Genomic DNA, 60,948 nt, shown 5'->3' with positions numbered 1-60,948 from the left:
CTCAGATTAGCGGCAGGGCAGGCTGGACATAGCCATTCCAAGGGACAGTGGTCAGTGTCCAGCTTAAATGTGGCCCCTGATAATATAGGAGGAAGCTCTGATCATGAAGACATTTGCAGGCCCATATTCAGAGCCCCTTTAGGGGAAGCCAGAAAGCTGCTGGTTAAGATGTCTGAGAAGACTACACGGAAAAGGAGAGAGTTGGGTTTTTCTGGGCTTGAATTCCCCAGGACATCAAGCAAGAGACTGAGGTCCCCAAACGCGCTCTGGGTAGCAGGGGTTTGCAGAGGAAGGGCATGTGCCACTAAGGCCCCACAGCCAGGCTGAGAGGAGTGAGGGAGGAAAGCTGTGGAGAGCAGTTTCTGGGAGGAGAAGTCCTGGGCTCTGGCCTCTGGTGGAAGGGTGGCTGCGCACTGATCCATGTGGCCTCCAGGGGGCGCTCAGACCCAAGTATGGACAAGGGCTTTCTCCTCAGCTCAGGCCAGAAGGCTGGGAAGGGCTCAGGACAAGCAGAAACGGCCACCCCAAATGAGGAGAGAGGAGCAAAGCTGGCAGCTGACTCTGCCTATATCTGTCTTTAGATTGAGCAGTTGAGTCTCAGGTGGAAATGGGGCAGGCTTTGGGAGTGGCCCCAGGGAGTACTGAGTATAGCAGGTACTAGAGATGCAGGTGAGATCCCAGGGCTCGAGGAGGAGAGGGATGTGGGGCTGGGACATAGAGGGAAACAACCATAAGACGAAGGGCAGTGACAAGGGGACCTGTGACCCTCAATCACAGTATGCCTCCCATCATAACACACCCCAATTCCTGATATTCCCTTTACCCTAGAAGGAGGAAAATAGCCAGAAATGTGGCTGCAACTCTAGCAACACTAGTCAGAACTTGAAATCCATTTTTTTTTTCATTCAACGAATATGTGCTGAGCACCTATATTATGCCGGGTACTATTTTAGATGGACAGAACATGATAGTAAACAAGACAGGCAAAACAAAGCAAAGAAAAAAAGCAAGAAATAAGTAGATGAAATAATTTCAAGTTTTAATAAGTGACATAAAGGAAACAAGCGAGAGCCTGAAATGCCTAGATAAGGTGGTCAAGAAAGGCTTCATTGAAAGGATAGCATTTAAGCAAGAATGAGTTGTAAATATTGTGAAACCCCAGTTACAGTTCTATTTATTCTGTGATGGGTAAATAAAGCACTTTTCCCTTAAGGTGGAAATGATGAAGAAAGACTAATTACTAGCAGTGCCCTCTGGAAGAGAGACACTGCTTCCTGCCCCAATACTGTCAGCCCTTCCCTCCCAGACTTTCGCAAAGCTCTTTGCCAGTGGGGGTGGGGCCAGGGGTGGGACTTGGACATTTGATAACCCATCAAGGGCAAAGCTGAAGAGACTTAGGAATGCGCCAGAAAGGCCCTTGATGGAGCATGGAAAAGGTCGTTATCTGAGTATTTCTAAGTATGTTTCCATGTGTGTGTGGTTACTAAGTATACATAAGTATCAGTGTCTTTAGCTGTTTTAGCAGGGTTTGTCTCCTAGTACACAAAAGTGTTAGTTTCCTCTTCTTCTCTCCTCCCCTCATTGTAGAGGTAAATCCAACCACAAAAAGGTGATCCTCAATCAATCTGCCCCCTTCCTTGACCTTATGGGCACCCAGACCCATCACCAAGGTGATAAGAGTCACAGCTCGGCATCAATGGCTTGATCTAGTCAGTGCTCCAGGAAAGTCATTGAAGGGGGATGGGACCTCCTACTGGGAAAAGTTAGTCTTGGACTCAGCTCTCTGTCCAGACCCTGACCTTATTTGCATTGATGTAATCAGCCAATATTGGCGAAGTCCTGAGAGGCAGCTCATTCCCAGTAGGCTTAGAGGTAGAGGGTGGTGCTGCCACCATCTCTATATAGACAGATCAGCCAGGTGCCCAGAGCTGTCCTGTGGCCTCTCCAGCTCAGCATGGCTCCAGTGCTGGGAGGACCAGTTGCGCTGGGGTTGTTGGGCCTGTGCTGGTCTCTGGCCATTGCCAACCCTCTTCCTCCGTGAGTAAAGCTGGAATGGGAGAAGGACTGGGGTCTGGGCTAGGGTGGGATAGGGCCAGATTATAGGTCTGGGGCAAGTGTGGGATCAGCTAAGGGAGAGGGATTCGGCCCAGTGGACCCAGACAGCTGTGTGTCTTCTCTCTAGGGATAGTGCACCTGGGACCGGAGCTGAAGGTGGGAATGGGGTCAAGCAGGACCCAGACGTGATCGGTGAGGGCCTGACTCCCTGAGCCTGTCTATGTGTCTGGCTGTGTCTCTGCATTGTTCTATCTGACTGGTCTTTTATTTGCCATCTCCCCACCTCCACACCAGAACGCTGCTCAGATGGCTGGAGCTCTGATGCTACCACCCTGGATGAACATGGGGCCATGGTGTTTTTCAAAGGTAGGAGGGTCTGGGTTTGGGCACTGGGGACCTCAGACTTGGTCCCCTTCACTGAGGGGGTATCCATCTCTGGGAGATCTTAGGAAGTATCTAAGAGTATCACCCACAACTTCTCTGTAACTGTCTCAGTAGGACAGAGGTTATTCTGGGTCCCTCAGTGGGTGTGTATTTTTCAGGGGAGTTCATGTGGAAGAGTCCCAACTGGACCCGCGAATTAATCTCAGAGAGGTGGAAGAATTTCATTGGCCCTGCGGATGCTGCATTCCGCCGTAGTAATGACAGCGTCTTTCTGATCAAGGTACTGCTGGGCCAAGGTCAGGGCCTAGCCAGGAAGTGCTGGAATCAATACTAGAGACCCTCCCCCAAGTGGCCTTGGCATGGAGCCCTCACCAGTAGGTTCCAGGTTTCCTCCCACTGTGCCCTCCTTTCTGGGAAAAGCTCAGGTTAATGGAATGTGCTTGCATGTGGGCCTGGCAGGCACAGCATTCAGTGGCTATTCTTCGATCCTAATCTTCATCCAGAGCTCTCTGCTACGTCTCATGCTGTTGGCCAACCTTCCCTTCCTGGCAATTTCTTCCCTTACCTTCCATGACCCTGCATCAGGTTCTCTTCACATGGTGGCCAGGTTGTGCACAACACAATGGCACCTGGCCAAGGGGGAGAGTGGAGAATGAAACCCAGCCTATTGTGCTCACTGACGCCCATTTCCCTGGCTCAGTCTGGGTCTGCTCAGAGGAAGGGGTGCCTTCTAACTTGCACAAAAATGCTGTGTGGTTGGGTGGCCCTCAATGCCAGCCATGTTTTCCCTCCTGCCTCTTTTCCTGCTCTTCTCAGGCTTCTCCTCCTTGGCCGGTCCCTGAATGTTCCTGGGGGATCCATCCCAGCCCTTCTATCACCTCCTCGTGTGATCTCAACCACTGCCATGGCTCTGAGGACTTTATGTTGTGGGCGCCAGATCTGGATCTCTCACAGAGCTCCAGACATCTCTTTCCAATTTTGTAGCAGACATCTCTGACTTAAATGTTCCACAGGGACGTCAAATTCAGCATCCTCCAAACTGAACTTAGTATCTTCCTTACAAATCCACCCCTCCTCATGGGTTCCCTATCTCAGTAAGTGGCATCGCCACATGCTGGTTCCTGCAAGCTGGGTTCACATAGGTCTTGAGATCTGGCCTCTGGTTATCTTTTCACCTGCCCTGTGTGCCAGCCACACAAGACTACATATAGTTCTCTGAACACGCTCTGTACATGCTACTCCCTCTGGTAACACCCTGTCCACACTTGTCCACCTAGAAAATTCTGGCTCGGTTTTCAACTCTTGGCCCAGGTGCTTCCTCCTCTGTGAAGGCTTCGAGGGATTCTCTGGTAGACAGGCAGTCTCCCTACATCCCCAATGCACTTCACATGCTTCCACCTTGGTGGTTGCATGGCCAGGACTGTAGGAATCCTTTCTGCTTTTGTACAGTGAACTCCTTGAAGGAGGAGACAGAGTCTTGTCATCCTTTTATCCCGAGTGCCTCTCACAATACCTAGCACATAGCAGTCATTCAGCAACTTTCTTGAATGAATGAATAAATAGATAAATGAACAAATGAATGCATGAATGGATGGATGATTGTAGGATGACTATTTGTGGATGTTTGCCAAGACTGATGGTGTTGCTGATAAGTGTGCTATGGGAGTGTCTGGTTGTACACAGCCAGATGTGTGTGTGTTATAGTAATAGTGATGGGATTTGCACAATCTAACTGAAGGTATGTATTTGTGCAAGGGGACAGCACATTGTTGTCTACAGATGGATTGAGAGTGTATGGGGCTGCAGGAGAATATCATGTAAGTGCAATAGATCAAAGATGTTGTGGGTGAATGCAGAATGGCAGTATGAGAGGGGCAGTGCACAGTTAAAAACAAGGTGCTTTTCTATGCAGGGGGACAAAGTCTGGGTGTACCCTCCTGGGAAGAAGGAGAAAGGATATCCAAAGTTGCTCCAAGAGGAGTTTCCTGGAATCCCATCCCCACTGGATGCAGCTGTGGAATGTCACCGTGGAGAATGCCAAGATGAGGGCATCCTCTTCTTCAAAGGTCGGCCCAGACTGGAGTAATGGTGGGTTGGTGGTGATGGAGGTAGTGGTAGGGATGGTGGTGGTAGTGGAGTCACTCTATGGCTTCCCAAGGAAGGGAAGAAATAAAGAATCCAGTTATGTTCTAGAGGTCAAGTAGGGGAAGGAGAAGAAGTCATCCTGGGAAAGGTAATTGGGTATAACTCTGCTAAAAGTTCATTGTTCCTCATGACCCTTAGGACAAATCTATATTCTTTAGTCTGACATATAAGGTTCTCCATGACCAAGCCCCTATTGGCCCTCCAGTCTCACCTCTCAGCATACCCTTACATTGAATATGAAGCTCCAGAAATTCTGTGCTGTTCGGACACCCAATTTGCTTCATGCTTCAGACTTTCATCTCTCTGGAGTTCTATCTCCCTCTCTAGTCCACCTTATAACTCCTGCTTCAGATTTTAGTTTAAGTATCATCTTCTCCAGGAACTTTTCCATGACTCTCTCCACTGCCCTTGCTGAGCTGATCATCTGCAATTTGCTGCTGAATTTTATTGTATGATCACTCTCCTCAATTGTTTCCCTGCTGGGCTGTGAGCTCCATGTGGCCAGGACCATATCTGGCCCATCCTGGGGCCCAGTGCAAGCAAAAGGGAGAGTATAGCCTGGCTTCACTAAATGCTCATTGATTGATTGGATGAAGGTAACCGCACCTGGTTCTGGGACTTGGCTACGAGAACCACAAAGGAGCGTTTCTGGCTTGCTGTTCAGAATTGCTCCTCTGCCATGCGATGGCTCAACCGCTACTACTGCTTCTCGGGTAACAAGTTCCTGCGTTTCAACCCCGTCTCAGGAGAGGTACCTCCCAAGTACCCTCTGGATGTCCGAGACTACTTCATGCCCTGCCCTGGCAGAGGTAAGAAAGCTCCAGCCGCTGGGTCCTAGTGGAATTCGCCCACCTTCCCTGAGTTTGCAGACCTCATATGCCACAGCTCCCACCTTAACTGTGTGCTGCAACATCTTAGCCCTTGCCCTAGCCCCACTGCCATTCTGACTCTTCCCAGCTGTCCTTATATGGGGGAAGCCTACACCCCCACTAACCCAGCAGTCTCTTCCACCTCAGACCTCATTCTGACTTCTAGTCTCCTTCTGTGTTCCCCCTTGCCTATTTCTCCCCCCAGGCCACAGAAACAGGACTGGCCACGGGACTGGTACCCACCGTGGCTATGGGGCTTCGCGATGTAGCCCAGATCTAGCCTTGTCTGCATTGGTGTCTGACAACCATGGTGCCACCTACGCCTTCAGTGGTGAGAGATGCTCCCCGCCCCGACTTCCCAATTTCTGCCCTCCATACCTCCCATCTCTTTCACATGTGTCTTCCATCTCTGATACATTTCCTCCATTTTCATCACTGCATCCCTTATTTTGTCCCCTCGGTCCCCATCCTTAGCATCATTAGCATGCCATTTTTCATCCCTCATCTCCTCTGATGCATACACTGTTCAACTTTGTCTCCCATTGCCCAGGTCTATAACTTCATCCACCTGTCTGCCTTCTACTACCATCTGCTCCGTGTTCTGTGCCCTCTCTGGACCTCTCTGGGTCTCTATGAGGAGTCATATTCCCTCTGTTCTTGCATGTCTTGCCAGTTCCTCTGGCTCCCCCTGAGCTTATCCTCAGGAGCTCCACGTTTTTCCAGGTGCCTTGTTCCTATATTCAGGTTGTCAGGCACAGCACTACCTGGGGATCAGATGTTCCCATTGCTGAGAGCCATCGAGAAGTGTTGGGTCTCTTAGACCTTTAGGAGACAGCTTCACTAGTCCGAGGAGTTTTCTCCTCTGAGTGACTAGCTTGAGGAGGTTTCTCCTCTCCCCAGACCTGTGGGATTAATTGGTAAAGCCATCTAATGACACCCAGGGATGTTCTGGGGTTAGTCAGGCAGATGGTGATGAGTCTTGATCCACACTTGAGAACAGCTCCAAGAGAAGGATGAACAGCAACATTGTACTCAGCCTAAGATATTTGTATGATCAGATACAAATGTAAAATAGTGGTAAGAACATAGAGTAGTGAAAATTCTTTTTTACTCTTAACTCTTGAACAGATCTGATCGATATGGCTACCAAGATATAATGAAAAATACAGAGTCACAAGGAGAGCATATCCCCACAACAGGAATGCATGCTCTAATGAGAACATACATCCATGATGAAACACACCTATAGTGAAAATATCATGTATACTGAGAATATATGCCATGGTAAGAACACATAAGTATCAGAAGAACATGCAGCTATGGTGAGAGCATAGGACCATTGGGAGGACACACAGACAAAGTGAGATAGAGGTTGAGATAGAGATAGAGATAGATGGATGGATAGATAGATAGGTAGATAGATAGATAGATAGATAGATAGATAGATAGATAGATAAAACAGGGCCAGAGCAACCACACAGAAATGTCGAGAGAACACCCAGCCATGGAGAGACCACAGAACTTAAAGGCCATGTGACTATGACTAGAATGCAGCTGAACTCCTAAATTCAAAGCATTAGCTATGTTCCATAGCTGTTAAGAGAGTACCTAGACATAGAGAGAACACCATTACATTAAAAATATCCAGCTGAGGTGAGAACTCACTATCTTGGTGAAGACACCTGTGTGACCCAGCTACTCAGGGCTGGTCCTCCTCCTCTCATGAATTTTTCTCTTCCCTCTACCTCATAGCTTCTTATCCATTCTTTCTGCTTTTTCACAACTTTGATTTCACATGGACCAATGTGTCCTCTCCACCTTCTCTCTATTCATGATCTTTCAACCTCAGGTCCAACTGATAACTGCCTCAGTTGCTCTCTTTTTCCTAGTCGGATTTCCAGAGAGGGAATCTGACTGACTTAGTCCATATTTTTATTCCAGACCACATTAAAGAGCTTTCTGGTCAGCCTATGCATTGGCTGTTGATGAATTGGAGACTCATCACTTATTTCCCCTGCGCAAGGAACAGCATAGCTCTGATCCTCAAAATAGGGGCCATGAGCAGGGCAGTTTCAGCAAGATGGGAAGGTAAATATGCAGTCACCATGACATGCCCAGTAAACAGCTAAAAAGAGAACTTGTGGCTGCAGTGAGAATGCCAGCTACTTATTCAACAAATACTTACTGAGCACCTGATAGGCACTAGGCATTGTTCTACACACTGGGATTACAGTAGTCAAGATGGCAGACGAGACACCTGCCCTCACAAAGCCTGCTAGGGAGAGAGGACACTAAGAAAGAGAAAAAAAGGAAAGAGAATACTTTCAGGTAGTATTAATAGCTGTGAAGTGTTCTGGGAACATCAGAATGTTTCTTATGCTCAAATACCACTTGGAGCTAGTAGTACAAATGGATTTAAAAGTTGTTGTTTTTAAATACAAAATAAAAAATGTTAACTGTCAAAAAAAAACCTGTGAAGAAACTAAGACAAGATAATTGCATAGAAGTGAGGAGAATGAGGGGCCCTTTCTCTGAAGAGATTATTTTTGAGCTGAGGTTTCAGTGATAAAAAGGAACTAGCCACATAAAACACTGGAGGAAAAGCATTTTAGGGAGGATGGACAGCAAATACTTTGAGGAATCAGGAGAGGAGGCCAGTGTGGCTGAAGAATAGCAAAGGAGCAGGTGAGTGGCTTGAAAAGAGGGAGGCAGGGACCAGATTGCATAGGCCTGGTATGGATTTTCAACTGTAAACGGAAGCCCAGAAGGGGTCTTGAGTAGGGCTGTGATATGTTCTGACTTATTTTTTTAAAGATCATTCTGGCTTCTGTGGAATGTAAGTCACAGAGATACAGCTGTGTCAGCACGATCCAGCTAGTAGTTTGGCAGTTTCTGGATTAGAGGTAGTGACACCTTGGACTAGGATAATAACAGAGGGGTGTTGAGAAGTCCTCATGATATCTTTTGGAGGTCAAGCCAATGGCAATCACCAATGGATTGGATATTGGTCAGAGTGGGTAAAGGAATAGACGGATTTCAAGAATGCCTTAGCTTTTGGGGGCTGAGCACCCAGGTGACTGGTAGTTCTTTTCTCTAAAATTAGAAAAGACTAGGGAAGGAGAAGGGGTGTGTGTGTGTGTGTGTGTGTGTGTGTGTGTGTATTTGGTGGTGGCAGAAACCAGTTTGGACATGTTAGGTTTTTGGTGCTGAATGATCCCAACTGGACATGGTAGGCAGTTGAGTTTGAGCCTGATACTCAGAGGAGAGGAGAGGAGAGGTCCATCAGGGCTGAAGAGAACAGATTGAAAGTCATCAGCATGTATATGGAATTTAAAGCCCTGGACTAGGAGAAATCACCAAGAGAGTGAGTGTAGATAGAGAAGAGGCCCAAACTAGGGGATTCCAATACTAGATATCAGGCTGAAGAGAAGAGTAGACAAAAAGATAAGAAGAATGCTGGAAGAATCTGGTATCATGGGAGGAAAGATCCAAAAAGATATTTAAAGAAGGGAGTCATGAGAAGTCAAACACTGCTGAGAGGTAGACAAAGATGAAGACAGAGAATTGACCATTAGATTTGGCAAGTTGGAGGATACTGGTGACCTTGAAAGGAACACTTTCAATGGAGGAGGGAAACAGAAGCGTAAGTGAAGTAGGTTGAGGAAGAAAAGGTAAATGGGGGCTTAGATAATTCCTTTAATAAGTCGTTATGAAAAGAGAAGAGAATTAAGGGCACTGGTCTGGCTAGCCCTCCCCCCACCACCCCACTCTCCTGCCACCCCAAGGGATTAGCGAGCAGGCAGTGTGAGAACCTCAGTGGGAGCTCACTGGGGTGCTTGCCTTTGAGCTTATAGCCACTATATCTCATTATCTATAGCAACTCTGCACGTGGACATCTGAGACATATAGGGAGCCCCCACCAAACTCCATGACACTGACCTTACCTGGCAACTTGGCCACGGTTCTCCATGCTTTCCCTTCTGTCAGGCTCCTACTGACTCCGGTTCTAATCAGGTCACAATGCCCAACTTTGCCAAACATGTCCTGCTCTACTCCCTCTCACCTGGCCTCTTCCCTCTTGGTCTCTGGTTGCATTCTCTTCCTCTCAGGACCCATCCCTGAACCTGTCACTTGCCTTTTCACTGCCCTGCCTTTTACCACCAGCACTTGAGGTGCCTCTGATACTCCACAGAGTCTCACCACTGGCGCCTGGACACCAGCAAGGATGGGTGGCATAGCTGGCCCATTGACCATCAGTGGCCCAAGGGTCCTTCAACAGTGGATGCTGCCTTTTCCTGGGATGATAAACTCTATCTGATCCAGGTGTGTGTTGGGAGCGAGGCTTGAGATAGAGACTGAGGAGATATCCAACTCTGTGCTGATTCATGTTCTTTGTCCACCAGGGCACTCAGGTATATATCTTCGTGACGAAGGGAGGCCATACCCTAGTAGATGGTTATCCAAAGCGGCTGGAGAAGGAGCTCGGGAGCCCTCATGGGATCAGCCTTGAGACTGTGGACGCAGCCTTTATGTGTCCTGGGTCTTCTCGGCTCCACGTTATGGCAGGTGAGGAGAGTCTGGGTGCTAAGGCTTGTTCTGATACTTCTCCATGGCATAGGTCCTCAAAGGGCATGAGAAGGGCTAGGTCAGGATGCCCATGTTATGTTTGGTGCCTTCTTCCCAGGACGGCGGCTGTGGTGGCTGGACCTGAAGTCAGGAGCTGCAGCCACGTGGACAGAGCTTCCTTGGCCCCACGAGAAGGTTGACGGGGCCCTGTGTGTGGAAAAGTCCCTCGGCCCTCACTCATGTTCTGCCAACGGTCTCGGCTTGTACCTCATCCAAGGCCCCAATTTGTACTGCTACAGTGATGTGGAGAAACTGAATGCAGCCAAAGCCCTTCCCAAGCCCCAGAGAATGAACAGCCTCCTGGGCTGCCATAATTGAGAGGGCCTGGCCCGGCCCTTTCTCCCCATTTTCCTTACAATAAAGCCAGAGTGTTTCTTTGCTTGAATCAAGGGGACTGGTTATGGAATAATCTCACTTCTTTCTTTGAATTTAGACGCTAATAACATCTCTTTTGAGGCTCTCAAGCTCAAATGAGGCTGCAGGAGGCAAGGGAGGGGAAGGCTGAGGGACAAACCTCATTTCTGCACAGATGATTCCAAAATCCAGATCATAAACTGGCTTCTTCTGGACTACGTACACATAAAGGGAAACGGAGGACTGAAGGAAGGGGAAGGAACTGCTGTGTTCACCCAGCAAGTAAGAGGCAGACCCAGCCTGCTAATAACTGACCACAGCTTGGCCCCAAGTCCTCAGGAAAATAGGGCTGGGGACAGCTGTGCGTGAGTAAAGTGGATTAGCTCAGAGTTGCCGTGGAGGGCCATGGGGGCCCTCAAATTGTGGTTCCAGGTGGTTCAGGCAGCACCACACCAGAAGACGAGGCTTCTGTTGCCATGAGTTAGGCATAACAAGTGGAGAGAAGTTGAGTTGGGGAAACGACACCCCTGTGTGTCGGAGACAAGCTGGGGAAAGGGCAGAAGGAATGATTCAGGGGCCTGGCACCATGAAACACATTTGCAGAACACAGCTCCAGGGGAGTCCTGCTGGCTACCCTTCAGTCCCCTGGGTATCTGCGCCATCTAGACCAGTGAATGTTGTCTTGGTGGTGGTTGCAGCGGTTGGTTCTTTTCTGGTCATAAACTGACCAAATCTTTAGCTCCAAACTTACTGACAATCATTTGACTGGGGAATGGGCCTGGACTAATCTCTATGGGCAGCTGGGTCTCAGGTGAGACCCTTTTCCTCTTCTACCTTTCCAACCTAGCTGAAATTGAAGATTTGTTTGCTTGTTTATTTTAGGCTCAAAAAATAGCCTCAGACTCTAGCAGGGGGCTCTCACTCTGAGCTTCCATATCCTGGCCTCGATGACCTCTTCCATAAAATGGGTATAATACTACCCACTTCCCAATGGCAATGAATATGGACTCAAACCCATCCCTTGGATTCACTCAGGAAGGGGCCCTGGAAGTAGACCCAAACTTTCCCCTGTGGGCTTATCTGGTTTAGGGTCAGCCCCTCCTGACCTGGTGGTCCCTTGCTTTGTGTGGCTTTGGTGGGTAGAATAGTAGACTGACAAGCTCCACCTGCCATACGGGGTGTTGCACTGGGAGGCCAGTCCACAGAATGGCTCCTGAGAGGCACCTGGCCCCTCTGGTTCAGGAGAACTGCCTAAGGTTCCTTCACCAGCCTCAACAGCTAGGAGGGGAGGCAGGGGATGAATCTGGGCCTCTTAGATCAGGATCCACCCAGGACTTGAGGTTGGCTGGGCTAGGAACATAGGTTAGGGGCCAGGCACTATGGCTGTGGTGTCCACTCCTAAGAAGTATCTTGAGCTTTCCCTTTCATCCATGATGGTGTCTGGATGGTTCTTCTCACGGAGTTGGCTGCCCCTCCTTCAGTCTGAGTGGTGAGGACAAGGCCAAAATCTCAAATCCAGACCTTATTTGGTCCATGTACGACATCTGGGGCCATCACTGCATCATGCCAGGGAGACTAGAGATGTCTAAACAGTTATCCAGAAACTCTGGTACTCAAGGTTAACTCCCTCCTCTCTGTTGAAAGAGCAGTACTAACTCTCTGCTTTCTTCTCTTCTCCCATCTGCTCTGTTACAGGGAAGCCTCTAACTTGTCTCCAAGAAACTTCTAGAAAAGGTCCAACTGATGCTTCTTTCATCCTCACTTAGCACCTCCTATGTGCAGGGCAGTGTGTCAGGCAATGGAGTAACAAGATGAATCAGACAGGCCCTGCCCTCAACAATCTGCCACTCTATCACAGTTAGGAGGGGAACACAGACAAGGCATCACATAAATGCAATAAAGTGACATAGACATTAAGATGGAAGACCGTATGTACAAAGGAGAGTGGAGCCAGCAATATCTGGGATGGAGAGGGAGTTAGGAAAGGCTTCATACATGACATAACACTTGAGCTTAATTTTCAAAAGATGAGTGGAATGTATGCAATTCCTTTAGCAAATATATATTCACTGCCTACTATGCACTACCATGCCAGTGAGCAGGACAGGCAGAGGAGGCAACACGAGCAAAGAAAAGCCAGAGGAGAAGAGATAGGCAGGAGTGGGAGCTATAACTCCTCAGCAGGGCTGAGTACAGGGGACGAGTGAGGGGCTGGTGGGATGAGACTAGAGAAGGAGGCAGGGGCTTCTTGGCTCATGGTGGGCTTCCATATCAGGCTAGGAAGCATGGATTTTGTCTATCTTTGGGGGCAATGAAGATCTACTGAGGCATTTTAGACAAGGGAGTGAGGTGATAAGACTTACATTTTAGAAAGATTACTCTGATTGTTGCAGACTGGATACTGGGGGAAAAGAGACCACAGTGGATGTGAGGAGGTTAGTGCTGTGTTCCAGGTGGTAAATCATGGAGGTCTGGACACTAGGTGGCAATGGAGATGAAAAGCAGCAGGCAGATTAAAAAATATTTAGAAGACAGTCTATAGGACTTGCTAATAGATTGGATAGGGAGGGTGAGGGAGAGTGAGGAATCTTACCTCAAAACTGCTCCATGGTTCCTTTTTCCCACTCATCATTGTGCCTCTTCTTCCCAAACTTTCCATGATGCCCTCTTGAATTCACACTCCATGGTTAATAAGCTTCTCTACATTCTTTACACGCTCCATGGTAAATACATATCTCTATCTCTTTACCTCCAGTTTTAATTGAGACCAGCTCTACCCCAGGGCCCCTCTTCCTTTCCCTGTAGCTGTCCAAATGGATGGGAAGCAGTGTATCCACATTGGCATGGCTCTCACACATGTCTGTACCATTTCCCTTCCTCTTTCTATGCAGGTTAAATTCCTCCTCCTTTGGCCTCATGCAAGTGAGCCATACCATTCTTATGGCCATCATCTATCAACCCATGTCCTCTCAGTTGCTGAAGTCCCTACTTCAGCTACCCAATTAGTATGGCCAAACTCTGACCCTAGTCATTATTCACAATTGCTCTACCTGTGAAGAAATTCCTCAAATTCCAACATCCCACTTGTGACCACAACCTCTTATCCTGGTCCTTCTGCCTCTCTCACAATTTCTTTCTCGTGCTTCTGCTGTTTTTTACAGAGATGTTTGGTCCCTTTATTATCTCCCAGTGCTCCATTCCCTAAAAGCCAGTCTTTTTCTTTCCAAATTGAATATCAATGTTGATCATCTGAACAAAACTTTCTTAAAATTACTTTTATTTCTCTGTCCTCTTTAACTTCTATTTAATCTAGCCATAAAAAAGAAAAGAACAACAAAAAACAACTTTTTAGGTCAGAGAAAGAGTGAGAACTTTGGAGTCAGGCATGTCTGAATTCCAGGCCTAGCTAGGCCACTTAATAAGTCTGTACATTTGAGAAACAGCGTCTCTGAGCTTTGTGTGTGGTATTTGTGTGTACATGCACAGGTATATGCAAAAGAGGAATGTGTAACGTATCAATCACTGTTCAATAAGGATACAGAAATCACTCTAGATATTCCACATAGAGAAGGATTTAATGCAAATAATTTGTTACAAAGTGGTGGGAAAGGTCTGGAGAAGCATAAGAGGGAAAGCAGGGTTACCCAGAAATCAGGAAACCACCACTAATCTCCAGCTAGAGAAGCAAAAGGGAGAAAAGGTATTGCCCAAAGATCAGGGAGCTGGAACCTACAAATCTGCACTGGCTGCTGATGCGACTGGAGTTTGTACTGCTGACGCGACTGGAGCCGCCCCCACTTCTGCTAGGCAGGAACCACTGCTGCTGACGTTGCCAGAGGCACTGCCAAAGGCAGAAGGGCTTCTCCCTTCCTCCCACCTTTTCTGCCAGGGTTCCCACTGGCAGAAACTAACTGGAGTGAAGTGACAAAAGAATCTGAGAAACGTGGTTTTCAGCTTTCCATTCCCATTGGTGCAGGGGAGATTCCAGAAGAGTGGATGTGGGGATAAGTACCAACAGGCAACATCTGCCACATGTATTCATCATAACTCGTGGCTGCAAGTGATAAAACCCAACTCAAAGTGGTGTAAGAAGAAAGGGAACTTATTGACTCATGTGACTTCAGGCAGAAGTTAATATAGGTGTTAAATAGATCTTATCAGGCATCTGTCTCTCTCCATCCCTTAGTTCTGCTTTCCTTGACTTGACTTCATTCTCAGGTAGGCTCAACGTTCCTGGTGGCAAGATGTCCACCAGGCTTACATTCTACTAGCACCTCTTGCCCAATAGTTACAGGAAAATTCCTGGATCTGATTTTCACTGGTTCAGATTTAGTCGTGTGCCCATCTCTGAATTGATCACCTTGACCTGATCATGGGTTAGGAGCCCAACACTGAAGTGGGTTGTGGGACTGGAATGATTTGCATCTGAACCACACAGACTTAGAGTGGGGAGAGAATGGGTCTTCAAAGAAAACTGACGTGCTGTTACCAATAAAAGGGGGAATGGATTCTGTGCAGATAACAACAAAGGTGACAACAACATGCCCATGACAGGATAATACTTCTCTTGTAAAGTTTTTCTTGTTCTCCATCCAACCCTCCTCCCCTTCTTCAGCTAAAGACTTTGAAAATATTTATATCACTAGGCACAAAATACCTCAACCTCTTGTCTGCTCCTATCTTATTAATTACCCTACATACACCCTGCAGACTCTAAAATTAAGGCCTCCAATTCTTCCACATGAGCCCTTGATCCCACCTCCTCTCATCACCTCCAGGACCTCGCCACATCTCGCATCTTCTTTTTTCTTTACTTTCAAATTCATCTTCTCTACTGTATCTTTTTGTAGTTTATACTTACGTCCAAGTCTCCATAATCTCAAAAAAAATTTAAAAAACCCAGAATCTTTAACTTCATATCACTTTTCAGCTACTGTCCATTCTTTCTTCCAAATTTCCCAAAAGAAGGTTCTGCGCTCACTTATTCTCCTTCCTCATCTTCATTTGCTCACTTCATTGCATTGTGGCTTCTGCCTCCATTTTCTGCTGATATAGATTGTATCCTGGGGATCCATAACCTCTATGTTGCCAAATTCAAAGGATACTTTCTTGCCTTGACCTCATTAGAAATCTTTGCTGCATTTGATGCTGTGGACCGCTTCTTCCTCCTTGAAAGTCTTTCCTCCTTTGGATTTCTTCCATGACATTACTCTCTCCTGATTCTTCTCTTACTCTCTGTTTCTTCTCAGCTCTCTTCTTGACCTTATTCTCCTCTGTGGGCTCCCCAAATGCTGGCGTTCCCAGAGTTCAGTCCTTAGTCCTTTTCTCTTTTCACCCTATAACACTCTTCCTGGGAATGAACTACAATAGTCCTCTTGAAGAAGAGCATTGAGGAAGTCCTTGCCAGGGCTAGCATCTGACTTAATGAATTCCATTCTCTATATTATGTGGGAAGATTTTACTCCTTATAGATTTTCCAAACGATAACAACCACCCAGAAGAAAGAAAGTGTATTAGATCAAGAAAAATTACAATATCAAAGCAATACTTACATGTAGTGGTAGAAAAGGCTGCCTTTGCTCCATTAAGTGTCTTTGTTGCAAATAGAGACGAAAGCTCTATTCTTCTCAAGGCAACTGGGGTACCAACTGCCTGGTTATGCTGATTGGCTGGTCTATTAAACCAAATAGCATAAAGCCAGTACTCTTGGTAAGTGACTCTGGATTGATTTGTTTCTACTTCAAGTTTTTCCTGCTGGGTCCAAGGTAATAATTTTAAAAGTTTGCTGCCTCAGAGGGACCCACGTTGGTCAGAACCACACACAGTCCCTGAGGTGATTCATAGGCTATTGGTTGCTCCTAGACCATGGAGAGCACCAGAAGGGGGAAGAGATATAATAGAGGAAGGATGGATGGAGAGCACAGGTCGACTCCCCATTAATCAGGAGGCTCTGCAGACCTAGGAGGAGATTAGGGATTTGGGAAGACTGTGTTTGGGTCAAACTGCACTGTGTGTGAACTGTACATTTTCCTTTTTGCATTCTAGCTAATTAGACTCCTCTCCCCACCCTCATCATCCTATCTGTGTGCCTCTGGTTACCTGAAAATATGTCCCTGGATATTGCAGCCATCTTACTCAATGGGGTTGGGAAGACAAGTATTCTGGGGGCTGTTTGTAAATGGGTGATGTTTCTAGATTTTTTCGTTTACTTCAGCAGAATACTTGGAAGCCATCCTTTTCTTCATACTTCCATAGCCAATCGATCAATTGACCACTAATTTCTGTGAATTCTAACTCCTGAATATTTACTAAACCGGTGCAATTTTCTCCATCCCTACTCTCACCACTATAGTCATCTCCCACCTAGACTACATCAATTGCTTCCTAACTGGTCCCCACACTGCCAATTTTCCTCTCCTCCTGTCTATTCTCTACTAAGCAGCCAGAAGTGATTTTCTAAAATGCAAGGGTGAACATGCCATTGCCCTGCCTCAAACCCTTTGATAATTTTCCATTGTCCTTAAAATAAAGTCCAAAACCCTTAGCTTGACATACAAGGTCCTCCTTGATTTGGCACCTATCCACCTTTCCAGCTCTTCCTATGCCATTCTTCTCCATCCACATACCCATACTGGCCTTTTTTTGTGTTTCTCCTTTGACTTGGAATAATTTTTTCTTTTCTTGGCTGACCTCTGTCTCCTTCATCGCTTCCCTTCATGTATGTGCCACTTCCCTATGAAAGCCTTCCCAAACCTTCCCAGGCCAAATTTAGTCCACCCACACAGCACCCTGCACATCTCCTTCAAGATACTCATCACATTTCTAATTATACATTACATGTCTCCTTCCCCTGTTATTCAAGCTTCATGGAGGCAGGGACTGAATCTTGTTTATTTACATATTCCTAGCACCAAGGACAGTGCCTCACACCTAATAATTCTTTATTGAAAGAGAATGAATGAATGAGGACACCTTTCTTCTTCTGGCTAACACTTACTTATCTTTCAAGGACCAAGGTCAGTTGTTATTTCCTCCAGATTGGGTGACAGTCCAATCTGATACATCTTTGGATTTCTAGAGCTGAGCTTGGGACCTGGTACATGGGTCATGTATCACAGACGTTTGTCAAATCAGAATAAACTCTTGGCCAGGAGTTGCTAATTGTTGAAACTGAGTGATGGGTATATGAAGGTTCATTATACTGTTCTATCTCCTTTTGTATATATTTGAAATTTTCCATAATAAAAAGTTAAAACATTTATATTCATCTCTAGTTGAGTGAAAGTGTAGTCAAAGATGATCTTGAGGCCTATGGCTTGGGCAAGTGATGGTGGTACCATTCACTGGGATGGATGAAGTGGAGCTGCATTCAGTTGTGTGTGTGCCCCCACACACGCACATGTGCGAGTGTTAGGGAGGGTTCTTTTTCACCCCAGTGAAACTTCTTAGAAGGTCAATAAAGAGGATGAGATAATTTAAATTTGGACACCTTTAGTTCTAGGCACCTTAAGATATCTCCTGACAGTTGCTCAACAGTTAGCAGGTACACTAAATTAATTAAAACCTCTGCCTTAGAGGAATGAGCCATGAGAGGGTTTCTGGATGGTAACATTCCCTCTCATCTTCCTTGATGGTCTCTGAGCTCTGATCTGACTGACCAGTGGGAACTATCCCACTTTCCAGGGAGTCTGCAGTTAATATTGTGCCCCACCATACCTTCCTTAACACTTCATCCACCTTCTCTTCTTCCTTCCCTCTAGTGAATTTCTACTGAGAAGCGATTTATTCTCGACATCTCGGAGGCCTCCGTTTATGTTCAGCAGCAGGCGCTGGGTGTTAGAAAACATCTGGGTTCCAATCTGATTTCACTTACTGTGACCGCAGGCAAATCACTTCACCTCTGAATCTCAGCATCTGCCTCTGAAAAATGAGGATAATAATACGCAGCTTTCCAGGGCTGATATGATATGAGGATGAACGCATGTAAGGGGTTTAACACAGAGCTCGGCACAGTGTAAGCGGTCAATAAATACGAGCTATTATTATCACCAACGCTGTGTCCTCATTGCCTCTCCACCAGGACGTCAGGGAGGGTTGCCGCAAGAGCGGAGCCGGCGGCCTCCTCGGAGCCCCTCCCCACGCGGCCGCGGCCCCGGCACGGCCACCGCCGCTCCCGGTCCAACCTCGTCGGTGCTTCGCCCCGCAGGGGTGCAGGGCCAAGGCCCTGCGGGGCGCGGGGTGAGTCCGTGGCCTAGTGGAGGAGGGCAGTGCCGAGCCGGGCAGGGGTCGCGGAGGCTGGGCAGCGCTCTGAGACTGGGGGAACCGGGCACAGGGATGGCGGCTGGCTGGGGGTGTTGGACCCTGGGGCTCACCGAGGGCGAGGGTCCTCTTGCGTGGGGTCCTCCGGGAAGCTGCGGCAACTGCCGCCCCCGAGGGGCTCCCACTCCGTGCCCGCGCCCGGCCCAAGATGGCGCCCCTCCCCCTCCCCCTCCCCCCGCCCCGCGCGCGCCCCCGCCGCTCCGGGCGCGGCCCCGCGGCCCGCGCGCTCCTGGGCGGGGGATGTTGTGATGGAGAAGCCGCCGCGGAGTCCAAGACCCGCAGCCTGAGCCACCTCCGCCACCTGGGCCTGGGGCCTCCCCGCGCAGGTAGGAGCCGCCGCAGCCTGGATCCAGCCACCGCGGCCAGATCCCGACCCCCAGCGGCCAGCGGACCCTGCAGCCCCTTCCCCGCGGCGGCCCAGGTCCCCCGGGCCAGGCCCGATCCCTGCGGGCGGCCCTCCCACCGCGCGGATTCCGACCGCCCTCCTGTCCCCCAGTGTAGGCTCCACCTCGGTCCTCACACCGCCTTCTCCTCGACCTTTACCTCCTGACCCTCCGGGATGAATAGGGGGAGAGTGTAGGGGACGGGAAGAGAGGGGCAGTGGAGGATGAGGGACGGGGGATGGGGGAGGGGAGGTCAAGGGCTGGCAAGGGGACGGGGCTTGGGGGGAGCAGAGGGTGAGGTAAGCAGAGGCCGCACGGATTCCTGCAGGGTCCCAGGCCTGGGATCTGTCAAGCTGCATTCTGTTGCTCTCAGCGACCGAGGGGTGTGCCCTGGGGCCAGCTATGTCCCCAGCTCAGCCAGGAGGCCTAGCGCTCGCAGGAGACTCTTTAGGAGCGGTTTTCCACCGCCAATTCAGAGGTTGTTCCGAACCTATTTTGAATCTGCCTGTGCATTTCTTGCATTCCCAGCCCCTCCAGCATAGTCCCAGCTCTCTTCACCCTTCAAAGCCAAAACCTTGTCTACGCTTGCTGTCTTCATTTCCTGACTTCCCATTCATTCTTAAAACCACTTCATTCGGTCTTCTGTCCCTGACACCCATGGAAACTGCTCAAGCCAAGGTCACCGGAGACCTCCATGTGGCCACCTCCAGTGGACACTTTCCTGGTATCGCCTATTACCGTTCTGCAGTATTCAGTGGTGGTGTCAACTCTCCTTGAAGCATTTTCCTGGCTTCTCTCCTATGGCGTTGTCCGCTCCTTCTCAGTCTCATTTGCTCCCTCCTTCCTCTCCCTTTAGATGTTGGTGAGGCTCTTGGTTTTGCCCTGAGCTATTTTCTCTCATTCTGCACTTTCTCCTCGGGTATTTTATTCATTCTCAAGGCTTCTAATTTTTTATATGTATGTGCCGATGAGTTCCATATTTGTATATTTGGTCCAAACCTCTTTCCTGAACTGTAGTCTCCATGTCCAACTGCCCTCATGACAGCCCCTTGGAAGTCCGACAGGAATTCCAAACCTACAGATCCCAAGCTGAATTGTCTTCCCTCTGTCCTCTCTCTACCCTTCTTCGAAATCCATTCTTCCCTTAACTGTCAGAAATGGCTACTTTCCAATCACTAACCCAAGCTGGAATTCTGGGCAATTTCTGTCCCTCACTCTCTACATCTGATGTCACCAAGTTCGGTCACATCCGCTCCCTGAATAGTTTTCAAATCCATTCATTTCATCCATCCCTACTGCTACCAGACTGAATCTGCCCCACAGCCCTTTTTGCGCTTGACTGCTCTAACAGTGGACCCTCTTGCCTACCTCCCGTTAACTACTCTCAACACAGCGTTATCCTTTAAAAAAATGCATCTATCTGATCATTTATTCATTCAACAAATATGCTCTGAACACCTGATATATACCAGGTACTGTGTTAGGCACTGAAGATATAATCAGGAGCAAAATAGACCAGATCTGTGTCCCCAGGGAGCTGACAATCTAAGGAGGAAATCAGATAAGAGTAAAATTACAAATGTAATAAATACCATGAAGGAAAGATGGTTGGTGCCTTGAGAACACACAGGAACACAAGGTGAACTAGTCTGGGGGACAAGGAGGGAGGGTCAAGGAAGGCTTCCCTGAGTACATGACATTTGAACTAAGATGTAAACGATGACTAGGGGGACTAGAGGTCAGTTAGGCTGAGAGGATAGAGGAAGGAAGTTCCAGGCAGAAGTCACATGCAAACGCTTTGTGGAAGGAGAGAGCATGATGTCTTCGAGGAATCAAAAGAAGGCCAGTGAGGCTGGAAAGCAGAGGGCCAAGCTGTAAAGGAAGGCAGGGGCCAGACTGAGTAGGACAGTTTTGGCATTGTTATGAATTTTGGTCTTAAGGTCTTTGTTGATGGTAGTGGGTGTGAAGAGTAGATCACGTCCAGAAACTTTTCTTGGAGAGAAAATTGTCAGTACCTGGGGCTGGATTGAATATGGGGAGTGAGAGAGAAGGTAGTGTCAAGGATGGTACCCCTACTTCTGTTTTGCACAATAGGATGGGTGGTCATAACATTCCACGAGCCAGGATCTTCAAAGAGGACCAGTTAGGGTGTGGGAGACAGAAACGTGAGTGGGTGTGTTAGTTTGAGAGGCCTTTGAGACACCCAAGTGGAGATGTTGAGGAGAAAGTTGAATGTGTATGCCTGGAGCTCAGATGAGGGGTTTGAAATGGAGATGTAAATTTGGAAATCATCAGTGTACAGGTGGTAACTGAAGCTATGGGCACGAATGAATATCTGTGTTGAATGTTGGATGAGAAACAGAAAGGAACATAAGAACAAGCCATGAGAAGCTCCAGTGTATAGCGGCTGGTAGAGGAAGATGAGCCAGCAAAGGAGTCTAAGAAGCCACCAGACAGTAACTAGAGTGTAGGAAGAAGACCTGGAGATGTAGCATGTGGAAGCCATGATGCAAGTTGAATGAGAGGCCCATGGTGTCAAAAGCTGCTGAGAAGACAACCTAGATGAGGACAGCAGTGTCTGTTGGATTAAATGATATAGGGGCCATGTTGACCTTGTTAGGAGCTGTTACTGAGGTGTGTTGTGAGTGGAAGCAGGATCCGAAAGGGTTGAGGAGTGAGTGCGAGGTGAGGAAATGACAACAGTGAGTAGAGATGAGTCTTTTAAGAAGTTTGCCTGTGCAGGGGAGAAAGAGGGCAGCAAGTGGCACTGAAGGAGTGTTGAGTCAAGAAAGATTCTGTGTTTAAGTTGGGAGATAGTGGATCCCACTGAGGAGGATTGATTATATAGAAGAAAAAATGGATAAACAGTGGTACAAAATTTCTGGAAAGGCATGAAAGGAAGGATCCAAATGTTAGGTGAAGCAGTTGGTTTTAGGAAGAAAGAGAGAAAAGGATAGGTGCTGAAGTCAGTAAGTGTGTATGTTTGAGGACGTTCCCCAACTGATGGCTTCCATTTCCTCTATGAATTAGTGGGGGGTCATCCTCCGATGAGGGAGAGGTGGTGAAAGGGATGGTCCAAGGAGAGTTACATTCTTGTCTCAGCTTAAAAGTCACTTCCTCAGGCAGGTCATTGCTGATGCCTGGGCTACAGTAAGCCTCAGGTTCCTGTAGTGCCCTTTTCTTCCCCATCCTAACACTCAATCATTTATTCAATGAATAGGGAGTGCTTCTAGGTGCCAGGAACTGTTCTAGATACTGGCATTATACTGCATTGTAACGAGTTGTTCAGTGACTGTTTCCCCACTAGACTGTGAGCTCCATTGAGAGGAACCGTTTCCTTACTATTCGTCACTCTCCCCCTTACCTAGCACAGTGCCTGGAATCTAGTAAGCTGTCAGGTTAGAAGACCCTTGACCTTGAGCAGGACTTACTCCCCACCCGTGTGGTCTGATATCAACTCCAGGCTTAGTGGCCACTCTTTTATTTTCTTCCCTGAGGACCCCATCCAGCTCCCTGCCTTGAGCCAGAATCCATTTGGCTCTTTCTGTCCTTTGAGAGGCTCCTGGTGTGCGTAACCCCAATGAGAGAGGAGAGATTGGGTCGTGCCCCTTTTTGAAGATGTGGAGCAGCTGGTCATCCTTTGACTTCGAAAACTGAGGTGATGGTGACCATATTGCCTTGAGCTAGGTGCTCGGGCTTCAGCAGTCACTCCCAACAGAACTTTCCTCATTCTTCCCCAGCACTTTTTGCCCTGGTGATCAGATGGACAGGGCTGCCCTGAAGTTGACCTGACTCTTTGCTGTCCCAGACTCACTGTGCATGTGCCCTTCCCAGAACACAATTCCAAGTGCTAAGGAGGTTGGTCCCAGCCTGACCTGAGAAACCTGGCTCTCTACACCACTACTTCAGAGAAGAGCTTGTCTGATCCTCTGATCTTGGCAGAGTCATGGGGTCCTTCACCTTTTAAAACTTAGGAGATGCCACTGTTGAACAGCCTTCAACCCAAAGATGTTGGTTTAAGCTAACTCCTTCCCTCCATTTTTCCCTAGATCTCAGCCCTCACCTGTCTGAGACCCCTGTCCCATCTTACTTCTTTCTCAGGGAGCCTTCATCATTCTCCAGCACTCTCCCTAATGTTCCCATTGTCCATCCCCAGCCCATGGGGCCACATAATCCTTTCCTAGTGTCTATTCCAAACTAGTTCTGAGCTTCCTGGTTCCTAGTTCCTCTCACCCCTCCGTCCTTCCTTTCCTTCCACACCAAGGGTCCACTCAGTGGCAGATGCACAGCACCCTCTCCTCGGTAATAGGAATGTAAGGTTGAATAAGACATGGTCTGAGGTGTTCTGATAGAATGTGGTACTGGGTATCATGAGACATAAAGGAGGGAATGGTCACTTGAGAATAGGGAGAGAGGGCTGAATAGGAAAGACTTACTGTTTAGGAGCTGTGACTGCTGAGCCAAGTTTTGAAACGTGAGCAGAGGTTCTCACAAGAGGAGACAGGATTCCAAGTAGAGGGAGCAGGCAAACAAAGAGCTGGAGCTGTGAGTATGTGACATTTTTTAGACCCACCAAACTGCATGTGGCTAGAGTGTAAGGTATGAAGGAGGCAGGGAGTGGGAGGAGGTCCGGGAGGTCATGGGGATTGGCTCAGGAGGCTCTTGGGTGTTCTGCTAATGAGCTCAGATGTTATCCTAAAGGCAGCAGTGAGCCATGTAATTTTTTGAACTGGGGAGTGACACAATCCGGTTTCCATTTTTGGAAGATTACTGTGGTTCTGGGTAGAGGCAAAGCTGTCTATTTTTTCTCATTTATTCAAGTGACCATGAGTTTTCTCATTGCCCAGTGGAGCCACATCGAGCAGGCCAACAGTTACATGTGAGGCAGACACACAGACGGGAGCCTGTTTTCATTTATTTCATAGATGTATGCATAGCTTTGTGCTAAGGTCTGAGAAGCTAGAAATGACAGAAAGGTGAGCTATGGCTTCTGCCTCAGGACCATGCACTGCGCCTGAGAGATGGCAACACACCTTGCTCAGCAGCCTAAAACACCTCACTGCACCCTGTGCTTGGTGCTGAGAGCTACACTGAAGCGGCAGAGAGAACTGGGGCGGAGGGCAGGGAGAGAATGAACTTCCTAGTGGGGAACTGGGAGGTAGAGAACTCTCAGATGAGAAGTTGAGTCAGAGAGAAAAGTGTGTGTCGCAGGGGGCAGTCAATGGGGGAGAGTTTTGTGTTGGGGGGGAGGTCAATAGGAAAAGAGAACTTCGGGAGTGCGTATCAGGGAAGGGGAGAGTACTGTGGGATGGGCTGTCTAAGAGGGTCAGGATGAGAGAGAATAGGGTAGTGGTTGGTTAGGAAGAACGAACCGTGAGATGGGTGGCCAGTGAGGGTCCAGGGAGGGAGTTCTTCATAGTGGGGGTCAGGGAAAGAGAGTAGCCAAGCAGTGGGAGGTCAGGGAGATGGGGAGGATAGAATGGGGCCTTGAGGGTGGGATCACTGGGCTGATGGGACTGGAAAGACAGGTAGATGGAGAAGGTGATCCACAGAGGGCTTGTGAGGAGGAAGGAGGGGGTCTGAGGGAGTGGGGGGGGCTATCACTGTGGAAAAGGAGGTCCCCTCACCTGAAGGGCAGTTGGAGTTTGGTTGGGGCATCATGAGCGGTGGTTGAGACACAGTAACATGACCAAAGTATGTTTTCTGAAAACAGTAGAGGAGATGCTAAAATGGGGCCTGGAGGAGACGGGAGGGCAGATTTGTACATTAATTCAACAAATATTTATTGAGTTCCTGTTCTGTGCCAGGACTGTGTTAAGTTCTAGGCATTCTGCATTGAAGAAAAGACAAAATCCCCACCACCATGGAACTAAAATGATAGTCATGAGGAGACAATTATTAAACAAAGCAGTAATAGCAATAATAATGATAAATAGCTTGTCAGATGGTGCTGGGTGCTAGCGAAGGTTTGGGGATTGCTGAGAGGAGGCGTGGTAGCCTGCAGTTTTGAAAAGGGTATTCAGGGAAGGCCTCAGTGAGAAGGTGACATTTGGGCAAAGACTTGAAGAGCTGGAGGGTCCAGGTCAGAGGCTCCTGCAGTGACCCAGCTATGGAGCATTATAGGGGCTGGCAGAGGGACTGGTGCCCGAGGTGAGATACTTTATAGAGACAGTCACCAACATGTTTCTTCAACTGGCCAGAGGAGCTGTGGATTGGAGCTGAAGGCCCTTCCTTTGTGACCTGCCTTTCTAGGGCCATGCCCTTGAGGCCTGAGTCTGCAGCTCATTCTTTCCTGTCCTACTCTCTAGTCGGTGGTGGGCTTGGGGTCTGGTTGGACCCAGTGATTTATGAAGAGAGAAACACAACCTGGGGAGCTCACAGTGGTGGGGCTATGGCTAGCACTGTGGCAGGAGGAAGGGGGCAGTCAGTGTCCAGCATTCAGAACACATGAGCTAGTCCCACACCAGCTGTGTCCCTGGCACAGTAAGCCCCAGTCGGATGCGCTGGGGGTGGGGATGCACAGAGAGCCATTGTGTGGAGGCTCTGCTGTTGGGAGTGAGGGCAAAGCGGGGGCCAGCTGTGCTATCCCAGGAAGCCCAGGGCTGGGCATTTGGGGATGGGGTAGACTGTCGGCCTGGGCCTGGCCTGGGATGGGCATGGTGGTTGAGGGGATGGTGGTGATGGAGGACAGAAATTGAGCCCAGTTATTCTCATGGGAAAATAACTCATAGGACATGGAGCAGTGTGTGCTGGCCTGCTGAGTGTAGAGAGATGAGGAGGTATAGGGCACAGCCCTAGGGCAGAAGCAGGCTTGCTGTTATCCTGACCTGGAGGCTCAACATGGTCTCTTCTCCCCACCTGCAGGATTTGCCAAGGCCATGTCTGTTCCATCATCACTGAGCCAGTCGGCCATTAATGCCAACAGCCACGGAGGCCCTGCGCTGAGCCTACCCCTGCCCCTGCACGCTGCCCACAACCAGCTGCTCAACGCCAAGCTGCAGGCCACTGCTGTGGGACCCAAGGACCTGCGCAGTGCCATGGGGGAGGGTGGTGGGCCTGAGCCAGGCCCTGCCAATGCCAAGTGGCTAAAAGAGGGCCAGAACCAGCTCCGGCGGGCTGCCACGGCCCATCGTGATCAGAATCGCAATGTGACCTTGACCCTGGCGGAGGAGGCCAGCCAGGAGCCTGAGATGGCACCCTTGGGCCCCAAAGGCCTGATGCACCTATACTCTGAGCTGGAGCTCTCCACCCACAATGCGGCTAACCGAGGGCTCCGAGGACCCGGCTTGATCATCAGCACCCAAGAACAGGGGCCAGATGAGGGAGAGGAGAAGGCAGCAGGGGAGGCCGAGGAGGATGATGAGGAAGAGGATGAGGAGGAGGAAGAGGAGGACTTGTCTTCTCCTCCAGGGCTGCCCGAGCCCCTGGAGAGTGCAGAAGTCCCTCCTGGGCCCCAGGCCCTCACGGATGGCCCCCGAGAGCACAGCAAGAGTGCCAGCCTCCTGTTTGGCATGCGGAACAGTGCAGCCAGTGATGAGGACTCAAGCTGGGCTACCTTATCCCAGGGCAGCCCCTCCTATGGCTCCCCGGAGGACGCAGGTACCTTACGGAGCTTGACATGGGGCATGAGGGAGGGCAGGTGGGCAGAGGGCAGACCCCTCTGTATAGAGGCCAGGGCCAGCCTGAGCATGAGTCACCGCACTACAGGACTGAGGACTGACCAGGTTTTCCTGAAGGAAACCATTCCTGCATTCAGAGAGTGCTTGAACAAGTTGATAGACCCATCCGTCATGTACACCCTGATGTGTGTGCGGACTAGAATCTGCTTATGGGGGACTTACCAGGTACTGGCCCTGTGCTCAGCATTATGGTATTTAATCCTCACAAAAATATTGTGAGGTAGATACCATTATTATGCCCATGTTACAGATGACAAAAAGGAGTCCTGGAGAGGTTTAGTACTTTCCAAGGTCACAGACAGTGTGAGCTCACATTACAACTGAGATCTATACCAGGTCTGAGTCCAGACCCAAGATCTTGGCCCCGTGTAACCCTGCTACCGATGGGCACAGCGTGAGGAACCGAGGTGTACTTGGGCCAGGTTTTAACAGGCCAGGCATGGAGTGGGCAGCAGCACCTCCCCACAGAGGTCCATGTGGAAAGACTGGGGGATGTCATGTGCAGAGCACCATGCTGGCCATTGCAAGGATACTGTTTTGTATCCTTTGTATCAGGAATAGAATATTGACTAAAAGTTGGGAAACAAAGGAAGAATAAACACGTACTTCTTTGTGGGGAGAAGAATAGGTATTAGGATTCCAAGGATTGATCATTAAATGTGTCCCATTTAAATAAGTTGAGTCTCTACATTTGCTCATGTCACATAGAGATGCAGACAGAGCTGAGGATCAAAGAGCAGAGATAATGGGCTGTAGCCGCAAGCCGGGGAGTTCTGTGGATGAGAGTGTAAATAGAGATTAGGAAAGATTCCTCCCTCACCAGGCAGCAGGCACCGTACCCAGACCCCAAGCTGTGAAGCCTTTGCAAGGAGCAGGCAGTTCAGATGAGCCAAGGCCATCTCTCTACCCTCTCTCAAAAAATTTATGATGGACGTTTTCAAACATACACAAAAGTAGCAAGAATGGAATACAGGTATTTACCAACTACCCAGTATTAACAATTAGCAACCCATGGCTAATCTTGCTGCATCTGTTCCCCCACCTACTCCTGGGCCCCAGCCTAGGTTATTTTGAAGCAAATACTTTCATCCGTAAATGTCTACCCATTCATTTCTAAAAGATAAAATTATTTTAAAAAATTCACAATACCATTATCATGCTTACAGAAATTCAAGAATAATTCCTTAATATCATGAAATATCCAGCCAATGTTTACATGTCCCCAGTTGTCTAATGAATGTCCTCTCCCCCTTTTAAAAAGTTTTGATTATTTAAATCAGTATCCAAATGAGTCCAGACCTTTTGATGGTTGATGTCTCTTAAAGTTTCTTTTAATCTCCACATTATCCTTCCATCTCTCTTTATTTTTGCTTGTAGTTTTTTTTGTTTTGTTTTTTAAGTGAAGACACTGTATTGTTTGTCCTGGGTTTTCCATGGTCTGGATTTTCAGCCTCTCTTCTTGTGTGCGTGTTGAACTTAGTCCTCTTCCCCTGGATTTCCCGTAAATTAGTAGTGAGTTCCAGAGTCTGATCAGATTCAGACTTGAGAGTTTTCTGTATTTGTTTTCACAAGAACACTTCTGACGTGGTGTTGAGTACTAGCAAAGGCAGTGTCTGATTGTCTCTCTTTTTTGTGATGTTAGTGGCCTTCGATGGTCATTGCCTGGACCCCCTTTAGAGGGAACAGCTGCTACTCCACTCCAGCTGGTTATTTATAGGATTGGGTGGGGGAAAATGTAGTTTCAGTGGAGCCAGTTCATGTAACTTTTTAAGAGAAACTGAAAACTAGATATTGATGTGAAATATCGCAATTTCTTAATGTTAGCAACCAATTCTATTTTTTAAAAAGCACTGTGCAGGCCACACAAAATCTATCTGAGGCTTGCACCAGTTTGCAGATTGCTAGTTTGCAATCTCTGCCTTAGGGAGTGTGAGTCAGAAGCCCAGTAAATGGAGGGCCTGGTTGCTCAGAGGCTCCTGGGGTGGTGTGGTGGCCGCACCTCTGAACCTTCTGGGAGTAGGAGGGTAGAACTGCTGGAGAACTGGGAAGGGTATGCTGGGCATGGGCAGTGACCTCAGCAAGGGCATTGGCATGGCAAGAGGATGGTCAAGGATCACTCTCTGCTGGAGGCTATGGAAAGTGAGGCTACCCCAGGGAAGGGCTGAGTCACTGCTTACTCTTTTGTGATTGTGTTGTTATGACCATGAAGGCCACAGAGGAGATCTGGGCTCCTGAAGGAATGGGGTCGAATTGGGCACAAATTATTTTCTCCTCCCCACCCCAGGGTCTCCACAAAGTTGTTGGTTGAATGAATAAAAGTGCGTGAGTGAATGAATGAACGGATGAGTGAGTGAGTGATGAATGAATGAATTTTACTACTTGTGTTGGGTTCATACTCAGTGCCAGGCCTTGTCCTAAATGCTGGGAATGCACACTACAGGGGACAGATGTTCCTGCCCTCATGGCACTCACAGTCTAGTGGGGAGACAGAGAAATAGGCAGTTATAATCAGCATGGTGAGCACTGGGATGGCACCAAACCCTACCTGTGTGCTTGCTAAGGGACAGGGAGTGGGTCAGTTTGGAGAAGTGACCTTTACGCTGATGCCTGAAGGAGGAATGGGTGACAGTGAGGTGACAATCAAGGGGAGGAAGGCTGGGCTCAGAGAGGAGGGGCAAGTCGCAGGCAGAGAGAGAGAGAAGGGGGTGAGGGTCGTCAGAGATAAGGCTGACAGGCTGAGGGTTAGGGCCTCCAAACAGCACTCAAACCTTGTGGGGGAATTGGGATTCTATCCTGAAGGCAAGGAGAAAACAATTAGGAGTATTAAACTGGAGAGTAACTTCTTTAATTTAGCATTTCAGAACAATTGTCTGGGCTGTAGTGTGCAGCCCAGATTGGAGGAGATTAGACTGGAACAGGGAGACCATTTGTGAGGCTGTTGCAAAGATCCAGGTAAAAAATACCAGTAGTCTAGACTGCAGTAGTGATGTGGGGGTGTAAAAGAGGGGAGAGCATTATGTGATTCACTGATTCCTGAGCAAATCACTGTATCTGGCTCAGCCACAAAGGCATGCATGGACGAATCAATGAATGAATGATACCTGAACCTTTGAATTCATGTGTGAGTGCCTGCATGAATCGATGCAAGAGGGAAGGTGTACATTCCTGAATAAGTGCATGCGTGTAGAACCCAAGGCCCAGGTAGGATTGTGCTTGGAGGAGATGTGCCAAGCTCCAGAAGGGCCTCCCAGATGGTCACGGGAGGAGAGCGGTCCCTCCAGGACAGATCAGAAGGACGAAACTCTTTGAGGCAGGAAGGTACAGGCTGACAGGGAAGGCAGATGGATTAATGTGTGTGACTCAGTCAGAAGACGGTAAATTGGTCCCCAGATTCAAAAGGTGTATGACTTTCATGGAGAAAGGTGTGGCTGTGGAGGGCATGGCTGCCCTGGGCACTGATGTTCCTGGAAGGTTTGGTGGGAGAGCCCTGAAGGCGATGGAGAGTCTCTGGGGAAGAGCAGGCATTCACATTCCCTAGGGCCTGAGGTGAGGGAAGGATGGAGGGAGAAGAGGTGGTATTGGCTATCTCAAAGACTGGATCAGCGAGAAGACCCCCCTCTGTGGGCCCGCCTCATTTGAAAGCTGAGGGTGCTGGGGCACCTTGTACAGATAACTCTCACATCAGGTGTGCAGCCACCTTTGTGTAACCACGCCCACTCCCAGCCCTTGTGTGTTTGGTTGCCCAGCAGCCTGGGTCTGGGGACTGCCTGCTCCTCTGCTGCCTCTTGGACCAGTCAGGATTCCTGGTTTCCTTGGTAACGGGAAGCACGTCAGCAGTCTGGGCGCTCCCAGCCGGTCCTGGTGCTGCGGTTGCCGAGGAGACGCTGCAGCCTAGCTGGGCCCTGGCAGGTGAGGGGGGTTGGTGCTGGGAAGCCCCAAGCCCAGCCTCAAGCTTGCTGGGGCCCATGCCCTCAAGGCCCACTTTCAAGCTCAAACTGTTGGGCAGGTTCTGGGCAGGAGAGGGATCCCTGGGAGCCTTGAAGCCACACCCTGTTTGTACTGAGAGCTCTAGGCTTTGCAGGGCCCCAGGTGGCTAGAGTATTCCCAAGGGGCTGAGCCTTCTGGTGTCCCCAAGACCGGGCTTCACTGTGGTGGTGAGGTGACCGCTTCGGGGTGGAATGGAAATTCAGGATTGGGGGAGGGGAGTCAGGATTAGAAAGAAGAGATGTGAGCAAGAAGGGCTGGGGTCTCATGAACCCCTACCGGCTCCCCACCCCAAGGAGGTGCCCACCTGTGGTGGTCCTGGCCCCTCCCTAGTGAGCTCCAGGCGGAGGAGGATCTTGCCTGGCAGACGCTCTGCCCTGGTGAGAAGGGGGCGGGATGAGCTTTTCTCTGCAGCCCAGCACCAGGCTGTGAGCCCAGCTGGCTGGGCTGGAGGGGCTGTGAGGAGGGAGGGCGGAGGCAGGAGGGGCTAGGAACGAGCGCCATGTTCTCCCAGGACTTTTTCCTGGCCATCATCCTGCAGGACAGCAGTCCAGGTGAGGGGCAGCACAGGGCTGGGCATGATGTGGGGCGGGGCTGGCAGGGTGTGCAGAGGCAGGGAAGGCGTGAGCTGAGCTACAGGGCTGGAGTGGTGTGGCTCTGTCGGAGGGAGGAGGGATGTCTGTCACAGGAACACCACACGTATGCATGTGCATGAAATGTTTGCCTGCATCTGTATGCACCTGTTGGGGTGTGAGTGTCTGGTGCCTGCACACATGTGGCAGAGGCTGATGTATGTTGTGTGTCTGAGTGTGCATTCACTATATGTGGTACCCACACATGTGTTGGGGGTCATTGTGGCTGTGGTCTCTGCACACATGTGTGGTGGGGGCTGGTCTATATAGTGGTGTGTGTACACTTCTATGTATGGTGTCTGCATTAGTGTATGGCTGGGGTTGGTGTATGGGTCTTTGCCCCTGCACATGTGTGTGCACCTGTATGTGACACCTGCCGTCTGTGCTGGTATTTTCTGTGTGTGCACACCCTTGTGTTTGTGGTGTCTGCACAGGTGTGTAGTAGGGCTTGTATATGTTGTGTGGGCTGTGTGCACATGTGTGTGTGCAGGAGCTGGTAAGTGTGTGCACCTGAGATATGGATATGTATGACAGGAGGTCAACTGGGGTCACCCAACCTCCCTCCCTTCTTTCCTTCCTCTCTGCCTTCCTCCTTTGCTCTGTGTAACCACATTAGCCAGGAGCAGGGCCCAGGAGGAGACCTGAGCCATGTCCCCTGCTGATGGGCCCCATGTTGTGACTCCAGGCTGCAGGCTCTGGGAGGAAGCAGGAGCTTTGTTGTGCTGGGGCCCTTCCCCCACTCCTTCCTCTCCACCGTGGGGTCTTGGGAGAGGGCTAGGCGTAAGTACCCACTGTCTGCTTGTTGAGTGGGCAGACCCTCACCAAGCCCCCAACCTGGCAGATTCCTTCTGGAACCCCAACGCCTTCGAGACGGATTCCGACCTGCCGGCTGGATGGATGAGGGTCCAGGACACCTCAGGGACCTACTACTGGCATATCCCAACGGGGACCACCCAGTGGGAGCCCCCGGGCCGGGCGTCCCCCTCACAGGAGAGCAGCCCCCGAGAGGAGTCCCAGGTGAGGCTCACGGGCCTGTTGTTTTTTGGCTGGGGGCGGAGGGGTATTTGCTGCTGGAGCAAGATGAGCCACCACTCCTTATTCAATCCCTCCTCCTAGATAACCTGGACAGGCTTTGCTCACAGAGAAGGCTTTGAGGATGGAGAATTTTGGAAGGTGAGTGAGGGGACCTGCTTCACAATGGGGACGCTGGGGAAGGGACCTCATATTGATCCTGATTCCTCTCTCCCCTTCTCAAGGATGAACCCAGTGAAGAGGCCCCAATGGATTTGGGACTGAAAGACCCTGAGGAGGGACCCTTACCTTTCCCGGCTCAGAGCCTCAGGTAAGTGGGAAGGCACAACACAGTGGGTTGGCAGTGGGGTGGATCTATCCGGAAGGGGCCTTGGGACAGCTCCATGTATGGGGGCCCTGTTCCAAGTGTTATCATCTGTCTCCAGCCCAGAGCCATTGCCCCAAGAGGAGGAGAAGTTGCCTCTGAGGAATACCAACCCAGGGACCAAGGTTTGTTCAAGAGCAACACCCAGTCCCCAGACTAGGGCCCCTCTGTGTGCAGGAGAGCCCCTTATGTTATGTTCTGGGAGGCACCTCTGGTCTCAGTACAGCTCCCTGGGTCCTGATTTGGGAGTTCTTTCTGTCTCAGCAAATCCCCTGTGTCCTGTGCTGGAGGCTCCTCCAGTTTTAGCTCAGACCCTCTACCTCCCACCCCTCTTCTGTGTCTGGCAGTGTTTCGCCGTGCGCTCTTTAGGCTGGGTGGAGATGACCGAGGAGGAGCTGGCCCCTGGACGCAGCAGCGTGGCAGTCAACAATTGCATCCGTCAGCTCTCCTACCACAAAAACAATCTGCACGACCCCATGTCTGGGGGTTGGGGGGAGGTGAGGGCCCAAGCCAGCAGGGTGGGCAGGGTGGTGCAGTGGAAAAGGGAACTGTGACAGATGGGAGAACTGAGCTGCCCAAGCGAGAGCTGGTGAAGGAGGGTGTAGACCCATCCCAAGTGACAGGCCTATTGAGATGGATGTATGACCCCAGGTTGGGCCCTTGGGAGAGCTTACCTCTGCTGAGCTGGAGGTGGTGGAGATCAGCCACCTTCCCTGCTGGGGCCCCACTGAGTGCCTGCTTCCTGGGCCTGCAGGGAAAAGATCTGCTGCTACAGCTCGAGGACGAGACACTAAAGCTGGTGGAACCGCAGAGTCAGGCCCTGCTGCACGCCCAGCCCATCGTCAGCATTCGTGTGTGGGGCGTCGGGCGGGACAGTGGAAGGTGGGAGCAGGGCCTGGGATCCCAGGGTGGGGGCTCATCCAGCAGTCAGAGTGGGCCCTCCTCCCTAACTCTGTTCTTTGCCTCTCTTGTGCTGCCGGACCCAGAGAGAGGTACTTTGCCTATTTACCTTGACTGTTCCTCCTCCCACTCCTGGACCGGATGCCTTGAAGCCCCCAAGTTGCCCTATTCTGCCCTGCCCCTTCCTGCCCGCTCTGCTCATCCACTCTCCCCAACCTCGGCACGCTTGCCTGCCTACCCTCCAGCCAGAAGGCAGTCCCCACAGGACACCATCCTGAGGACAGAAACCCTGGAGGAGCTGTGATGGACAGGGAGGGCATGGGTGGGGTGGGGATGAGGCTCAGCACTGGATGGCACTGAGAGACACTGAGGTGCCCCTCCCCCAACAGGGACTTTGCCTACGTAGCTCGCGATAAGCTGACCCAGATGCTCAAGTGCCACGTGTTTCGCTGTGAGGCACCCGCCAAGAACATCGCCACCAGCCTGCATGAGATCTGCTCTAAGGCACGGCCCCCTCCACTCCTTGGACTAGCTGCCACCTTTGCTCTACAAGGATGTGGGTGGGGTCACTGAGTGGGAGTAGGGGGCCCCAGGGCAAGGAAGCCCCTAACAGACTCTCCCTCGCTCCTTTCCTCTGCTCTTTCCTTCCTCAGATCATGGCTGAACGGCGCAGTGCCCGCTGCTTGGTAAATGGACTCTCCCTGGACCACTCTAAACTTGTGGATGTCCCTTTCCAAGGTCAGTGTCATACCCCACCAGGTCCAGCTCAGCTTTGTTGGCAAAGGCGGGGTGACCCAAGAAGAGATGTGAGCCACTGGACAGACATGATAGAAAAATGGACACATGGAGACTAAATTCTTTGGATCAAATAAGTGGATGGACTTCGGTTAAAGGGAGGCAGGGGGAGGGGTGGAAGTAGGGCTTAGCTGGGTGTTTGTCCAGCTTATGTCCTGGTGGTGGGGACCGGGAGTAAGCAAGATCTGCCACCACGATTGATCCTCCTCTTCTTTCCTACAGTCGAATTCCCAGCGCCTAAGAATGAGTTGGCACAAAAGTTCCAAGTCTATTACCTGGGGAATGTGCCTGTTGCTAAACCTGTTGGTATGTGTGTCCTTCTTCACCCAGGGACCACCACCTTGATCCCAAAGCTCCGCCCGCACCCTCTGTTTCCCACTGCCTCTTCTACCAGACCTTCCTCATGCTTGGTGTCACCTGCCTTCAAAATGCATCCCACCCCCTGTACCTCTGTCCCAGCTGCACTCCGTGTTCCGCCTGTAGCAGCAGTCGGCATGCCTTCACTGAGCATCAGCCACATGACTGGTGCTGAACCAGGCACAGAGAGAGACCCCACTCTTGCATCTCATGGAAGAGCTTTAGTTGGGTTAGGAGGCAGGTCTTAGATGACTGGAGACACCAGGCAGCAGCCTAGAGCTGGGTTTGGCATTACAGCACCAGCTATGGGCTGTGAGTGTCTAAAGAGGAAGTGATAAGCATTATCGTCACATACTTTAGTGTCTGTAAAGTACTTGCTTATGTATTATGTCATTTAATCTTTGATGATCCTCTGAGGTTGGGATTATGATAATACCCATTTTATAGATAAGGAAGCTGAGGTTAGAGACTATCTGGTTCACTCATATTTTCAATGCTTTCACAGCACCTGTTATTTATTTGTTCATTCACTTAACAAATACCTTTGAAGCCTACCATGTGTCAGGTCCTGGGAGAATAATGACCATAGTCATGCTTTCATGGAGGTTATAGTAGAAAAAATAGGAATTAATCAAATAATCGCACAAGTAAATGTGTAATTACAAATTGAGTCATTCATTGACAGAAAGTAGCAAGGTGCTATGAAACTACATAACAGAGGAATTTCTTTTAGTCTAGGGAGTCAGAAAAGGCTTCCTTGAGAAAGTGACATTTGAATTGAGATCAAAAAACGAATAGGAGCTAATATGGTAAAGTGGGATGAAGATAGGAGTAAGGCAGAGAAAGATCATTCCAGGCAGAGTGAACAGTGTGTGCGAGGACCTGTAGTGGAAGGCACTTTGATACTTCAAAGGCATTGAGAGAAGGCCAGTGGTGCCAGATGAGGCTGGGAGCTGGGCAGTGGTCAGACCCTGTGGGACCTCGCAGGCCGCATTAACGATTTGGTCTTCATCCTAGAAGCAGCAAGGAACTATTGAGGAGTTTTTGGGAGAGCACTTGGCCTAATCAGATTTGAGTTTTGAAAAGCTCCCTTTGGTGATACCATGGAGAAAGATGTTCAGTGGGTGGAGGTGGGCATAAGGAACTCAACTAGGAGAATCTTGCAGTAGTTGTGGCCAGTAATGAGAGTATCTTGGACTATGGTAGAGCTGAAGAGGAGTCTGTAGATTCAAGACATTTAGACAATTAGAATCAACAAGGCTTGGTGGACTGAGTGAATGTGAGGGGCAGAGGCATTAAGGCTGACTCCTGGCCCCTGGCTTTTGGAACTAACAGGATAGTGGTGCTGTTCTCTGAAGGTAGCACTGGAAGAGGCCAGTTTTGGTGTGGAAATTTGAGGTCAGTTTCAGACATGCTGAGTTTGATGTGCCTTGGGGAAGCGGAATAGCAAACAGGTTGGCAGCTGAATTCACAGAGGAAAGGTCTGGGCTGGAGATACAGGTGTGGGCATCACCGGATTACAGAGGTAATCAAAGCCATGAGTGTGGAGAAGTGGGCAGCCTGCAGTGAGAAGGGAAATGAGGCTAGGCCTGCCTTGAGGTCCTCTAACATTTAATGGACAGTGGAGGAGGATGAAACTGCCAAGGATAGTGACAGCAGGAGAGAGATCGGAGGAAAAAAGACTGCTTCAAGAAGTGGTTGGGTGCCATGTCAAAGGATGCTTAGGAAGAACTAACAATATTTGGTGAATGGATAAACAAACAAATGAAAGAATGAATGAGAACCCTCATGTGACATAGCCGGGAGTTGTAGACCTAGGACTCAGACCCTGGTCATCTTCAATGCTCTGCTCTTCCCCTCAAACCATGCTGACTCTAATGACATTCAATGAGGGAACCCTTCTTATAAAGGCTGGGGATTGAGCTGGGGTTTGAAGAAAGGCTGGGGTTTGCAGAGAGAAGAGTGGGTATTCCAGTTGGATTCAGTGGCACTGCCACAGATGTGGAGCCAGAGGTGGGAAAATCATGTTCAGGGAGCAGGGAGGTGGCTTGGCTCACCCCTTTACCTTTGCTCTCATTTCCTCCTCCCTCTCAGCTTCTAAACCCTTGTTTCTCTTCCAGTTCCCTCCTCCTCTACTCCCACATCTGCTCCTCTCCATCTGCTACCCTACACAGGTTCTCACAATGCTTAAGCAACTGTCTGCCACCCTTGACTGCCCCTCCGCTGCCCCTCAGCTTGATGGGTCTGCTCTGTTGAAGCCGGGGCTATCACACCAGGAGTCTCTAAGCTCACAGCCTGCTTTATCCTATGTTCCCTTTTTAACCCCCAGGAGTTCAGCATTGGCCCCTACTGAAACTGCAGTATTCATTCATTAATCATTCATTCATTCAACAAATGAATAGTGACTGCCTGGTTCATGTCAGACACTGTCCGAGGTTCTTGGAATACATTGATGAACAAAACTGACAAAGACTCCTGCCCTCAAGTAGCTAACATTCTAGCCAGGAGAGACAGACAATAAAATAAATAAATTATATAGTATGTTGGAAGCCAACAACTGATATGGAAAAAAAATCACAGCAGGATAAGGGGATTTGGAAGTGTGGGGCTGGGAGTCAGGTATGGGTTTCAGTCCTAAATTGTTACCAAACATGGCTGACTTTTTCCAGGCCGAGTTGTTCCACTGCTTTCTCCACCTCCCTGCTGATCCTCCCCACACTCTGAGGTAGGCTTCACCCTGACAGCCCCACCTGCATCTTGAGCACTTTGACTTTGATGTCTCATCCACGCTCATGATCTTTGAGATTTTCATTGCACTAGCCTAAATGTCATAAATATCACAGCCCTCTGCAATCTGACTTGACCTGCCCACTCCTGCTGTCACTGTCACCTTCTGGGGACTCCTGGGTGACTTGGTTATACCAGTTCAGGTGTGTCAGCCCACGCTGCCTTGAGGGTGACTTGCTCAAGCTTGTGTAATTCCTTGAGTAGATAAGCCCTGTGATAGGATTGGGGACACAGATGTGAATTAAACTTGGTTTCTGTCCTTGAGATAGCTACAGCATAGTGTGGAGAAAAGTTTTCCAGCAGTTACTAGATGTTGTGCTAAGAGTTGTCCCAGAAACATCCTCTCTCTGCTCCACAGCAGAGAAGGCCTCCCAGGTGGGGCCTGGGTGAACCCCAAAAGATGAGAATTGGGAGTTTCTTAGACAGTGAAGGGGCCAGAGCACTCCAGACAGAGGCTATTCCCTCAGTTACAGTCTGTGTCCCTCGAGTGCATCTTCATCTCTTACTTTGTATTCCCCATCTGCCTAGCAGGTCATTTGCCAAGATTAGATGTTAATAAATGCTATATAAATCATTTGAAGCTCAGGGAGCAGTAAAATACAAGGCTTGACAGCTCTGATGAGGCCAGTTTTTGGAGGACTTGCATGCTTGGAGAGGAGCTTGGCCTTGATCCAGCCAGAGGTAAGATGAGCAAGGCCAAGATGAGGGAGCACTTTCGAAGAAGGCATTTGTCCTCTGCCCACAAAGGGTCCACGTAGTCTACTCCTAGGGGGAGCCCAGAGGCACTGGAAGGGGCAAGGGGCAAGGGGGCCCAGGAGCGGACCACAGAGGCATGCACCTTTTGTGTTGGCGTTGTTCGTTCTAACCTCTAACTCTTCACTGGGAAGGTGAGGACGCCTACCTCACACAGCCAGCTCATGAGTAGTGCGGGGACTGGAACCCAGGCCTCCATCATGCCATGTGCTCCTGCCTTGGCTCTCTGCTGAGTGCAAGCAAAAGTGGGATGCAGGAGTGGAAATCGTTCACAGCAGTTTGAGGTGGAGGAAACCATTGTGTTACAAGGGAAAGTTGATTGATCTAAAAGCCAGGAGCCTTGGGTTCCTTGGCCTTCGAGCACACTGTAGAAATTATTGAGTGCAGCCAAGATTTACACAGCCCTTCTTATTCTGAAAACTTGGAATATAGACAAGGGGCAGGACAAAGGCCTGGCTAAGAACCCAGGCTCTAGAATCAGATTACCTGTTTTCAGATCCCTATTCCTGGGTGTGACCTAAGGATTATTACCTGATTTCTATAAACTTCAGTTTCCTTATTTGTAAAATGGTGATAAAAGGATCTATTGTGAAATTGTTGTAAAGCACTGTAATGACTTAGCACAGTGTGATACAAGAGTAAACATTCCTCAAATGGATATCTTAAATAAAACAAATGTTGGGTCTTGGGAGAGGATGGGCCTGTGGGTTCTGATCTGGGTCATTGTTGTGGTGTGAAGCAGTGGGCTGTTTGAATGTGGATAACCACTGAGAGAGCAAGATATGGGGAGGTCAGAGCTTTGGGAGGGTCAGTCAGTTTAGGAGGCTGGAAGAAGAAGCAGAGTCAGTGAAGAAAACCAAGCCTAGGATTCAAGATGGAAGAAACCAGAAAAGTGCCAAGTCACTGAAGCCAAGGATGAGAGCACCAGGGAAGGGACACCTGTGCAGCATCCCCCAGGGTTGTAGGCCAGTGAAGTGAGGACGGAGCAAAGGCTCTGGGCCTGACTAGGCACAGCTAGAAAGTGTAGAATAGAGTTGGGGTGTTCTTTCTTCACTCCTAGTGGTGCCATGTGTATGTCCCTATCTTCTAGGGGTAGATGTGATAAATGGAGCCCTGGAGTCAGTCCTGTCCTCCAGTAGCCGTGAGCAGTGGACCCCAAGTCATGTCAGCGTGGCGCCTGCTACCCTCACCATCTTGCACCAGCAGGTAAAGACCTGGGTGGGGGAAGGATAAGACATGGCTCTGTCTTGCCATGGAGGGGAGACTCGGGCGAGGGGAAGAGCTGCCAATAAGATGGATGTGCCCGGTGGAACAGAGGGTCGGGCTGTTCCTTTCTAACTGGGTTCCCTCCCTCCAGACGGAGGCAGTGCTGGGGGAGTGTCGGGTGCGCTTCCTGTCCTTCCTGGCTGTGGGCAGAGATGTCCACACGTTTGCATTCATCATGGCTGCCGGCCCAGCCTCCTTCTGCTGCCACATGTTTTGGTGCGAGCCCAATGCTGCCAGCCTCTCAGAGGCCGTGCAGGCTGCGTGCATGGTAAGCGGGTAGGGTGGTGGAGTGGTGATGCCAACCCCACATGAGGCAGGCTGGAGAGTGACTGCCCCTCCTGCCTTTCTGCAGCTCCGCTACCAGAAGTGTCTGGATGCCCGTTCCCAGGCCTCCACCTCCTGCCTCCCGGCACCCCCTGCTGAGTCTGTTGCCCGGCGTGTAGGGTGGACTGTCCGCAGGGGCGTTCAGTCGCTGTGGGGCTCCCTCAAGCCCAAACGGCTCGGGGCCCATACTCCCTGAAGCCCTGAGTCCTCCTTCCACCTGCTTGCGTTGGGCCCCAGGGAACTCAAGGGTATGGGGCAGGGAGGAATCCTAGAGGCTATTCTTAGGCCTCAGGCCCCCCCAAAGCTGCCCCTCCCCAGTAGCTGGGGTTCCCTGCCTAGGGGCTGGGGAGGGAGAGATCTAATCCCTGCAAGGAAGCGACAATACTGGATTGATGACGAGAGGAGCAGGAAGCAAGGCCAGCCCCGAGCTCTTCATCCCCATGTTTCAGGTGGAGCAGGAGGAACTGGTTTAGGCCAGGCCCCATCTTCATAGAGTCTAGCAGGGGCAGAAGGAGGGGACTGGTTCAGGCATGGGTCCCCTCCCCCCTGCTCCGTGGGCACCTCTGCTGTACTGATATCACTAATAAAGTCTGTCTGCCCTGCTGAGCTGTGTGCCTTCCTGTGCCTGCCCCACACCATCTCCCCCAGTACAGTGATCCCTCAGTTAAGATCCAGTTCCCAAGGCCCCCTTGCCCTGCCTGCCTCAAAAGAAGAAATTGGGACAGTCACAGAAGCGTCTGGAGTCCAAGTCTCTTATCTTTATTTTAATAGCCTGGCAGGCAGGCAGCAGCAGCAGTACAGGTTTCCTGGCTGGCCAGCACAGGCCAAGGGTGACCACTCCCCTCTGGTTTGCCAGAGCAGTGCCAGCTGAGACCTCTGCTCCATGGCCATCAAAGGACACCAGCCCCAGGGCAGTCTGGATGCTGGGCACAGCCAGAGCAGCCAACCCCTCCCACATCTTGCTAAACCAGCTCCAGGAAAGGAGAGGGTCCTGTTTCCGGGCCGTGCCTGGGCCCGTGGATAGGCTCTTCCATCAGATGTTCTCAACACAGCAGCCCTCTGGGGGTTTTGCTCCTTTCCTAAGACACACACTTTCCCAATTCTGGGCCCTGGGAGTGCTAGCAGAACAGTGGCTGTAGCCACAACCTGTGGACATCAGGGAGGCCTGCATCGGGCATTAGGTGGCGACACAGAGCAGGGCTGTCTGAGCGGGCGGAGAGCTGGGCGCACAGAGTAGCGAGGCGGCAGGGGGTGCCGCAGGGCTCCGAGGGTGGGTGGCCCTTATGGTAGAGAAACCAGAAAGTCTGGAATAGCCGCGTGTCGCCCCGCATGCGGTACACCAGGTCGTGCCAGGCGGCAGGCAGCGCGTTGGGCAGTCCATAGGTTTCTCGGGCTCTATAGAGGAGCTGCCAGCGTGGCGTGGCTCCCACCTCATTCGCCTGCGTTAGGTTCAGGATGTAGGTCTCATGGTCCAGGACCACGTGAGAGCTCCCAGAGTAGTTGCCATCTATTTGGTAGACGCGGTAACCTGCAAGGAGGGAGGGCTGACTGGAGGGGGAAGGAGCAACCCTGGGGAGGGGCCATATGTCCCACCTGCCCCTGGCTCCCGCTTCCTCTCTCACCAATTTCCTCTATCCCAACAACTCCCTTCCACCTCACTCACCAGGATTAAGGCCGATGTAGGTGGTGGCACTGGGTGCCAGGAAGGCTACAGATAGCGGCCGGCTCAGAGTTTCCTCATCATAGAAGACCTCGAATTCATCCACGTGGGTGTGGCCAAAGAACTGACCAGCCAAGGTGTTCTCATACCTGGCCAGAAGATACTAATTACATTCGGAAGGTTGTAGGGAGCAAGGAGATCTGGAGAGAGAAGATGCTTTCTTTCTCCATACTGTTCAAGTAAGTACACTCTCCACTCGAATGGGACAGCAGGGATGGTGAGATGCTCAAGGGAATTTCCAACCTTTAGACTCTTCATCCCTCCACCCCGACCTTCCTCCTACCTGGTGACAATTCGGTAATAATTCCAGCTCCAGCTCTTCAGGCAGTGCCCTGGGGGGATGTGTCCGATTATATGCACCTGCAGAGAGAGCTGAGGTTATCAGGGCAGGAGGGGTCCAGGCAGTCCTGGCCAGGATAGTGGGTATTCATCTCTCCTGCACTGGCTGGCACCAGAAAACCAAGCTTGTCTGCTCACAGGGGCTCCAGCTCCAAACAAGAGTCTGCTTATGAGGGCCTGCTTTTCCCCACAAACCCCCATCAGCACCTACTCCACCGTGTTCCCACCACTCTCCCTCACTTTGTCTCCTCGATCCTCAGCGGCCTGAAGCTCCCCCACCAGCCACTGGAGCTGTCCAGCTGGATCTGTGGAGTTGATCAAGAGCCAGAAGTTCTCACGGGAACAAAAATTCATATTGAGAGAGATGAGGCGGAGGCCAGGGCGTGGGGAAAGGGCATAGAACCCCCCAATTCTGAAACAAAGTGAACATGAGGGGTCAACACTCGTTCATGATCCTGGTCCTGCATGCCCTGTTCCATGCTAGGCATCTGGGGGGAGGGGAGAGGCATACAGGACATCATCCCTAGCTTCAAGGAGCTCACATTCTAGCTGAAGACCAAACAGTACTGAATATGGGGCCCATGTGACTGAGGAGAGTGGTCACAGGGCTAAGGGCTCCAGGAGTTCAGGGGAGAGAGAAAAGTCAGTGAGAATAGGAAGCAAAGGCCATTTAGAGGGAAGATGGCCTGGGCCTGGGTAAGTTGGGATGTTAAAGAGGAGGAGAAGGCCAATGTAGCAAAGACACAGACTTGCATGGAGAGAGTATGCTGTCAGGCCTGTGACGGAGGGTGGCTGGAGATAAGGGTGGAAGTGGAAGGTAGGGTCAGATTAGGGAGGGCCAGTGAGGAGAGCGGAGGACTCATGCTAGGGCAGTCACAGATAATGCCCGGGGCCCCTGCTTCCTTCACTCTCATCCACCTTTCTTTTCCCTTCCTGGGTTTCCATGGACCTCAAGTACCTGAGTGTGTGAAGGGCTTCAGCAGGCAGCCAGGGTTCCCATGCCTTGGCCATCGCCTCATAGAGCCAGCGGGAAGAATAGTTGCCCTCTATGAAGGGGGGAGGGAAGCCATTGACAGGTGTGCTCTCATGGTTGCCTACAGCAGGGTATACAGGCACTGGCCCCAAGTACTTCTTCACAAGGGCTGTGATGGTGGTCAAGGCCCGCAGTTGGTCCTGACGAGACTGGTGCCAGACGTTGTGGGCGGGGATGTCTCCCGTCCAGTACACCATATCGAAGGGGCCAGCAGGGTCCAGCCCCCTCAGCAGGCTATCCAGGGTCCGCAGAGGCAAGTCACACTTGCTGTACTCGCCCCAGTATCCAGCACCCGGGCGGGAGGCGGGTGGCAGGCCAGAATCCTGGCGGCAACACAGAGGGTTCTCACAATCAGGGTCTGTGCCCTCCAGGTAGTCATGATCCCAGTGCAGGTCAGTGAGGAAGAGGATGCGGCTAACCGGGGCGCCTGGGGCTGGGGGGTTGGGTGGCTTGGGGGACGGCTTCGGCACGTCCGGCAAAGAGATATTCCAAGATGAGAAGATGTCCCAGTGCCCACAGGTGGAGCCCAGGAGCAGACCGCAGGCCTCAGAAGGGCTCAGCACTGAGCGTGTCCACACCTCCACCATGTCGTCCTCAAAGAGCTGGACAGCTGACTGGCACACAGTGGGCGGTGCTATCTTCAGCATCTTGCACAGCTTGATGGCCATAGAGCCCACCCAGGCCACACTGGCCTCCCTCTGTGGTGGGAAGAACCAGTGGTGAGAGGTCAGAGACAGAGCACAGGGACCAGGCCAACCTCTGGTTACTACCCGTTTAGCCTCCATATCCAAATGGGGCTGGGCTACACTCAGTGGCACCGTGGAGAAGAGACCTCAGTGCACCTGTGCCTCCCACAGACAGACATTGCTCTGTGACTCAGGCAGCACCACGCCAGTTCTCCTTCAGCTCAGTGGCCAGTGGCATTTCAGGCCTTTGCCTGCCCAGCTGGCTTTCTCAGATACTTCTGCAGAGTGCCGTGAAATTTGGGCTGGGCAGAACGACATACCGTCCAGGGTTTGGGAACACAGGAGGGCAGAGCTGTTTCCCTTGGAGCCCTGCAAAGCTCACCTACCAACTAGCTCTTGCCGTAACCCCATTAGGGTCAGGGCAGCCCCATCCAATCTCACACCCCTGGATATTTCTTAATTCAAGTCCCTTCTGAGTAACGAGTACCAGGCATGATTATGCTGGAGATGATTAAGTGTGAAGCAGAGGAAACTCAGTCAGGCATATCAGAAGGGAAGTACCAGCCCTGCCCCTCACCTGCTGTGTGCCCTTGGGCAATTGACTTCATCTCTGGGGTCTCTATTATTTGTAAAAATGGAGATAACAACTGTAATCAAACCACCTAGCAGGCTTGATTTAACCTGTATTAAATGGCTGGCAGTGTCCAGCATATTACTTGCACTTTCTTTACTTTACAAGGTCACAATGGAGGTAGTGGGTGGCATGTAGCCACGAGGTCCCTAAAGGAGAGCAAATTCGGTATAGGCTTGTAGATGCCAGCCTCTCCATCAGGGATGCTCTTGAGGACCCCAGAGCGCCTGCACTGGCCCCAGCCCCCATCCCGAGCGCTTCACCGCAGCCCCTTTAGCGCTCACCTTCAACCCGAAGTCGATGGCGGTGAACAGACCTTTGCAGACCGGACAGGTGAGGTTCCACCCCGCAAAGGCGTCCCGGAGCTGGGGCACTAGGCGACTGAACCTGGCGAGATGGCCTTGAGTGGGAAGAGGGTGGGCCCCGGCTGGGGCCCAGAGCACCAGGGAGTCGGGCAGGGCCAGCGCCAGCACCAGGCTCACCCACAGGAGCCCCAGGCTGGGGCCCCCCCGGGACCTGTCCGGTCTGTGCTCCCGGCCAGACCTGGGGTGGCCCTGGCCGGGAGACACTCCGTGGCAGGGCATTGCCCGGCTTCCTAGACAGGGCTGGTTCGCCCGTCCTACCCCCGCCGGCCGAGGCCTTGGCTGGCCCTCGGGCTCCGGGCGGCGCCGGGGACAGCTGACTACCCCCGCCGCAGTCGGCTGACTGCTTCGCGGCCACCACAAGCAGCTCCGCCCCTTCCTCTTCCTCTGTTTCCCAGCAACTGTCCACCGCCCGGGCGGGGAGCCGGGTCCACCCGGGGGAGGTGGAGTGGGCTGGGCGCGCTCAGGACCGCCCCCGATCCCGCCGCGGCCCCGCCCCGATTCCGCCCCGGCCCGTCCCCAGAAGCTGGGACCGTGGGGCCCCGGGGCCGCGGGAAGCTCCTTGCGGTCACAGGCGCGGGAGGCCGCACGCTCCTGCTGACAGCCCATCAAGTGAGGCTGGTGAAAGGCCCATCCGAGGCTTTTGGAGTGAGCCGCCTCCTTTCTCCAAACCTGCCTTTGAATTCCTGGGACAGCTAACGGCCAGGCCCTTCTGGCATTTAACTCGGGAAGGGAGGCTGCGGGAGAGCACGGCCGGGCAGGGAGTCTCACACTGGGCGTGTGAGTGTGTTTTCTGCTGAGAGGGCGCCTCCCCTCCATCTCCCACGCTCTGCCACTGGCACCAGCACCCTTGAGTCACCCTGACTGAGAATATTTGAGTCACTCTAGGGGACCGTGGGCTTGTGTGGGGACACCCGTACCTTCATTTTATGGATGAGGAAACAGGCTCAGAGATGATGAAATGACTAAGAAGGAGTAATGGGCATATAGACAAGAGGACCAGGAACATGGACTAGAAATTTGGGGTCCCCCTCCGTGCATCCATGATAGTAAAAGCTAACATTTATTGAGCTCTGCACATGCTCTTGGCGCTGATCCACATACTTTTTAATGACTAATCTTCGATTCTAACAACCTTCAGAAGTAAGTATACTACTCTTTTTACTTCCAGTCTACAGGTGGGAAACAAATGCAGGGAAGTTAAGTGGTAGAACAGCGATTAAAACCTGAGCTGTTGAGACCAGCCGGGTGGCGCAGCGGTTGAGTTCGCCTGTTCCACTAGACTGCCCCGGGTTTCGCCTGTTCGGCTCCCGGAGCGGACAAGGCACCGCTTGGCAAGCCATTCTGTGGCAGGCGTCCCACGTATAAAGTAGAGGAAGATGGGCACGGATGTTAGCTCGGGGCTAATCTTCCTCAAAAACAAACAAAAAAATCCCCCAAAACCTGAGCTGTTTAACTCGTAGAGTGCTTCTCTAAGGGCTACCACATCCTGCCGGTTCTTTTCTTTGAGAATTTCTTTCAAGTGACTCTTTTCCTCAGTTCTGTGGGCATTCTGTGATTGAAAGGGGCTGGTATAAATAACAAAAGACAGTCCTATGACTTGGGAAATTCAAAGGGTTTTAGGAGGTCTGTGCTAGGAACTGGAGACAAAGACCAAACATATTTCTTATTATACCACAATTACTCTATCTGAGTGCTGGGAGGGTGGCACACCTGGAGAGGGCGTGGAAGCTCCAAGACATCCCCTCTTCCATGCCTTGCCCTATGCATCTCTTCCATTTGGTTATCCTTGAGCTGTACCCTTTGTAATAAATCAGTAAATGTAAATAAGGTTTTCCTGAGTTCTGTGAGTTGTTTCAGCAAATGATCAAACCTGCAGAGAGGGTCAAGAAACCCTAGAATTTATAGCTGGTTGGTCAGAAGTACAGATGGCAACCTGGGACTTGTGACTGGCATCTGAAGTGGGGACAGTCTTGTGGAACTGGGCCCTTTAATTTGTGGGATCTGCTGGTGACTCCAGGTAGATAGTGTCAGAATTTAGTTGAATTGTTGTACAACCAGTTGGTGTCAGAGAATTGGAGAATTGCTTGGTATCAGAAAAAGCACCTCAGCATTGGGACCAGAAGTAGGATTTGCTAGACTGACCCTAGCTCATGGAAACAGGTGGTTTGGGAAGAGAAAGAATGAAAGGGCAGAGGACAAGGAACCTTTGATTCCTGGGTGGCCACATAGTCACTATGGTATGGAACAGCAGTTGTGCTGTAGTCAGTTACTAAATGTAAAGTTTACCAATGGAGATTAGATATGAATCCAAGTCCTGGGGATTTGGTTCACTGGATGCTTAAGGAAATGGAAACTAATACGAAAAAAGCAAAATATATGATCTCTTCGTTATTGTTACCTATCATAGCTAAAATGAAAGCAGGAGAGAGTGCTGGGTCAGACCTTGATGCTGGACCAAGCTCAGGTTTTGGTCAGTCTGAGCTTTGGTGGCTAGTCTCAAATCCACCCCCAAAGGGAAAAATTATGTGGAGACAACACAGAGTACCTCTGACTCTGGTCACCATGAAGGTAGTCCATATGGGGAGAGAACAGAACCAAGAAACTACTGAAATCAGGGGGTATAATGTGAAGGAGTTTTATTTTGTAGTGTCAACACAAATAACCCATAACTGATCTATAAATCAAAATTGGAGTGAGTTTATTATATGAGCCAGGTCTGAGGACTATAGCCTGGGGGCTTCCTTCCTCAAGGAAGGAAGCACTCCAAAGAAATGGAGTGTACAGCATGGTTTTATACTGTCATGGAACAAGGAACTTACATCACGTATGACAGGAATATCTCTTTTACTGCAATCACGAGATGCTTTGCTAGCACAGCAGGTCAGTAGTCACAAGATGAGCACGGCAGATTGGCGGTCAGTGGTCACGAGATGAGTTAAAGCAGGTCAGTAATTAATCCTTGGTTTCTGGGAAGAAATACTTATCCTTGAAATTCTGATATGAGGGAGGCAACGTCTCCATATTTAATGGCATCATTCTCAGCTTTGGGACATTGCAAATGTTTAAAGCAGATGTATAATGCATGCTCAACATGCCATGTCGAGCCTTTTCTGGAAAAATAAGATCTGGCTGAATTAGTTTTAAACCTAATAGCTTCCTCATATACTCTTATATATCCTATTGCTTTTCATTTATTCATCAGTAGATAAGTATCATCAACTTCCGGAAGAATTTTTATTAAAATGGATTGTGAAAGTGACTAATTTAGAGGCAATATCTTTGGTTTTAAATGCTACAGAATGGAAGAGCATGTTTGGGTTGATACAGGACCCACAGCTCACCATGGAACAATCACAAATGGTTATAAATAATCCAGACACACAGCAGGTTATTCCTGAGGAAATGGCTAGCCTGCTGGATTGAATAAAAGCCACTATAAGATCTGTTTACACTGAGAAGGGGGACTATATGGAAACTCCTATAAATGCCAAGTGGAACACCTCAGCTGAAGCAATTGTTCTGCTTCGTATGCAAGCAATGTGGGACTGGCTTTATGATGACCCAGATATTCACTCACTGAATATGCTCATTACCCAGGTCATGGTTAAAGCTGTGGTTAAATGGGCTCCTTTTGCATGGGCCCCCCACGTAACTTTACTACTGCAAAATCAAGCAGTGATCCAGGAAGGCATATCAAATTTTTTGTCTTAGCTTCCCTTCATGGGTCTTACGGATGCTAATAAAAACATTAGATTAATTAACAAGAGAATGGGGAGAATAGAGGGGAAAGTCAAAGGACTTGTTCCAGCAGAGTGGACATCTTTAGACGGTTATTAAGAAATGGGATTTTGGGGCTGGCCCTGTGGCCGAGTGGTTAAGTTTGTGCTCTCAGCTTCCGTGGCCCAGGGTTTCGCTGGCTCGGATCCTGGGCACGGAACTAGTGCCGCTTGTCAGGCCACGCTGATGCAGCATCCCACATAGTAGAACCAGAAGCACCTACAACTAGAATATACATCTAGGTACTGGAGGTCTTTGGGGAGAAGAAGAAAAACAAAAAGCAGAAAACAAGTGATTGGCAACAGATGTTAACTCAGGTGCCAATTTAAAAAGAAAAAAAAGAAATGAGATTTCAAGGAACCTCATTTCTCCTTAACCGTTACTGCTCTGAGTCTCAGTCTTTCCTTGTGTAGGAGGACACTGATGACCCTCAGGGCCAAAATTCTGTTATCCAAGACTTTATCCCATAAGATCTTATCTTTAGCTCATATCCCATCTCCTTAATACATCTTTCTTGATCATTCCCTCCTTTCTCATTTGCCCAGTCCTCTATTTCAATGTTTTCATATATATTGCTGCTTTTGGTAGAACCATCACTTGCTGCATATCACACATCCTTCTCCTTCTGCATAGGTGATCAGAAGCCCCTCTTTCCGTGACATGGATGACATTGTTCTCCCGCAATCAGATTTTGAGACAGAGATTAACATGCAGTAGATTTATTAGGAAATGCTCTTGGAATCTACATCTATGGAAGGAAAGGGCGGGTAGCAGGATTGGGAAGAGGGATAAGTTAAGCTGTGATGCTGTCTTGGTGGACCCTGTGGGAGTCATGAAGCTTGGATGACCTTTCAGAGTTGTTCTGAAGAGGGGTAAGGGGATTGCTTCATTTGGGAAAATCCCTGCAGGGGCTGATAGCTGAGGGCTTCCTGTTGGGAGCACTCCTAGCAGCCAGAGGAATAAGTCCTTCATTCCTGAAGGGATATCCAGGCAGCTCCTCAGGGCACCCACCACCGTCCACCTCTTTTGCCCCTTGGATCCACTTCTTCATATATCTTCTGGGAACAGGTCCTCCAGCATGCTGGTGAGTCTCCCTTCATTGCGGAAATTTACAAAAGGAAAGATGGTGGAAAGAATTACATCTCATTGTGACTGATCTCGGAACAGAAACTAATACCCATCATTCCCTTTTCTCCTACACATCCTAGATTTCTCTTATCCCTCGCTAGCACCTCTACTGATTTTAGTGGCTTATCTGACAGTGTGACCTAGACTGTTGCCCCTGAGGTGTCTGAGCCCCTGGTATCCATGCCCTCCTCAAGTCATGTCTGCTGCACTTGTCATTTTTGCCATCAAAATAGAGTGGAGGAGTACCAAGAGGCTCCCAGGTGGACCACTTGGATGCCAGACTACACTGCTGTGTCTTCTTTGTGTAACAGCTGCCCTCTCTCCTCTTGTCCTTGTAATCAGGATCCACTCTATGGCCAAGATGGTGATGTCTCTTCTTGGCTGGTGGTCCCTTCACACAAGGGACCCAAAGTTCTTCGGCAGCAGCCATACTCTTTCCCCTCTTGGGCACATTTTCCCCTGGGAACCAAGATCTTTAAACCTGCAGAGCCTAGGGTTGTAGGGGAAGGAAGCACAAATTCCCCAAGTGGATCACGGGAGTGATGGTAAGCAAGCCATTTGTGCTTACCCCCTTGTTTTTGGACTCATGTGTTCTACCTACTGGGTTGTTGTTTTATAGTGGACACTGCATTCTGGAAGATGGCACCCTGTCCTCTCCAGGTATCACTTCCAAGGTTATGCTTCAGCTGTATCTTCACCAGCCTGTTCAATCACTGTGTCAGGCTGGCAATTTCTGGGTGATGTGATATGTAGTATGACTGGTGGGTCCCATAGTGATGTACCCACTTTATGCCTCCTTTGCTGAAGAGTGGGTCCTTGGTCAGATGTGATAGGGTCCCATGTCTATTGTTTAAACACTGTAAGCCTTTGGGTGGTGGTGATAGTTGAGGCCCAGTGGGCAGGAAAGGCAAATCCATACCTGAGATGTGTATTTATTCCTGCCAAAATGAATGACTTCACCCTCTGGAGTGGAAGGAGTCCAATGTAGTCAACTTGCCACCAAGAGGCTGGTTGGTCTCCTCATAGTCTGGTGCCATATTGGGGATTCATCTTTTGTTTTTGCTGCTAGCACATTAGACGTTTGACAGTGGCAAAAGCTATGTCAGCCTTGGTAAGTGGGAGTCCACATTATTGGGCCTACACTAGTGGGCTTCTGATGGTTATATGCTGCCACCTAGCCTCTATTTTGGGGGGAAAGTCCTATCATTTCCCTTGCTATCAGTGAGCCCAGCTCAGTAGTGACATTTCCTACCATCAGCCTTGGCCTGTATAGGAGAGCCATCACGGAGCTCCTTAGTGATGCTGATGTCCCTCTCACCACACATGGCTTATTGCTTTGGTAAGTGTGTATCCTCCAGGCCATCCCACAGAACACAGTTGTTTGTTTTTCTAGCCTTACATAGTGCATCCATTCCCAGTACCCGCTTTCTGAGCCTTTTAATCTTTTTTGTCAGTCATGGCATTTCTGCTTCACTTGGTGCAGGCCATCACTTTTTCAATGATTTTAAGTGCTGATTATTTTAAACTTTTTGTTACTTTTCCAGAGTATGTGTCAAGGTTAGCTATCATCACTCAATTCCCCTATAGTTATAGTTACTATTTCCCTCATGATTCTTAAAAGCCTGATGCACTGAACCAGCCAATGCGTTTCTTTCCACCAGTATACCATTCCCGTTCACCAGGGTCTCTCCACGCTCCATCTAACCGGTGACAGGGTCCTCGTTGCCAGCTGGGTGGTGAAAGATCCGGCTCCAAACTCCCATCCCAGCATCTGCCTTCTCAGAGCACTCCTGACACCAACTGTTGCAGACTGGGTTACCTAAGAGCATATCCTAAGAAGGAGATGAACTTGCAGGAGATTAATCAGGGAGAGCTCTCAGGATCACCAACTATAGAGGAAAGGCAGAAAGCAGGATTGGGCATGAAACCAGGGCCAATTTGCTGTAACTATACTCACTTGTCTGTTTGCAAATTAGTTAGGTAATTATTACTAAAGCCCACCCTGTAGAGAACATCTCTGACGCTTGGGTCACCATGGTAACAGGCGCTTAAGATTTCTAGGAACTAACAGTTGACTCTTTGTCCAGTTCAGGCTGGTTAAAACCACTGACTCATCAACTGGGCCTGCAGGGATGATGGATAGATGACCCTTTTGACGTCAGGGAACTGAAAACTCCACCCTCAGATCATGCTAATACCATCATTTTGTAAACGTGTGTCCTGTGAAGAACCGTGAAGCTTGGCTACACTTGTGCAGATCAAGTTACCTCACTTCTCCTTACCTCCAATCATGTATTCCCACCCTTCAGGCCACTCCACCCCTTTACCCATAAATATCCCTAATCTCCATTTTTTAGGGAGGCAGATTTGAGATTTGCACTCCCATCTCCTTGCTTGGCTGCCTTGTGAATAAACCCTTTCTCTGTTGCAAACTTGTCTGGGTGATTGGCAGGTTATGCCACAGGCAAACTGACCCTGGTTTCATAACAGGCAGAGGGAGAGGATAAATTTCGATACAGTCTCTACAGAGGCCACAGCTGACCCTTCAGTGAGTTCTGAAGCTGAGACGACCCTCCAGAACTGTTCCAAGCTGAGGAAAGGTGCCTGGGCCTTTTATTTCTCCTAAACAGATCAGTCATAGGATGAGAGCTGCCCCCAAAAAGGGGTATGGCCTTGGGCAAGGCGGCTTTCCTGGTTGGAGGCTCGTGTAGGGTCTCATTGTTGAGGGTCGCGTTCCAGCAGCACCCCTAGCATCTAGGGGAACAAATCCTTCATTCCTGAAGGGGAATCTTGGCAACACACCACAGTGTCCGCCACACTCTTATTCCCAGTGTCTGTCTTAGGAATGGGCATAGGTATAACTGAAAATCCTGTGGCTTAAGGGTCATTATGATCAGGGCTCTGCAGGGCTGATAGTGACCATCGTGAGGACAACTTAATTCTTTATTTTCTCTGGGTTTTAGAACCTTTGAAACCTCTTTTGGAGCCTTCCCGGCTACTGGACAATGGGTAGAATTTGGGGAAAAGGAGGAGAGCCCAGTGTTTAAAGGTCTAAAGCTCACACAGCCCTGGTCACCATAGCAAATTGGGTGCCAGGCTTGGAGAATGAATGGCAGAGGGGTCATACGAGCTGCCTGGTTGGGACCCAGAACTTCTGAGTTAATTTGGGCTAATTAGGACAGGTACCCACTGGGGATACTTATGCTCTATTGTGTCAGGAAACCTGTTCAAATTCTATACCGGTAACCAGCCAACACTAGAGCTGCCTATGAAACTGAAAATTACATCCATAATTCCAGTCAGCAGCCTAGAACTGTTGGTGAAAGGTCCCCCTCTTGTGGATTTTTAGGGAGTAACAAAGAGCTGGGAATCTATGAATTTAAGGGCACAGACCCTGAAGAAGTGGTATCTTCTGATGGGCAATTCCAGCACTGTACACAGAAGCCTCAATGGTAGGGGCAGTGACTAAGGGGTGGGCTTCACAGTCAGGCCCCCGGGTTAGAATCCTGGCTCTGCCACTCACTAGTTGTGTGACCCTGGACAAAGCACGTTACTTTCTGAGCTTCAATTTCTTCCTGTGTGACATGGAGAAAATAACAGTACAAGCTTGTTGTGAAGACTCAATGAGAAAAAGAGTACTTAGAGCATATATAGTGCAGAGGAAGTCTTTAGTACCTGATGCCACCTCTCTAAGCTTACCTCTTCGCTCTGCATTGACTGTCATTAACTTAATGAGATCCAGCTCCCAGCTCTCCGGGCTTCCTGTGCTCCATTCATGAGTCTATTGTCAGAGAAGAGGAACTCTGGCTGCAGTGAGGTGAAGACCAAAGGAAAGAATGTGGGAAACTGAAAAATCCTGTTTTTCCCCACTGTGGAAGATGTAGGAGCATTTATTTAACAGACAGTGACTTAGCTCCTTTTATTGCCAGGCAGTCAGACATTCATTCATTCAGAACACACCCACACACACACTCACAATGGTTTGTCAGAACAAAACCCTCACTGAGTTCAGCCTCCCCATAAAAGCCCTATAATCATCCATTGTTATTCGTGCAGCCTTTGAGGCCCTCACTCTCCCCATCCTAAACTCCTCATCAAACGATTCTGTCAGTACAAACAATTGTCTTCTTAAGGAAGAGGGAGAAATTCTGCGACTAAGAAAAGTATAATTTAGACATTTCTCTATGCAGTCATATACTACTTAATGACAGGGATATGTTCTGAGAAATGCCTCATTAGGCTGGGCTGTATGGTACTAATCTTATGGAACCACCTTCATACATGCGGTCCATTATTGACCAAAACATTGTTGTGCAGCACATGACTGTATTGTTACGATAGTAACTGAGCAGTTTTTATTGGACTGACTAAGTCCAATAGGAGCTTCCACTGGGGATGTGTGGGAAGTTGTGGGAGCAGAGAGGAGCATCACCTGGATCTGAGGGCCTGAGTGCAGGTTCCTGAGGAAGTGATTTATCTACACTGAGGCCTGAAAGAGTGCCCCGACATGTAGTAAGACTAATCTCTCCCCTGCCCGAGCAGAGGAACTGCTCAGTCCTCTGGCACGGAGGGGCTGGGCAGGTTCCTGAACTGAGAGAGGATAGTAGGACTGGAGCCAGAGATGGAGGCAGGAGTTGGAGGGTGCTGGGAGTTGACGCTGGAGAGACAGGCACAGGCCACATTAGGATTTTGCTAAAGAGTTTAGTCTTTTTTTTTTTTTTCTTTTAAAAGATTGGCACCTGAGCTAACATCTCTTGCCAATCTTCTTTGGGTTTTTTTTTTTCTTTTTCTTCTCCCCAAGGCCCCCTGGTACATAGTTGTGTATTCTAGTTGTGAGTGCCTCTGGTTGCGCTATGTGGGACGCCACCTTAGCACGGCCTGATGAGCGGTGCCATGTCCGCGCCGAGGATCTGAACCAGTGAAACCCTGGGCCACTGAAGTGGAGCACACGAACTTAACCACTCGGCCATGGGGCTGGCACCTAAAGAGTGTGGTCTTAATCCTCAAAGGGATGGACACATTTATTATTAATTTTACTCATTCATTCATCCAGCAAGCCAGGCAGCCATTCATTCAGGTGAGAAACACTTTTAGAAGTCTACTGTGTGCCAAGTGTTGTGCCAGGGACCGTGAAACACAGAGATGACTAGGACACCAGCACTTCCCTCAGACAGCTCATGGATCCCTGGGAAGAAACAGACATGAAAGCACAGACCCAGAATAAAGGTCTTTTGATGACGTGCTTACTTGGTACTGTAGGGATCAAAGGAACAAGTGGTGGTCCTGCTGATTGGTGAGTAAGCGTTGGTGGGGATGAGACAAAATTTTCCAGAGGAGACAGTCTTGAAAAATGAGTTAGTATTTGCCTGGAGGACAAGATTAGGAAGACGTTTCTCCTTCTTCTGCAATGATTGAGGTGCACTAACCTTTGTTCAGAGACTGCACAACATGCTCCCAGCTTTCTCAGGGCCTTTGCACATGCTGTTCTTTCTACCTAAAAAGATCCTCCCTCTCCTTTCACTTAATTAACCTCTACTCATTCTTCAGCTCAATTGTGATTTCCTCGGGGATGCTTTCCCTGATCGATCTAATTTTTTTTTTTTCTTTTCTCTTCTCTTCCTCTTCCGATTTCTCCTCCTCCATCTCCCCTCCCTTCCCTCTCCTCCTCTCCTTCTTCTTTCTTCTTCTTCTTCATCTTCCATCATAGTTCTGATTACAACATAATTTTATATTTATTTATGTCTTATTTGATTCATGTCTACATTCTCCAGCAGACTGTAAGCTTCATGAGGGCAAGAAACATGTCTGATTTTGCTCTCCATAGTATCCCCAGTACACACAACAATGTCTGGCAATGTCTCAATAAGAATGGTTGCTTGAATAAATTAGAAGTGAGAGAATAGGCAAAGGGCTAAAGGCATGAAACGCTATGCAACAAGGCGAAATTTTCAAAAGTTTAGGTGAAGGGTAGTTGTGAGAGGAGATGTGAGGGAGGTAGGCAGGGACCAGATCTTAAAGGGTTTAGTTACAGTCTGGACAACTGAGTCTTTAAAGGATTTTATTGGAGTTTGTCCTGGTAAGCTTTGGAGCTTCAGTGAAGAAGGACCAGGAAGGTCAGCTGGTAAAGAATGGTAATAGGTGGGGCTGGCCCAGTGGCATAGTGGTTAAATTCGCGTACTCCGCTTTGGTGGCCCGGGGTTCACACGTTTGGATCCTGGGCATAGACCTAGCACACTCATCCAGCCACACTGTAGCAGCATCCCACATGAAATAGAGGAAGATTGGCACATATGTTAGCTCAGCAATAATCTTCCTCAAGCAAAAAGAGGAAGATTGGCAGTAGATATTAGCTCAGGGCCAATCTTCGTCACAAACAAAAGAAAAAGAGTGGTAATAGGTGAAGTTAGAGATAATGAATTCTGAAAAGTGGGATTGAAGAGGGGCGTTCAGCAAGGGGAGTAGATAGAAGAGATATTAGGAAAGCAGCCTTAACAGAACCAACTGGATGCTGTGGGGAGAGGACTCTTGATGCCTTCCAAGTAGCCACCTCAGATCCATAAGTAAACAAATAAGAAAAGTGAATACTTGAATTAAAGACACCAGGGTTTCTGGTTTGGTTGGGGAGATGGGCAGATGGAGCCCATGTGTAAGCGTTGGACTGGGTCAAGAAGAGGGATATGGCTTCCTCTGAGACTGAAGGTGGTGTTCTTCAGATTCATGTAGGGGTTGCAGAAGACAGAAGGTGGAAGGATTTCAAAGTCCCTGGGATCTTTGTCAGATAAGAATTGAGGTCACACAGACCTTGGTCTGTGCTGCCTTCTCCCTCACCTACCTGACTTCTTGTCCTTCAAGTTTTAGCTTGGCCACTCCAACAGACAAACACACACACACACACACACACCCACACACAGAGAGGCCTCCCCATGCTCCGTTTACAGCACATCCATCGGGTACCCAAGATGAGACAATTACCCCATGTCTGCCTCAAAAGATCATGAGTGACAAGTGAGACCTTTACTGTCAGCATTTTATCCCCACTCCCTGGCATGGTGCCCGGGGCCTAGTAAAGGCTCCTGGTTTGTTTACTTGTTCAGAGAGAAAGGAGTAGGGCTGAGGAGTAGGGGTCTGGAGGAGAATGTTGACAGTATAGAGATGAGGGGAACAGGAAAGAATTTAAGGAGAAACAGCCAACGTTATTGACAAGCAAGATTGGGAATCCAGGTCAAAAGGTACAAACTTCCAATTACAAGATAAACAAGTACTGACGTTGTAATGTACAATATGATGACTATAGTTAACGTTGCTATATGGTCTATTTCGAAGTTGTTAAGAGAGTAGAGATCCTAAGAGTTCTCATCACAAAGAAAAAACCATTTTTTTCTCTTTTGTTTTTGTATCTATATGAGATGATGTATGTTAACAAAACTTATTGTGGTAATCACTTCACAATATATGTAAGTTAAGTTGTTATCCTGTACACCTTAAACTTACACAGTGATGTATGTCAATTGTATCTCAGCAAAACCGGGAAAAAACCTCCAGGGAATCTGGCTGTTAGAAACAGAGAAAAATGACCTCAAACCTGAGAAGAGGTGCGATCACACGCTACTGCACTGATAATAATGTCCAACAACCCTGACAGAGTAATTGGAAAAGAATTTTGTTGTTCAATCTGGTTGACAGCACCTTCTGCAAAGTCAGACTTTAACCCTCCCCGTTGACCATTAGTCTTACGGTAATGAGCCTAACGACCTTTAACCAGACATATTTTTCTTGCATCTAATCTAATAATTTTATCTACATACCTTTTGCGCCCCAGAGAAATTTTTTCACTTGTCTTTCTCGGAAGCCTCACTCCCTTGAGGGGAAGTTTGAAATTAAACTTTAGCCCTTGCTTGAAATCAACTTGTCTTGGAAGTTGCTTTAACAAAACCATTGCTTCGCTTTATGTGAGTAATGCCACCTACGGTTTTTATTACACCGGTGTAGGGACCACACCCCAAACGTGTTTCAGAGACCATCTTGGAGACGGGAGAGTGAAAAAGAAAGCTTTCAATTGTTTTAAAGGCTCGTTTTCCTAAAACTGAAAAAGTAATATACGCACATGTTAAAATTTTTTTTCAAGCACTTTGGAGGGTAGACTTTAAATACAGAATGCTTCCTTTGTAATCTGAACCCGTGAAACTTTCTCTGGAGAGAACCATGACTTCTTTGTGTGTTTTTACAATGTTTCTACCATAATAAGTGTATGAGTATGTGTAACAGAATGTCGAATGGAACTTCTGATGTCTCAATATTTTGACAAAAGATCTAAGCTTAGACAGTACACATACCCAAAGGATTATTTAAAAATTGGGTCAACAGATCCTTTGACCTTTACCCCAACATCCACCTTCAGTATATATAAAAGAAGTCTAAAATTCTAGGAAAGTTAAAGTATAGGGAGCAGATGCTATGGTTTTCTAAGTATGTGTATGTTTGTATATGTGTGTTGGGGGAGGCGAGGTGCCAAGGAAACCACTCAGAGTGATTGGGAATCTGGTATCTTTCTCGGGGAGAAAGGCTTGGGGGAGTTGCAGAAACTTATACCCTATGCAATCCTAGTGCAGCTACCAGAGCAAAGTGTGGTGAGAGAATTCTTGGAAGAGTTTGATATATGGCATGGAGTCTGTTGCCTTCTTTCCACCTATATAGTTTTCAAGTGGGGAGGCTGGCAGGAGCAGCCTGTGCTGTTAGAGCAAGGAGAAAAAGCAGCTGTGGGGTAGTCTGCATGCTCATAGCTTGATGCAGCAAAGTCAAGTGGATGCTATGGAAAAGAGTTGAACATAAAGAAACCTTGTCCAAAGGAGTACTTGGTAGTGGCCATAAGAGACTATAGGATGTACTTCAGAGGAGGTGGGGTCTCAGGAGCATCCCCCTTCCTGCCCACTTCCTCTCCTATCCCCCCAGGTTAGGAAACTGTACAGGGTTGATATCCCTACTGGGCCTCTGAAGTCCACAAACGTCCCCAGGAGTGAGCCAAATTCAGACACCTCTATACAGAGGTATCAAGAGCTCAGTTACAACAGGCTAGTGCTACACATATAAATTCATACTCAAACACCCAGTGGGCACTCTGGAGGAGCCAGTTGCAGGAGGTGAAGGAGGCCAGTGGAAAATGAATGAGCTGTCCATGCTTCCTTTCATTGTTACAAGTTTCCAAGTCACAGAACTGGCCTGAGCCGGAAGTGCAAGGCTGGTAGGGGAAATTTTGAATGAGAAATATTTTGTATTTTGATTTACGCAGGACTGAGTCATTTTAATACACAGAACTGAGTTTAGTTTTAATTACCAACATGAGACTGTTTTTCCATCTGAAAGTGACAAGCAATCTGTGAGATCTGCTAGAGACGTCACGGCAGAGGTGTTGTAAAAAGGGCATGCAGTATAGCATGTGTGAAGGCTGTGGTTGGAAAGAAAGCTGAGACAAGTTTGTACACCACTGAGTTCAGTCGGTTCAATAAATCTATTGCATGTGTATTTATAGGCAACAATACAAAATACACAAACAAAAAAGTACTTTTTTTTTTCACTTAGCAAAGTATCTTTTCATATCAACTTGCAAAGAGCTAACTTCCAGATATTTCCAGTGAGCTGGTTAATTGCAGGGCTCCTCTCTGGGTTCTGAGTGGAGGTAAATGCCCAGAGGCAGATGAGGATAGAGGTACCCCATCTTCTTCAGCCTGGTATCGTACTGGAGCAGGCTACTTGGGCCTGAGGCCAAAGTGAGACTTCTTATGAATCTTCTCCCTTAGCCACCCTTCAGCCAGACTTAAACTTTGAGATGGATCTACGGGGAAAATTTGGGCTCTAGAACAGTTCCATACCATTTAGAGGCGTAGAGGATCGCAGCCTGACACACAGCGTATCCACTGGGAGAGAGTAACACACCTTCAGGATTGTCTCTAGAATAATAACATCCAAACTTTTTACTTGCAAATCCCTGTCAATAAATAATTTCTGAGCATTCATCCTCAAATGTTTGTTCATTTACAAATTGCATATAAACTTGCTGTCATATTACTTTTCTCTAAAAATTTACTAAAATGTAAATTTAAGAGGATGAATAAAAATAAAAATAAATACCTGTTCTGATAGTCTAATATTTTATTCTTGCACCTCAGTGAATTGGCTTGTGCACTGCCTGGGATGTGCATACTCTGCTGCTCTAGAAGAAGGATCTGGGTCTGACTCAGGAACAGGAGTGCAGGAAGAGTGTGCTCCATGTGGGCCTGCAAGTCCCACAGGAGAGCAAGAGCCAGGAACCTGGGCTGTGCTTTGGCAGCCGCTTCGCCTCATTTCACCAACTGAGTCACGAGTTCCATGAGAAGAGGAAGAGACTAGAAGTATTCTCCCAATAGAGTTCGCTCTTGGAGAATGGAGTGGAAGTCCTTCCTCTCCGTGAAAACTTGGAGAATGCAGTAGTGAGCAACTCCTCCTACTTTAAAACTTAAAAGCAGTTAGTATCCCACTATAAATAATCATGAGATACCTTGGAATACTTTTGTGTGTGTGTGTGTTTGTTTTTTCATTTTCCCCCATGTTCTTCCTCTAGACTGGGATGGCCAAACTATTGGCCATGGGCGAAATCTGGCCTGTTGCCATTTTGGAGGGACAATCTATAAGCTAAGAATGGTTTTTACATTTCTAAATCGTTAAAGAAAACCAAAAGAAGAATAATATATTGTGATATATGAAAACTACAGGAAATTCAAACTTCAATGTCCATTAAGCAAGTTTTATTGGAACACAACCACCTTCACTTATTTATATTGTCTATAGCTGATTTACACCAGAACGGCAAAGCTGAGCAGTTGCAACAGAGACCCTATGACCCTTGAACCTAAAATATTTGCTCTTTGGCCCTTTACAGGAGAAGTTTGCTGATCCCTGCTCAAGACAGTGGGAAATAGCCATATTATCTCAAGGAAAATTAGGATTGTTCTAGTGGTAGGAATGCAAATAGAAGCAAAGGACTAATGTTTAGAATGATGTGTGTGTGTGTGTATCTGGGTGTATGTTTATTTTCAAACAAATTTTTGTAAATAAAAAGGGAAGGGGATGAGGATAGAGTGTTATGTCATTACAATGATAGGGAACAAAAGAGGGATAGGCAGGTAATTCAAATCCTAGGTTCTTGCCCTGGAGAAACCAGATAAGGACTTCCATGTCTTCTGACAGCAAAGAGATGATGGTGAAGAGGTGGGCTGGGGGTCTGCCGT

The 60,948-nt window shown here is 49.2% G+C and overlaps 3 protein-coding genes and 1 long non-coding RNA gene across 8 annotated transcripts; 2 read left to right on the top strand and 2 right to left on the bottom strand.

The window, feature by feature from the left end:
- The first annotated feature begins 1,825 nt into the window (after window positions 1-1,825).
- Window positions 1,826-10,464, top strand: HPX (hemopexin). Its single transcript, XM_008524127.2, has 10 exons — window positions 1,826-2,037; window positions 2,183-2,247; window positions 2,350-2,421; window positions 2,598-2,719; window positions 4,352-4,505; window positions 5,181-5,393; window positions 5,659-5,784; window positions 9,646-9,776; window positions 9,857-10,019; window positions 10,138-10,464. Exons 1-10 carry the CDS (start codon window positions 1,955-1,957, stop codon window positions 10,395-10,397), a joined length of 1,389 nt encoding a protein of 462 aa, XP_008522349.2. The 5' UTR covers window positions 1,826-1,954; the 3' UTR covers window positions 10,398-10,464.
- Window positions 10,465-13,989: 3,525 nt separating this feature from the next.
- Window positions 13,990-18,942, bottom strand: LOC139084194 (uncharacterized). Its single transcript, XR_011541584.1, has 2 exons — window positions 18,806-18,942; window positions 13,990-18,353 (listed from the first exon to the last, which is right to left on the bottom strand). It is a non-coding gene; the product is annotated as an uncharacterized lncRNA (long non-coding RNA).
- Window positions 18,308-40,614, top strand: APBB1 (amyloid beta precursor protein binding family B member 1). Of its 5 annotated transcripts, none has more exons than XM_070626115.1 (14): window positions 18,308-18,671; window positions 26,000-26,734; window positions 32,272-32,447; window positions 32,547-32,603; window positions 32,687-32,772; window positions 32,888-32,951; window positions 33,174-33,323; window positions 33,581-33,708; window positions 34,116-34,230; window positions 34,380-34,464; window positions 34,744-34,827; window positions 39,509-39,624; window positions 39,776-39,952; window positions 40,037-40,614. In XM_070626115.1, exons 2-14 carry the CDS (start codon window positions 26,014-26,016, stop codon window positions 40,202-40,204), a joined length of 2,127 nt encoding a protein of 708 aa, XP_070482216.1. In that variant the 5' UTR covers window positions 18,308-18,671; window positions 26,000-26,013; the 3' UTR covers window positions 40,205-40,614. The 5 variants fall into 5 exon arrangements, with proteins under 5 accessions (XP_070482216.1, XP_008522346.2, XP_070482218.1 ...); XM_008524124.2 differs by having other exon boundaries at window positions 18,562-19,078; XM_070626116.1 differs by lacking the exons at window positions 18,308-18,671; window positions 26,000-26,734 and adding exons at window positions 30,706-30,723; window positions 31,313-31,352.
- A 132-nt stretch (window positions 40,615-40,746) lies between these two features.
- SMPD1 (sphingomyelin phosphodiesterase 1) lies at window positions 40,747-46,188 on the bottom strand. The gene is made up of 6 exons (XM_008524146.2): window positions 44,702-46,188; window positions 43,026-43,798; window positions 42,308-42,479; window positions 42,012-42,088; window positions 41,672-41,817; window positions 40,747-41,536 (listed from the first exon to the last, which is right to left on the bottom strand). Exons 1-6 carry the CDS (start codon window positions 45,596-45,598, stop codon window positions 41,127-41,129), a joined length of 2,475 nt encoding a protein of 824 aa, XP_008522368.2. The 5' UTR covers window positions 45,599-46,188; the 3' UTR covers window positions 40,747-41,126.
- Between the last annotated feature and the right edge of the window lie 14,760 nt (window positions 46,189-60,948).

Source organism: Equus przewalskii, chromosome 6 (genome assembly GCF_037783145.1).
Source record: "Equus przewalskii isolate Varuska chromosome 6, EquPr2, whole genome shotgun sequence".
In the NCBI taxonomy this organism is placed as follows: domain Eukaryota; kingdom Metazoa; phylum Chordata; class Mammalia; order Perissodactyla; family Equidae; genus Equus; species Equus przewalskii.
The sequence above is the reverse complement of the archived record's forward strand: the minus strand, read 5'-3'. Positions and strand labels throughout refer to the sequence as shown.

Bases quoted from the DNA above. Each gene is read 5' to 3' on its own strand.
- HPX (XM_008524127.2), top strand. From the start codon at position 1,955: ATGGCTCCAGTGCTGGGAGGACCAGTTGCGCTGGGGTTGTTGGGCCTG. The intron at 2,248-2,349 runs GTGAGGGCCTGA...CCTCCACACCAG, and splicing joins GCAGGACCCAGACGTGATCG to AACGCTGCTCAGATGGCTGG. The intron at 2,422-2,597 runs GTAGGAGGGTCT...TGTATTTTTCAG, and splicing joins GGCCATGGTGTTTTTCAAAG to GGGAGTTCATGTGGAAGAGT.
- APBB1 (XM_008524124.2), top strand. From the start codon at position 18,901: ATGGCGCCCCTCCCCCTCCCCCTCCCCCCGCCCCGCGCGCGCCCCCGC. The intron at 26,735-32,271 runs GTACCTTACGGA...CCAACCTGGCAG, and splicing joins TGGCTCCCCGGAGGACGCAG to ATTCCTTCTGGAACCCCAAC. The intron at 39,625-39,775 runs GTAAAGACCTGG...CCCTCCCTCCAG, and splicing joins TCACCATCTTGCACCAGCAG to ACGGAGGCAGTGCTGGGGGA.
- SMPD1 (XM_008524146.2), bottom strand. From the start codon at position 45,598: ATGGAGGGGAGGCGCCCTCTCAGCAGAAAACACACTCACACGCCCAGT. The intron at 43,799-44,701 runs GTGAGCGCTAAA...TTCCCACCACAG, and splicing joins CCATCGACTTCGGGTTGAAG to AGGGAGGCCAGTGTGGCCTG. The intron at 41,818-42,011 runs GTAGGAGGAAGG...TCTTCTGGCCAG, and splicing joins TATTACCGAATTGTCACCAG to GTATGAGAACACCTTGGCTG.